The 72,089-nt window shown below is 41.5% G+C and overlaps 2 protein-coding genes across 2 annotated transcripts in view; one reads left to right on the top strand and one right to left on the bottom strand.

The window, feature by feature from the left end:
* LOC306748160 (neuropilin-2-like) overlaps nucleotides 1-4,691 on the top strand; it is a gene marked incomplete at both ends in the record, with an annotated part of 89,360 nt that extends 84,669 nt beyond the window's left edge. Inside the window, 2 exons of the mRNA XM_079231292.1 lie at nucleotides 2,524-2,586; nucleotides 4,363-4,691. Coding sequence (XP_079087418.1) covers nucleotides 2,524-2,586; nucleotides 4,363-4,691 — 392 coding nt within the window. The remainder of the gene's footprint in view (nucleotides 1-2,523; nucleotides 2,587-4,362) is intronic.
* A 33,223-nt stretch (nucleotides 4,692-37,914) lies between these two features.
* epb41l5 (erythrocyte membrane protein band 4.1 like 5) lies at nucleotides 37,915-66,613 on the bottom strand (the record flags this gene model as incomplete). The annotated part of the gene is made up of 25 exons (XM_079230475.1): nucleotides 37,915-40,039; nucleotides 40,687-40,820; nucleotides 41,094-41,156; nucleotides 41,276-41,356; nucleotides 41,856-41,925; nucleotides 43,110-43,232; nucleotides 43,906-43,973; nucleotides 44,277-44,411; nucleotides 44,643-44,737; nucleotides 44,980-45,143; nucleotides 51,154-51,272; nucleotides 51,455-51,500; nucleotides 52,453-52,471; nucleotides 52,628-52,734; nucleotides 53,806-53,975; nucleotides 55,287-55,356; nucleotides 55,465-55,553; nucleotides 55,727-55,814; nucleotides 56,074-56,194; nucleotides 58,355-58,407; nucleotides 58,859-58,903; nucleotides 59,330-59,408; nucleotides 59,701-59,743; nucleotides 60,928-61,032; nucleotides 66,434-66,613. 25 exons carry the CDS (start codon nucleotides 66,611-66,613, stop codon nucleotides 39,970-39,972), a joined length of 2,337 nt encoding a protein of 778 aa, XP_079086601.1. The 3' UTR covers nucleotides 37,915-39,969.
* Nucleotides 66,614-72,089: the final 5,476 nt, after the last annotated feature.

Here is a 72,089-nt window from a genome sequence, read left to right as displayed (position 1 = left end):
TCTCTTTCATTCTCTCTCTCTCTCTCTATCAAACTTTTTGCAAGATTTGGAAAATGTGCTGGCGTCTCTTTACGCAGCGCTTTCAAATCAACCCTCACCTCCCTCTCCCTTCTCCATCACAGACTACTTTGAAGCCCTTTAATATTTCTAATTAGTTAATGGAGCTTATTGCATTCATAAAACCCTGCGGTAAGCATTTCTAGCCCTTAGGCCTTTTTTTTTCTTTCTTTCTGCCTCCTCCCTCTCTGCTCCTGGAGAAATATTACGAGTGAAAGCACTCTAACAGGTCCTCCGGCCCCCACTGGCACAGCGTATGGTGCCAAAGAGCCATCCATGTCTTTTCCTGAATAAAAAAAAAAAAAAAGTCCTCTTTTTATTCTTCTCTTTGCTAATTGGAGAGTGGAGATAAAATGGGGCTGCAGGGAGTTTTAATCTCCCTTCAGATCCTCGTGATGATTCTTCTCAGGATCCCAGCCGTCGGGCTTTAAGCCAGGATCATTAGAAAGTGTTCAACAGTCGTCCAAAGAGTGTCCGAGCATCTGTCTTTTCTTTATCCCGCTTCTTTTGCTTTCCTCCCGTTGATTTAATGTTTCGTCGAGGCCCGTGGTGATCTCGGTTGACTGTGAGAAAGGATAAGTTAGAGCCCTGCGGGTCTGTTGTGGGAGCGTATACATTTACCAGAAGACTGATTAGATGCTTCCATGTGCATGTAGGACACTTAGTGAGGTCTCACACGGAGAGTGCATTTCAGTAGGAGCTCCGAAAGATAGTGTGAGCTACAGTGTGACTACTGGGATCAGCCAGTTGAGCAGGAGTTTAAGGGTTTTACATAGAATAACATGACAGCATTGTTTTATTTAGTTGGGTGGTTCGTGATCTGCAGGCCACTGGAGTTTTCCGGGCTCGCATAATGCTTTGAGACGTTTGTTCAGAAACCTTTTGATCGCCTGTATTTGCTTTTGTTCTTATTTCTCTCTTTTCGCCCTCAATTTCAGTGATGTCAAATCACACATTTTAGAGGTAAAGTGCATTTTTTCGAGGGGGGGGTGGAACTACCTTGATGATGTCAGTTTTAATCAAATGAATCGATGATGTTATTGCTCCTTTATTTCTTGTTCAAATAATTGAGTTGGTTTTTTTACTGATCCGGAGGATTTTTCTGTATGTAAATCTGCTGGCTGCAGCACAGACTGGCCTTTCTGCAACACGGCCTCAGCGAGGGATGAACTTAACTAGTTTTAATTCAACCTGTGACTAGTTTAGACACAAGCCTTGACATGGTAAACTTGTTAAACGTTCATCCCTGGCTTCAGCCGCCTCATTGATGTGTTTACTCCTGTGCACTTTCTCTGCCTCTATGAAAGAAAGACCTCAACTTTACGATTGTCTGTTTGACTTGCGCTGGATTTCACTGTTGTGCACTTAAAGCAAATTAAATATTGAACTCCAGAGAAACATACAAAAGCCAGAGGCTCACATACTCAGTCCCATAATCAGATAATTAAATAAGCAAATTCCCAACAACCAGACATCGGAGAATGAAGACTCTCCATTCAGCTTTGGGTTTAATGGTTGCTGTAATTTCTTTTGTTTATTCTCTAATTGGGTTTGGAAGCCAACTTTGGGTCAATTTTAAACAATTAAAGATGTGATTGATTCACTTCTTTAATTTCAAGTAAATTACCTCATATTTAAAACATGAGCAAATATCTTCATTTCACAGATAGCAGGTTTAATTTTAAAGTATTCATCTCTTATTACTTTACAGACTGAAGAGTAGTGGATTTTCGTAGATGCTGTTTATAGAAGATAAAGTCTGGATGCCAAATGTTAAAATTGTCTCGTGAAAAAAAAAATGACCTTATCTAACTGAGGAAATGAGGCTCCATATCTTTTTTCATATCAACTAAATTAGTTTTCCACCTCAATGTCCTTTAAATATCTATATAACAGCTTCACTCTATAATACATTTTCGGTTGCTTTGCCACAGCAATAAATGATTATCAGCTGCTCAGATATTGCTCTTTTTTTCTGAGAAATATAATTTTCCTTGAATAAAAACTGAATTGAAGCCGAGTTGAGCTTCCAGACCCTTTACAGCCTTGCACTTCGGCCTGCCTCAGAAATAGAATGTGGTATTTTAGCTTGTTGAATTTCATGGTCTTGGAATAAAAAGAAAATATATTGTTGGGAATGTGAAGGTAATAAAAGTGATATTTTTCTATGAAACAGTTGTGGGTATCTTCTTCTTTTTCACCGTTCATCTCTCTCTCTTCAAATAAAACGGTTTAAACTGTAGGCGATCTCTCGCTTGATATCTTCACACAGTCTGAACAAGATCACTCACTCTTTGAACTCTTTCTGCTGTTTCTGTAGTTTGATTTCCATCTACAAATGTAGCTTGTGTGCTGACAACATAAGAGATGGAGTGATGCTATCACAACCTGCTGTGGACTCTTGAGTGGCTCTGGCTTGACTGGATGTTTGAGATTAATACTGCTCTGTTCTGATCTTTTTAACAGATCCCAGGCCCATGGATTTTGGAAACGATCCTGTTTACAACCACATGACCCCCATCAATGGAGGTGAGGTTTGAAGTCCCCTTCTCTCCCTCTCGTCTCAGCCCGAGGCCGAACTGGCGGTTTTACAAGTCTCACCCAAATAATAGGGAAATAGCTCTTAAAGCAGAGGCATGCCCATGGCTCTTCGTTTTACTTTACACGAAGAAAGCCTGTGGCAACAGTGACAGACAACCTCTGGTGTGTGTGTGTGTGTGTGTGTGTGTGTGTGTGTGTGTAGTGCAGTGTGCAGAGACAGTAAGAGTTTGAGGGAGAATCCCAAAGTGTGTGTGTGGGCATGTGGGCATGTTAGCGTGTGTTTCCTCTCCTCCTCTTTCATGTTCTGTGGTAGACAAAGTGAGACAGACAGCTTCCTCCTGGGCACCGAGAAAACATCTGTCTGTAACAATCACGGTTTACTTCCTGTGTGTGTGTGTGTGTGTGTGTGTGTGTGTGTGTGTGTGTGTGTGTGTGTGTGTGTGAGTGTGTGTGCGCCCACATGCATGTGTTATTATTCCTTGTTTCTCCCAGCCCCTTGACAGATACAAGAAGAGTACTCAGCCTTTACCTCACTAAACAATGCTGTTTGCTGTCTGTTTATTGCCTTCCTCTGTGCGCCTGTGTGTGTCTGTGTTCTGCCATAAAACACTCTAAATGCAGGACCTAATTGTGGATTGGCTTGTTCATGTGTACACATTCATTAAGTGGATTAGCCTGATTGCGTATGCCAGCTAGATGTGCACACTTCAACACACACAAGACACATCGGAGAGCACCTTTAGAGTAATTAATTTCATTATGTTTCCAAACTCATGAAGTCAACAACAACAACTGAGGTAACAGAATGAGCTGTTCTTGAATTAATCCGCGATGATGCGGGACGTTTGCCTCCGATACAGTTACATGCAGACTATGTGACTGAGGAAATATCACAAGTTAAAAATGTAATCTATACGCAGTAAAACGCTCAGTTCATTACACTCAAGGGATCTGCTGCTGAGTGTGTAATAAGCAGTAGCTTGTTGTGGCTAATGTTAGCGAACTAAAGATAGATATAGTTATTAATGTAAGTGACGTTACTGACTCTTCTCAGCTTGTGCTACCATTATATTACATTTCAACACTATCTCGTAATTGTCACTTGTGGACACAGTGGCGATGTTAAGCAAAAGTTGCATTGGTTCACTTTAAAGGAATATTCCAACGTATTAGCGCCTTGGTTTCAAATCATTTATGACATTTTCTTTGTTTTCCTTAACCTGCTGCTTTGACACGATCAGTCAGTGGTACCAGATGGTAGAAATATGTAGTATAGCATGTAACCATAACCCCAGAGTAGTCTTAACTTAATAATTGCTGTTAAGAAATACATTTTCTAGATATAAGGGAACCTATCTGCCACAGTGGCAGCCAGGTGACCCTAAATCTTTACCTGACTCAGCCAGAATGGATCCTGTATTTAGTCGGTGCTAATGTCATTCCCTGTGCCCATCGTGCTGAACATCAAGTCCGTTCTTTGTGACGTTGCGGTTGTAATCATCTCAATTGGAGCCACAGACAAAAAAATAAGGTAACTGACAGAAATGTCTCCAGATCTTGACGTTCACTGCGGTGGATCTGATGACTCTAGTCAGTTTCTGAAGACCGCCACCTGATTCTGATGATGAATGATGAATGAAAAAGCGTAACAAACATCTAAATTAGATCACTTTAATTTGATGGGATGTGAAGTATATCTGATCTGTAGGAAATCACAGTGAATATTGTATTGTATTTTTCTAAAGTCTCCTCTTTTGTCTCCAGACTATGTCTTCTCCGGTTGGCCGTCCTCCTTCTCGACCCCCTCCTCCTCTGATATGGACCCCTCCTCCGTGACCCTGGTGTCAGAGAAAGACAAGGACAACGCCTGGCTGTACACGCTGGACCCCATCCTCCTCACCATCATCGTGATGAGCTCGCTGGGCGTGGTGCTGGGCGCCGTGTGCGCGGGGCTGCTCCTCTACTGCACGTGCTCCTACAGCGGGCTTTCCTCGCGCTCCTCCACGACACTGGAGAACTACAACTTTGAGTTGTACGATGGGATTAAGCATAAAGTGAAGATCAACCAGCAGAGGTGCTGCTCAGAGGCATGAAGACGAGGAGAATGATGGGGGGGAGGTGAGGGGGAAAGACACGTCTCGTGATCTCCTGCAGAAGTCATTTAGTTCTGTTCTCGGCTCGGACAAAGAAAACACAAAAAGGAAGCGCTATCTGTTATTTCAATCCCCCGTGTCCCCGACATAATATCCTGCTCTGATGTCTAAAGGGGGTAACACTCAGCCCGGAGTTCCCCCTACTTGTGTGCTAGTGGGAACTCGTGACATTGATCTCCCCCACATGCTATGAGGCCTAAACTGGGGGAACACCCGATCCCAGTCAACCCCTTCCCACAGTACCATATCTCCTCCGCCTGCAGGAGAGAGCCTGCTCGATTTTAAAAAGCCTGTGAATGAATGAAGGAATGAATAAATGATTATGAATGACAGATCTACCATAGAATATAACCCACCAGCCACTAGAATGGAGAAAGACTATACAGCACCCATGACAATCTGGACATTTGGACCACAAATGGCAGCACAGTCTGGGGGCGTCTGGTTCAAATGTTGGTGATGGAATTCCTAATGAAGAAGAGAATTGCATTCACTACTTTGTAGAAGGGCATCGTCATTGTGTCCTCATCGGCTTGAATTTGAATGTGGCCAATAGAGACGGCATGCTGAAATAAATAAAATCCAGCTTCTGACTATTAGGGGAAGACTTCAGCTCCAGTGGACCATTTTAATGTGGGTACTTTTGACTGAAATCAACACATATCAAGCGAATGCCTATCCCCCGAAAGAAGTTCAAAAGATATCGAACCACACTGCTCTAATGAATCGAGATTTCTAAAGGTGGAGAAGACAAAGAGGATGAAAAAGGACATTTTCTTTTTGTTTGTTTCTGAAAGTTTTCGATATGAGTTCTGGGACTTTCAAACGTCCGTTAGCTCGCCACATGGCGCTCGCTCGCTCCCTTGTCTGCCCTTGGTCTGCGCTTTGTGAAACCAGTGGCATAGAAGAGTAATGGTGACTGTTTTTGTTATGTTTTAGACTCGTGTCTGAGGGAGAAAAAAAGGTAAAGAAATGCCAGCTTCAGTTCGTAGCCGCCCTGTAGAGCTCTTACGCCATTTTTAGACTTTCTTTAGCATTGTGTTGGACTTCATGGTCTTAATTGTTACTTCAGCCCTTTTCTATTTTCACACATTTTCCACTATAGATGATCAGTCTTTTCAAAGAGTAGAGGAACGGTAAAATAAGATGGAAGACAGAAAATCAGAGATTTATTTAAATCTAACATGCTGTTATGGAGTCGTGCTTTAGATTCAGTATTATAGGGTTTGTCTTTGGTATATATCTATATTTTTTTGCTTTTCAGACTGTATGCCCAAATGATGGACAGACACTGTGTGAACAAAATGTCAGTGATTGTTTTATTGCAACCTATGGATTGCCAAAGAGCTGTGTATGTGCACAGGGGGTCTGGACAAGTGTTACAAGAGGCAGGGTGGAGAACGGACTCGGTGAGGAATCACCCTGCCTTTTATCAAAATAAATTAAAAAGAGGAGAAGAAATGACTAAAGGAGGAGAGTGGAAATACCGTTGACTTTCTTGGACACACAATCGAGCCTTAAGCTAACTACAGTATACGCTGTATCGGAGGACAGCCATCGAGGAGTGCCAGTGCTGCTGGAGAGACTGATGAACAGGAGGAGACACACACAGAGAGAGAGAGAGAGAGGAAATATGGTGTTTATGTTAACATGCAGGAGAAGTCGCATCAATCATCCAACAAACATCAAACATGTTTATGCAGCTTTCTCCCATCGGCTACATTCATGTGCCGCTCTTTGGCTTCAGCTTTAATACATTTTGGTGGAAACTTAAAGCTAACCCATGGAGATGTTGACCACTCATAGCGCTGCTGAGCAACGTTTCCATTTTCTTTGTATCTTGTGCATGCACACAAACATGGTGTCACACTATTCCAGTGAATAGAGGGATAAGCTGGCAGCGATAACATTTTCATCAAAGGAGAAGTTTTAATTATTAGTGAGGGGGGGGGGGGGGGGACTTTCCAATAGGTTTTTATGAGGAATGCATTGCATACAACACATTTCTTCAAAGATACACACAATGTGTAACTATAACTCCACAGGTTACCTTTAATGCCTCCCAATTTTTACAAAAAAAAAAATGTAAATGTTTTTTCTGCAATATACACTTTGGACTACTTAAACAAACGTTTAGTTGTTATGGTCATAGTAAGACAACTCAAAGCAGTTTGGAAAGGTTTTGGTCATAGTTAAAAAAAAAAAAAAAAGAGTATACACTGACTTGAAATACAAACTTGAATCTGCTTTTATACTCAAGCATTTTGTTGGCCTGGCCATCCATTCTGAGCTCCACGCTGTTACTTTTGCCTGCGCTTTATGAATGCTCTACCACTTCCTAAATTAGATGGTAAACCACATAAATGACTATTGCAAATTAGCTGCAAATGAATGTAAGTCATGGGAGACTGTTGCATTGTGGGTACATAACACATGGCAGACGACATTGCATTCTAAGTAATCTATCTGCAGATCAAAGATGTCTCTTTTTGGCTCGTGGACTGTTCAAGCTGTGGTCGTAAACATTTGATTGACTTGTCAATTAAAGTCTATAAAAAGATGCACGTGAAAAGGTTCATGGAAAACAATTGGAGCGGTGATTCTCTGCATGGAAACATATCCGGCGAGTTACTCGGCAGACAGATGGAGAGGACAGACAGCCGCTAAGATGAACAAACATCAAATGAGACCGTCAGCAGGACAGGTGGAACGTGAAAGAGAGAACGACACACAACCACAACACAAAGACAAAGAATACAAAAGACGGATAGCTAGGCGTAGTCGGTGACCTAGACAGAAATCTTAGAAAATGTAATTGGAGGACCAGACGCTGTCCTCTCCCGGTCGCCTTTGTATTTATCTTTCTCGCGCTGCTCGGCCACAGCAGACGAAGGTCAATCACCTGCATCTAAGTTGCTGTCCTCTGTGGGATACCTTGAGAGGATAAGGGGATGGAAAAAGAGTCAAAACATGTCACATTTGTTGTTGCTCCATCTCTTTTTCTGCCCTCCTCTCTCCTCTCTCCTTGTTTGGGGGCATGCATGGATATAGCCCGGAGAACCACTGAGATAAAATAAACAAACATAATTATAAAAAGGTGTTGAAAGATGATCATAGAAGGAGAGGTATGGGAGGGAACGCTGGAGAGAGAGAGAGATGGAGTTTTTTTTGTCCATCTAACTGCGTTTTCATTGGACCATTTTCCAAGTGCCTTGGAGCTTATTATGTCTCTCTCTCTCTTTCTCTCTCTCCTCTTCTGGAAGTCAAGATAGCATTACCTCTTCTGTCTCGATGGATACACACACACACACACACACACACACGCACACACACACACACACACACACACACACACACACCTACGGCACTGGCCAGATAACTCAATCTGTTGTTTGTAGACTTTGTACAGAAGAATTTCTTTTTTTAATGTTATTATTATTTAATAAAGGCTAAATAACAAGTGATTTGGTTTTGTGTGTTTTTATGTCATTAAAATGTCATAGTATGTTATACAAAAATATTCAAGGCATAGTATTGTCATAAAGTTATTTAAAAAGTCATAAGCCATGGTATAGTATGTCGTAAAAAAAGGATATTTAAATATCATAAAAAGTCAATGCATCCAAAAAATGTCATGTTAAGTTATGAAAGAATCACAGTATAGTATGTCATAAAAAGTCATAGTAAAAAAAAAAAAATCATAATCAATCATAATCACTTGTGTGTCTCACATGTGTGTTTATTTGTATATTTGTATGTGTGTTATGTGTTTGTTCCAACTACTACTCACTAACCTCCAAGCCTCAGCTCAATAAACTTTCACAAAAATGTATTAATAAAGGGAAAAGATATATTTAGTTTAAACAGGTGTATACCCGGTCTTTCCAGTGATAGTTGTTTTGCTTCATACTGAAAACACTGACCTCAGTATCTAGAAACCAGCTCTTCTTCAACAAAACGTGAAAAAACATGAACGAGCTGCCGATCACGGCTCACAATCATTTTCAAAAATATTTGTTTCGCGAATTACATCATCAGATTTAACTAAACACATTTTTTTTTTTAAACAAAACCCCAAATAAGCAGGGCCCTTATTTCCTTTTCTTTCCACCACTCTCTCTCTCTCTCTTTCTCTCTCTCCCTCTCTCTCTCTCTCAGGGTTGTTCTGGCATTTGTACCCAGGAGAGGCCAAAGCGCGAAGGATCAAAGACTCTCTTCATTTAATGGAGCTTGCTTGAAAGCGCGCTCCTAATTAACACGTATACCCACAGAAACACACAAAGCAAAGCTCGCAGCCCGGTGGAGATTGGCTGCAAGATCACAATAGAAAAATGTGTCGCCCACTCAACTCATTTATCTTATAAAAAAGTACAAAAGCGAGGAAAAGTGACGGAGAGAAAATTATGACATGTTGGGTTAACTTATGATTGGACATGTCAAACGTGTTAAATAGCGTGTGTGTGTTTGTGAGTGTGCACATTATGAATCAACACATTCAATAATAGGCTGACGGTTTTTCTTCCTAAGGTCTAAATAACTTCACTGTAGACTGGCCCACTTTACAATGCCCCCTAATTGGCTGTAACTGTACACAGTGCAATGCTCGTTAGGTTTTAGCCCTCTAATTAGCGCAGAGAGCCCTTATCAGTGATTTCTCTGCCTCAGCATTTCTTCACCTCTTTCCTCTTGTGTTTTTTCTCATCACTCCTGCCCTCATTTATTCTTCGCTTCTTCATCTCGCTGTTACTCCTCTCCCCAGGAGAACGACCCGGTTCTCACGCTTCCACCGACATGAAAACACACAGAAGTGGACGCGTGCACGAGCAGATGCATCAACATTTCTGCAACCAGCGAAGGAGTCTCTGCACATGGGCCGACTTCAGGCTCAAACCGCCGCCTCGACAGACATATTTGCAGGCACAGATGAAATTCAGAGTGTAAATTCAGAAGCTTTCTCTGCCGTCTCTTCCCCTAGAGGATGAGGAAACATTTTCAATACCCCAGAATTTCAGGATATGTGACCGTCCCATAATTTGCATTCGTGCTCCAGATCTCATCCTCCAGGATCCTGAATGAAGTTTAACTCCGGCTCACACAAACTCAGGCATGCCAGTGTGAGCGCTTCGTCTGCAGACGCAAACGCTCACTTCAGACGGGTCTCTTGTGGTTGACTTTTGCTGAGAGTGTAACCTACTGACACACATTTAGAACTCTCTGCTTAGCAGCACAAGTCACTTCTTCGCACACACACACACATGAAAAGTTTTAGACGCTGATTTTTGGGGAATTTCCCAGCTTTGGTAAAAGCAAAACTCGAATAAAAATGAAATGGCAACAATCTGCTTATTCAATCATTTCAAACCAATTAATCTCAGGCAGTTTAGCACTGTGGTGTAGAAGTAATGAAGGTTATATCACTTCTTCTCTCACACTTTTTGCATTCCTGCCTCTCTTTCTTCATAACGCACACGGCTCCCACATTCACCACCAGGCAGACCCTCGTAAATGCGGTAAGTCTGCTACTTATTAGAAAGCAGTTATACTCAGCAGCAGCATCGACAGCGAGGTGAACAAATGCTCTGCTGCACAAAGCTGTGACAGAGACGAGGGCTGTGTGTGTGTGTGTGTGTGTGTGTGTGTGTGTGTGTGTGTCTGTGTTATATTATGAATCCATACCGGCCGCGGGTCAATAATGCAATGGGAGAGCGGCAACTCCGACAGAAAGGCCCCAAGAGGACCATGGAGCCTCCTCGCTGGAAAGCAATAGCATTAACCGTTGAGTTGCTCTGTTGTGAGCCATCACTCCTCATATAATGTCAACTAGGAATATCACATTTGCATAATGGGTGTCACCACACCAACAACAACCCCGATAAAATAAATCTAACCAGTAAAAACTTTGCATTTGCATGAAATATTTCAACATCTGGCCTCACTGAGGTTGGAAATTAAGGAATTAATATTTGAGTGTGTGTGTGTTCACATTCATTTGTGTGAGCAAAGTTGCATAGTTAGTTTTACAGAAGAACAGTTGATGATCATCGGCATTATTTGTTCTACCTTGTTGGCAATGCAGATAAAATGTAGAGACTACAATATGAAGACACAAACTACTAACTGGAACCACATTGATGCATACAGCACAATGGCTTCCTTTTCTCTCTTTCCTTCCTCCTTCCTTCCTTCCCTAGCTACCTTGCAACTTTTTTCCTTCATTACAAAATACTGCATCATTTACTTAACTCATTATTTGTGTATAGCAAACAAGTTGGTCAAATATGTGATTCATTGTTCTGCCTTCTTTCACTCCATTTGTTTTCTCTGCTCCCGTCTCAATCCCTCACATTGATCAACTTGAAATTATTTGAATATCATTTCCCGTGAACAGAGCCACTCTGATATCAGCAGAGAGGGGGACAGGGCTGGAAAGCGTTTTTCATATAATGAGCTACAAATTAAATTTGCATGCTGCGCAGCCGCTTTCACAAAATCTTATTTTTCAATTTGTAGAAAAACATGAAGTAAGCTAAGTGCAAAATGTCTCCTTTACAGACTGTATGAAATCCATTAATGTTTTTTTTTTATCTCCCTCCACCTGGGTGGGCGTCTGGGTGAGAGAGCTGTTCGTGGTCTTGGCAGCTTGCAGCAGCACCCTGCTCTCGTAATATCCCGAGCTCACAGGCTGCATGCGGCGAAATCAAATTACATTTCATCAGACAAAAGCGTTTTTCTTCTTCTTTTTTTTTTATCACTATACCAGTACAAATAAGATTGTTGTGAATCGAATCACAGTCTAAAGGTTTATTGCTTTCTCATTTCTGGGTTTTCATTTGTTGGCTGTTTGCCAGGTGCTGGCAACTGTCCCTGAATTTCTTTTGCCAAATTAAAAAGTTACTCTAAAAGGTGTGAGGCTCACGTGAAAAACTAGTTTTGTATAATTAACTATTTATTTGCATGTTTTATTCCCCTCTCTCTGCTTTTATCCATCCTGAATGCACCCTTTCACCATGTATTGTCCTCTTTTCCTTTGTTCCTCCACTACTACATCACTTTATTCAATATGTATTCTCCTCCATGCTCCTCCCTTACTGGGAATAATCTAAAAAATCTCATCTTCCTTTTCTCAATCCTTCATTGCTCTCGCCTCTTATGAAACATTTTATCATCAGTGTCTTCCTTGCCTGCCTCTTTCCTTCTTTCATCCCTCTTATTTATTTGTAAAACATTTCATCAGTCACCGTTACAGCCGGCACATTCTGTTATGATGATATCAGTCTCTCCGTTCGGTAGCCTTTGGCTTATCTAAAGCGGCTCAAACACTTGTGCTTTTAGAGGTGGTTGTTGACATTGAGACTCCTAAACTATCCAAGGCTGCGGTTTCTCCCCCTCAGTGGATTGTAAGCGAGCATGTGAGTGTGAGTGTGTGTGTGTGTGTGTGTTGACTTATACAGATCCAGCTACGGTGTAAAAGTAGGTACGGCACTCATACACACATTCTCTTCAGATATGGAACATAAGTAAACACATAAACACCTGCAAATATGTGTGCATGTGTGCGTGCGTGTGAGTGTGTGTGTGTGTGTGTGTGTGTGTGTGTGTGTGTGTATGTGTGTGTGTGTGTGCGTGTGTTGTAAGCAAAACAAAAGGCCACACAACTGGCATGTCTCCTCATCCTATAAATAGCAACAATAACCCTCATCAGGGCCTCTGAGGGCGCCACAGAGTGGACTGCCACAGTGCCAACACTTTCATCTGGGTAGGTGGCACAAGCGCGCGTATGTGTGTGTGTGTGTGTGTGTGTGTGTGTGTGTGTGTGTGTGTGTGTGTGTGTGTGTGTGTTTTGTACTCCCTGTCCTCCCCCACACAGCTTTACCTCACCGCTGGCACATGGTAACACATACCTGTCGACAGCACAGTGTTCCCGTGAAGTTATACCTTCTTTTTTTTTTAACAAGTCACACAGCCTGGCTTCATTCGTTCAAATTTGACCTCTGGCTCATTTGTGCTGTCTGTGTTTATTTGAACTAAACAGCTCATAAACTAACTGTGTTTCTGAAGTGGGTTCATAAATCCAGAATACGTGCAAGTTTTGCTAAAATTTGAACATTTGGAATTTCTGTTGACTTTGAATGCAGGTTCTGTCAGAACACACAGCTAGTCCCAGTGGGCTCAACAGAAAAACTATTTCACTGCTTTTGTGTGACAGTTGGGGCAATTAGGACCAACTGGGTCCTGCTTCATGTACTGTAATGCTTTTATCAACTCAGTTCATTAATTTAAGATCTGTAATCACCTTTTCTTGGGGGAGAAGTCTACTAGTCATCAAATTCACATGGATAAGTATTGGCTCACCTAAAACTGAGCAGCAAAGGGGATCCATGTTGATTCTGTAAGAGGCCTCAAGACTCACTTCATCCTAGTACACAACTATCACGCCAATAACCAAAAATGATTGATGATGGGAATGAATGAGAGTGAGAGGTGGTAGATTTTGACATGATGTGACCAGCGAGATCCGAGAACACTTTTCCCTCTCTCTCTCTTACAGATGATCTGCAGGTATACTGACTAGTAGCCAAGTTTATTTCTAGCATATGCAATGCCTTTGGTATTTATGTTAAGTAGCTACAGGTAATATAATCTAGAGGGTGTGTCTAACAATCAAAATAAAAAACATGCTGTTTCACACACATTCATGTTTTTTGTTTTGTTTTTTTTGCCTCTCAAAAAACATAGCATGGACAGTAAAAAAAGTTTGATAATTGGCTTCATTCTGCTTTCTGAAACCTAACGATATTATTTAATGTAATTAAAAGTTCTCTAAAAACTCCAGTAACTCCAATTTTGGTGATCTTAACATTGACTGAATGAATACATGATCTTTTGTAGGTTTGGAGTCATCTGATTTGATATACAAACAGAAAGAACATTGATGACCTATAACTTAATTAGACTATTCTATGAAGCGGCATAATAATCCAGCCGGTGAAAGACAATGAAGTACAAATTCCCCAAAAGATGAATACATAAACAGAGGAGATCCAGAGAGAGACTCCCATTAGAGAACATTAGAGATAGCAAATACGTGTTTCGCCATATTTAAAGTCTGCAGATACACATAATCACCAGACATGATGCACCCTCATTACTACTGGATGCATTCTCAGGTTCTACTACTGCTGTAGCCGAGCACACATCTTGGTGTTAAGTAAGGTATGGAGGCCAATGTATGCCAAAGGAATAGTCTGCCAGAATAAGTCGGAGCAGAGGGTATGAGGCAGGTTGGGACATTTCTTCTAGTCTAGACTAGTAATGGGAAAATCTTTAAAATATTCCTGATGAGCCCTAAAATGCACCAGCAGATAGACAGGCAGATTTTGAGGTGACTGCTATTACTTATTTAGTGTGGAGAAAAAAAGGCTTCTGGTGGTGATTTATTTTAAAACAAATGCACATAATAAAACCAAAGAAAACAATAAGTAATGCCAAACCAAGTCTGTCAACATGAGGTTTCTAATAATGCCTCTCTTTTCCTCTGTGTGTGTGTGTGTGTGTGTGTGTGTGTGTGTGTGTGTGTGTGTGTGTGTGTGTGTGTGTGTGTGTGTGTGTGTGTGTGTGGCACCTTTCTAAGAGATGAAAGTCCTCTGTCATTAATTTTCTAATAATGCGCCGATGGCTTCACATGTGAACAGCGCTCCAAACACATCCATCACGGTTTAGAGTGTGTGCGTGTGTGTGTGTGTGTGTGTGTGTGTGTGTGTGTGTGTGTGTGTGTGTGTGTGTGTGTGTGTGTGTGCGGGGTGTTATTTGTGGTTATTCGTGTGGCTTCCCGTCAGCGCCCGGGAGTGTGTTTCCGTGTTTCACCGTGTTGTGCATTTACCAGCGGCTTCGGGGCAGTGTGTGCTTATTGGATTGGTGACAGACTGGTGTATTATTCATCACCGGATGGAGAGTGACAGATGACTCCCGGTGTGAGGCCATGCATGTTCATTTCACCAAGATGGAGAGAAGGTGGTGCAGATGGGGTTGTGTCTTGTGTCACGTGTGTGTACTTAATGTGTGAACAAGAAACAGGTAAGAAGAGTGGGAATGTTTCTTGACTGTAAAAGCTTTTACTCCATCACTGAACTTGTGACTCGACATTAGTGGAACGTGTATTAAAGTATGTCCGTGTTGTGCTGCTTTATATTCCGTTACGATTCACAAACAAATAATGTCCTTTTTAACTCCACTATGTTAATGCGACTGCAGCAGTAGACAAAAACTTTACATATATTCAAATATTCAGTTCCACCTCATCAGCTCCGACAATATTTAAACAACTCTGAGTTAAATACCAATGGCATGACTTTTTTTAATTAACATTTAACCAAAACCATGATCTTTCCCTGACTTTAACCTTTTATTGCCTTGACTTAAGAACTGGACTAGAGTACATTTTGTGGGTAAAACTAATCAATATTCAGGATCTGCACATTTATAACACTGATCCCTGTACAGCCAAGATTGGACTGAGAGAGAGAGAGAGAGAGAGAGAGAGAGAGAGAGGGGTTAATTTCCTGCTGAGTTAAGAGAAGTTACTGGACCCCGAGCGCCTCCTGCACAGCATGGCAGTAATGGTGTGTGTGTGTGTGTGTGTGTGTGTGTGTGTGTGCCTCCTCTCAGTGTGTTGCAGCGAGTGACAGCTGGTGATTTTGAGCAACAACTGTTCAGACCTGAGCTACCAGTGTGCAGCTGTAAATAAAAGCTTATTCTGATTTGCACAGTGGCTCTCAACCAATTTCGGGCCCCGTACCTCACGTCCCGCCGGCCGCAGGCAGACAACGCAGAGTCCGGGACTAGCTGTCGGACATGATGGAGAATTGAGCAACTGATGCCGAGTTCATGCTACACGACTTGAGCCCTTTTTTACAGCTCGCTGAGCTTTTTGGAGCTCAAGGTAGAAATCCCCAGATTAGAGGCAAATAGGCGCTCAACCAGTGTGAGGGAGGGAAGCGTGATTCAATGGCTGCAATGAGCTGCACGTTATCCGAGGTGGTGACGTTAATATTTGCGTGGACAATAAAATAGACACAGATCATTAACTGCACAGCAGACTCGGGAGCAGGTAGATTTGATTTGACTTTATTCTCGCCAAATTGCCACTTCACTTCTTACAACTTTGTTCTAGACTTCTCAGAGAAAACAGATATGTGGGATATGTTTTGAATGTGCAAAAACGCTGTAAATACATTACATTACATTTGAAGTAATAGTATATTGTGCTGCAAAAAGGTTATGGTCATAAATAGGTATTGTGTAGTATTCCATTAAATATCATAAAAACACAAAGCACAAATCATGCCTTGTGTTTGACTCACTTTAAATAAGAAAAGCTGATCTCCAGGAGAATAAATACTTATTAAATACAGAATTTTTGAGAACATTTCTGCATGATATTGTATCTTTACATTAGGAATCGTCACCTGCTGCCTGAATTTAGTTTTACTTCACATGAATAAACATATCAAGTAAAAATGTACGCCTTAAATTGGTCCGGCAAAATTTGCCAGAATGCAGGAAATTAATAGTTTGACACTCAATGTTTCTTAGGTGATGACCCCTTGACCCGACTGTGAGGATTAGACTTCAGGCATCAGGTGGACAGAAACAAGACCCCAAAGGAATGCTAATGCTGCAGGATGTGTACAAAATAATAATAATAATGAGTCACTGTGACAATGTGGGTTTTTTTTAAGGGGAAGGGGGGGGCAATTAATTTTGTAAATCTTGCCTTGCTTTTTAAAATATATATATATATGTTGATAGTTTATCAAATCAAACATGTATAATAACAGGGAAGCCATTCCAAAACTATAGCAGAGGACTGCAGAGTTGTTGAAAAATGATGTTGCACCTGACTGTAATTAGACACACACACACACACACACACACACACACACACACACACACACACACACACACACACACACACACACACACACACACACAGAATAAACAAATGGCTTAACATTGGAAAAAAAAGATCAGACATGGAAAAGGGGGTTAGGTAAAAAACACAACAATATTTTTTATTTTTTTAAACATATGGAAACCTTATAACTTACCTTCATTATGTGTTATTAGCGTTTTCTTCTACTATAATTCTGTTCTTACAGACATCTGAGAAATGACAGTCTGACTCTTTTCATATCGTTTCTGTATTAACGTAAACTTTACAGTTTCCACTGCCCCTGCTTCCCATTAAAAGCTTGAGGCAAACCACAGGAAAGCTTTGACTTTCACAAAGGTAAGCAAAAATAATCTACATAAGATCAGATCAAAAAGAATGAGCATAGGAGAGGAGGATGCATCTGTCAAACATAAACATGAGTCATGCTGAATATTAGAAATGTGTCATGTGCAGTCACATGTGTATGTGTGTGAGCGTGAGTGTGTGTGTGTGTGTGTGTGTCCAAATACTTTTGGATTACGCCTCTGCGTATCGGTGTTTATGGGATGTCATTATCCATAATAGAGGACCACAGGCGGCTCTATTAATCAAACAGCAAACAGTGACACAGACTGGCAGCACTACACTTCTATTCCGGTCCTCGTGGATCAAACAGAAGACTTGGTTGTGTCTAATTCCAGTTGTGCTGTATTCTCCATCACATCAGACCTTTGCTGCTGTACTTTACCAGCTGTTTTTAGTTTGCCTCTGTCTATATTTCTATACTCACTAGAGGATTAAGACTCCTTCGGGCCCTGGAGAAGTTACTTCAAGGAACTTTGAACTGGTTTTGAAACGGTCTCCATCGAATGCAGATGCCTCCATTTGACCCACATAGCCAGTTTGCTTGCTTGTAGTTTGCCTATTTCAATATTGTCATTCTTAATGCCTGGCATCGCGTCGGATTAAAGCGGAATCAGACAAAATCATGCAGAGTCCCAGAGGAGCTTCTGCGGGAGGAGGAGACCTCCGCGGCCAGCAGCAGCAGCTCCTCCTCAAGCCGGGAAAAGAGCTTCATCTCTCTAGTTGGGGTGACTTGGCTCAGTGGTTAGCATGCCCGCCTTTCAATCGGTGATTCGAGACTCAGCTCCACTAGTCCATGTCGATGTGTCCTTGAGCAAGACACTTAACCCCGTTGCTGTGTCTATGGGGTGTAGCGCAAAAATGTAAGTCGCTTTGGGTAAAAGCGTCAGCTAAATGAAATGTGGCACGCTGCTGGAGACCCAGGCTGTATCGCTGTATCGCTGTTCCACTGCAGGGGAGGGAGGCAAAGCATCACCAGAACTTAGACTGAGCCGTGCAATAAAATTAGGTTTTCTAAAGGAACTCTGGTGCTCAGAAACACTACTGCTTTCGTCCACAGGGGCCGCCAAAATCAACACAAAATGAAAGTTCCTCGCAGTAGCTTTAAAGATTATTATTATTTTTTTTTTATGATGTAATTCACATAGTTTTCACCATTTATATTTGGTATCATCACATTTTGCTGACCAGCTCATACCGACATGTGGCAGGAAGTCCACATAGCGTCTTAAACACACTGTAGCTGGTCTGTTTCTTTCACTGTGTTACCATGTGCTCTGCATCGCCCCTAAAGAGCTCTGGTGCCACGACCGGCTTCAGGTCCAGACAAACAGAAGAGTAGCAGTAGCAATCAGAAATGAAGGACAACTCAAATTTCACCAAATCGCTGGGTGTGTTAGCTTGTATGAATGAATGAAAAATGAATGAATGAATGAATGAATATATACTTCATTAATCCCCAAGGGGAAATGTTTTTGTTCTCATCATGTCGTATGTTGCATTAATCAAGTAGAATCCCCAAAAAATAAACAAAAACAATACGGCATTTCTGCCATTGTTTTGTGGAGGTTATTATTTTACATTGTAGTATAAACAAATTTGCAGAGACAACTAAATTATTATTGATTATGCACGTACCAATGAGCCTTATTCCTTCCAGTCACCTCTGCTTTACCCCGTTCTCTTGTTCTGTATACATTCTCAGTTTCTTCCCGTCTTTGCCGTCTCTTTTCCTTCCTCTCACATACTTCTGTCCTCCCTCTCCTCTCTGTCTTTCTCTCCCTACAGGCTACGGAGGCCCTTTTCTTATGAGAACCCTAGATCTCAGTCGCAGCTTTACAATGGCTCAATATTGTATCATCTATCACTCTGCATAGAGCTGCGGGCCGCATCAGCCTCCACGGACAGGAAACAAGATTTATTAGGACGACGCCCTGCGTGTGCGGTGGGAGGAGGGATGGAGGGAGATGCAGTGGGACTGAAATGTGGCAGAGAGAGAGAGAGAGAGAGAGAAAAGATGGAGACCGGTCGACAGAAAGAGTGAAAAAAGGTAGAAAAAGGTGGGTTTTTGGCAGGAGACAATGCAAGAAAGAGATGGAAGTGAAAGACAAACGAATGTAAGGGGAATAGAAATAAGCAGAGTAAAGATAGATGAAGCGAAAGAGAAGGCTAATGAGCTTGAGCGATTGAGAGCATAACGTGTGTGTGTGTGTGAGAGAGAGAGAGAGAGTGTGTGTGAGTGTGTGTGTACATGATAGACATAGTGCTTAAAGGCCAATGCCTGGCTCCGTGTCCATTAGGTGTTTAGTAATGACTGAGGTTGTGTGTGTGTGTGTGTGTGTGTGTGTGTGTGTGTGTGTGTGTGTGTGTGTGTGTGTGTGTGTGTGTGTGTGTTCAGTAATCATCTGTGTCAGTGTGATTGATGACTGACCGCGGTCGCTGTTTAAACATTTAAAGTCTTTCAGGACAGAGGGAGGAGAGCAGGAGAGTGATGGTGAAGAGAGGAGAGGAAGATGGCGGCCAGGCGGGACGCTCCGATAGAAAACAATGCCGTCAAACCGATGATTCGCTCGCGTCGCATCCAGTTAGGACGCGAGGTCAATGAAAGAAAGTTAAACTATCGATTTCTGAGCCATCCAGTTAAAGAAAATATTTAAGTTGGAAGCTGAGGAGGAGTTATAGTTTTAAGTGATTTAACTAATTAATATCGCAAATAAACTTCCACAGTTGTTTACTTACAAGACAATCATTATGTTGTTGTTCAAGTTAACTGAAATGTTATGTTTGAATATGTAAATAAGACATTTGATATGCAAACTATTGTTGAATTCAGGAAAATTCTATGGATGAAAACAGACAAAGAAGTAAAATAAGCAACACCTGAATGTGTATTTTGGATGTTTGCTTTCCACGAGTCTGGAATATGACATAGTATGGAAGCAAAATTGACCAGTGCATGAAAAACAATGGTGTCTCACATTAAAAGTCCTGTTGTTCAACAGGTAAAGTGTGAATTCAGCAGCTAACTGGTTAAATGTAGCGTGGAAGCTAGTCTATGACAGAATTCCTGCCTAGATAGTTTTCTGATGAGGCAATGAAACAAAAATCTGACGCATTTCCATTCTTTTAAGAGTGAGATTGATGTCATGTACGTGCATTAAGCAAAGTCAAGTGTCTATAACCTAAACAGTATCCTATAATGAGAAGGACTTAGAACCTACAGCCCCGCCCTCATTGTTGGCTCACGATGTCAGCACTCACAGCCATTAATCCTCTCTCGGATAGTTTACACTGTTGCATGTCAACCTGTAATGTGTAAATCATCCCAGGCAGAAATGAAAAATGAGTGGATCTACTTTAAGTCAAGTATATTAATACATCCCCATCACAGATGGGCCTCAGAGGGGCTTCACAATCTGGATAGCGTGACCCCCTCTACCCTCCTCGTGGATTAAAAAAAAACACACACAAAAATCCCTTTAGGGGAGAAAGAAAGACGCCTCAGCAGAGGAGTGATCCAGATAGAATAAAAGTTAAATTACAATGAGGAGGAACAAAATGAGTGTTAGGTAGAGAAGAAAATGGACCCGGGAAGAAGTTGAGCAGCACAGGTATGGGACCTGAGCCTCGGCCTCGTCTTCAGTCCAGGACTTCCCAGTGATGTGAATATTCCTTCAGAAGAGGCGCTTGCAGATAAAAGGAGAAAAGGAACTCCTTGCTGATAGTTCTGGTTTCCTTTGTCTAGTTATTGGGATGTAAATGGAATCTGAAAGTTTGCATAAACAACATCCCGGCTCCTCTGGAACTGTTCATTTCTATTACTTGTTTTTTATTTGATTCTACTATGTGTCTCTTGCTGCTGTAATCCTGCAATGTCCCCACTTCGGGCCTAATAAAGGATTATTTTATCTTATATTATTGGGACTTCTTGTTTGGTAGAAAGTATACAGAACATATAGAATGTTTTGTTTTTTGATTTGAGTGAACTGCACTTTAAAAAAATAACTTCTGGCAGCACTGCAAGACATTTGCAACAGAAAGCGTTCTTTATTTCAAACAGTGGAGTTTTGGATTGCTCGGCCGACACAAGACTCCAGATCCCGTATTTGTATTCGCTGGGGCGAAGAGGTTCTGGCAGCAGAAATGTGATCGTTCAGTGTTTAGCCGATAAGGGTTGTAAGATGTTGGACGTGAACACAGAGAGCTAACAGGTGTGGGATGCAGAGGTGGAAACAGTGGGAGGGACGAGAAGTCGCAAATAAAGAAAGAATAAAAGGAAGTAAAAGTTGCCGTGGATGACAGATGGGTTCGGAAAAAAATCTGTGTTTTAAAGAGAAAAGGCAAGAAGGACAGGGGCGTGGAGAGAGAGAGGGGAGATGGAGAGAGGAGACAGACAAGCAGACTGTGTGTGTGTGTGTGTGTGTGTGTGTGTGTGTGTGTGTGTGTGTCGGCCTCAGACAGACAGTCACTCCACTCCAACAGTCTGGATGCTCGAATGTTCTCAGGCTTTCCAATATAATTCAGCCGTTCCAGCATGTCAAGTTCCCCAACGCGACCCTGGAGGGCCCCGCCACGCCTCCCTTTCTCCTCGCTTCCATATATGGGCATCCTGTCCCCCCGCGGTGCTCAAAGGGATTATTATGTTTATGTTCGCGCCGCTCCAGTGACCCTGTGACAGAAAAGAAGAGAGATTGTTCATGCTATTTCTACCCCGCTCTCTGTGACAGAAAAAACGTCTCCGGGACCCTCAGTGTCACACACAGATGTGTGTGTATGTGTGTGTGTGTGTGTGTGTGTGTGTGTGTGTGTGTGTGTGTGTGTGTGTGTGTGTGTGTGTAGAACATAAAAAATATAAGTTGGACATTTTGAGAAATGCGCTTATTCACTTCTTTTTTGCTGAGAGTTTAATTAATAACTCAGGGAGTTACTGCGCTTGACCAGGAAATAGACACATAAATACCCATAAAAAAAAGCCCAAGAGCTTGTTTTTTAACAACTTAAAGCTGCTATTTATAACGTGTTTATTGGTGAGCTTTAGAGCTGCTTGTAGGCAGATGTTGTTACTGTTGAACAGACCCGGCTAACATGGCTGCAGCCTTGTGACACATGCAAGAACGGTTTCTATCTTCTCTCTCCCTCCAGGGAAGTAGATAAGAATATTTCCCTAAATGTCAATGTTTTACATGTTGTTAGGCTTTTAAGCAGCTTTACACTCTCCAGAGTTATTTAACCTGTGTTAAGTCTGATTAACACTATAAAAGTTAAAAGTTGATTTAACACCAAGTCTGATTGGAACCAAATACACTCAGCAATAGTGTTAAATTTAACTCTTTAAGTGTTACTTTTACACTGCAAAATTTACTGTGGATGCTTTTAGACTAAGTTATTATAGTTTTTGTCTAATATAAATATTGGTAACGATGTAAAATGATACGTGTCGATGTGGTTCAATTGCAGGTAACATTTTGGCAAACACTTTACAGTGGGTTGTTTTTTATGTGATGTACAGTCATGCCAGTGTAGTGCATTGAATCTGCAGGAGAAAGAGCAAGAAATTGAGACAAAGAGCGAAGAAAAGGGGACGCTTGAAAAGAGAAAGAGGGGAAGACTGTGAAAAAGCACCAAAAAAAAAACAAAAAAACAGGGTCTTTAAATGTGTAGAAAAGCGGCCTGGCATTGGAGCAGACACGCCCCATCACACAACAGTCGAGACATTAACTTCTCTACTCTCTGTTTCCCCCCTGCCATCACTCTTTCTCTCCCTCCCTCTCGCCTTCCCTCCATCTGCTCTGCCACTGCACCTGGCCTCTTCACTTTCTCTCACTCCATTTCCTCTCTTTCACTCCTTTCTTCCCCTTCTCTCATCATTTCTCTTTCTGCTCTGTTCGCCCTCCTCACCCTCCTCCTCCTCTTCCTCTCTCCCCTTCTTTTGCAACTGAATAGTTCTTTCTCTGCTGTGTGTCTTCCACAATCTGTCTCTCCTCTGCGTCTGACAGCGTCTCCATCTCCGCTGGTGCTGCGTTCGACTTCCTCTTCTCCTCCTCCTCCTCCTCTTTCCGTCAGACTGTTTCTCTTTACATTATACAGAATCTCTCAATCCTTCTTGTTCAACTCATTTCTCGTCCCATTTAAAATTCCTCAAATTCATTCTTCTATTTATATAGCCAAATATAACCAATCACACATTTTCCTCAGAGGTCTTTGCAATCTGTGCAACATACTACATCCTCTGTCCTTGAACCCTTGAATATTTAAAAATACACAAAAAAAAAACCTTTAACTGAGGACAAAAAGGAAGAAACCGAGGGCTCTTTCTCCCAGGATGGGATCGTCAACCCAAATGATAGAATTATAGCTATAATGAGAGTAGTAATAGCAGTGGTAGCACCAATTATAGCATAAAAAATAATAGACAAATTCTATTCACAGCAGTGGCTATAATAGAATAATGGTGATAATAAAAGCAGTAATATGCGACTAATGTGACTTTTCTTTTGAGCCCACTCTTTTCTATTCTCATCCCTCCCCTCATCCGGGGAGCTCACTGTCTCTCCGTTTTGGCCCAGCATGAGTGACCCCCGTCTGGGCACGGAGAGGAAGGACCACAGGGTGACTCTCCAAAAAGCCCCGGAGGGGTCCGACACGGTGGCCATATGGCAGAGCATCGAGCCACCGGCTCCACACACTGAGACGGGGAGACACAACACAGTCTCGTGTGAAGGAATGAATTGTGTCCCTCGTGGCCAGTGGGCATGTCCACCACTCATTAGTTTCCCATGGAGAATTGATATTATTCACAAAGCCGCTCGGCTCGCCCCGGAGCATGAATAGGTGGATGACATGTGTCAAGTGGGAGTGCACAAGTTAGAAGGAGTCAAGGAGGGGATTCGGGAACGTGACCTCATTTAACGCAGTTATCATTCACAACTCGTCACACACAGAGTTGTTTTTTTCTCCAAAACCTGAAGGTCCAATGTTGTAAAGACTCTTGCTCTCCTGTTTGGATTGCAGTTCTAAACTAAATGTAACTTTGTGGATTCAATAACGTGTTGGTCACACTTTATAATAACTACACCGTATTTAGCATTACTAAAGCATGAGTAAACACTTAGTTCATCATTTATAAACCATTGTTCCACCATGAATACTCATTAGTAACTAATTAGTATGCAATTTATAAACACAGTTATAAATGTTTTATTCTTAATTAATAAGCTTGACTATTATGTGTTTCATGATTGGGTTTTCATACTTTATAAATGATGGATTCCCCATTTGTAAATGAAGTATTATATAATGCAAACCAATTATTAAGGACTTATAGATGATGCACTAATGGTTAACGTGTGCTTTACAATGTTGGAACAATGCTTTATTAATGATGAATTAAGTGTTTACTAATGATTTAATGATGCTAAATAGTGTGTAGTTATTATAAAGTGTTACCAAACCTTTCAGATTTAAACACGGTTATTGTTGTGAGTACTTGGTTGTATTTAGGCCAAATAACTACTGGGTTTGGTTCAGGAAAAGATTGTTGTTTTGGCAAAAATATGAATATTTGTTACGTTATTTAAGTTATGTACATAAGTAAAGTAGTCAACGTGAATAACTTGACTTTTGTTTTGACACACAGGACACGAACAGCGGTCTGCTTGGTAAAAGTCCTGAAGGAACGATGGTACATTTAATGTCCGGCTCATAAAAACACATTTGTAAAACAAAACACACATGCAAACTGAGTTTATTTTGTACAATTGCAAAACAAGAGTAAGAATCTACAGCCACGCTTAGACGCAGCTCTGCTTTGAGCCAAATAATAATGATCTTAACATGCTGTTGTTTAGCACGGGGATAAATCAAACAAACTGGAACGTTAAACTGATGATGGAGAAAGAGGATAAACTGGAGAAAGAGGATCCACTGAGGACCAGTGAGAAACCCCAAAATAAGCTTTTCTTGACCTCAATCTAGATCAAAAAAAGTATTTTGAAGTTCATTATTTCATTTAAATATCAACCAAGTTGAAACAGACATGTATTCATGATGGAAATGTCTGTATCAGTGAGAGCTTCTGGGTCTTTGCCAAACCAAAACAATGGACCGTTTTTGTCTTTGCAGATTCTGCTGTGAGTTTGCAGATATAGACTCTGCAACATAACTGCATCAAACTGAACTCTGTAATGGAGTGTCAGCGTGTTATTAGAAAAAATAAAAAAGTGTCTTCGCACAGCAGAAATGAAACAGGAGTACTGCCAAGGTTAATAGGGAGCGACATTCCTTTACAACCAATTATATTATTACTTAATGATGATTCTGGTGTGTAAATCAATGTAAAACAACGTTAATGCTTTTCGTTAATGGTTCATTTGAAATCTTTTGTGTGATTTATATGTTCTCTCGAGCGGAAAATAAGGGTTCCCAAAGAAAAAGTTATTTTGAGATAAAGATGCTACCTTGCATCTTTTTTCTCTCCAGATTCTTCGCTCCAACTTCTCTGTTGTTGTAGTGTTTGTGTTTCATGCAGTCTGATTACAGGCTTGGGCGTAGCTGGCATTTGTTGTCATAGAGAAAAATTATGCTATATCTGCGAAAGCATATGTACTTGTATGCAATAGATTTGAATGTCACTGGAATATGATGCACTGTGGGGTAGTGGAAATGTAGAGATTGCCTTTTTTTCTTTCTAATAAGACAATCATTTTTATTCATGCCACTGATTTTGCCCTATTCCGTGTGTTCCTCACCATTACACACACGCTGACTAAATTAAAAAGATTATTCAATTTTGACATTTTCAGTGCCCCTTTTTACGACTGGTCCATCACAGTCAGAGTTCATTTAAAAAGATAATGTCGGCCTAAAACAGAAAGCTTGCTTTAACTGGGTGTTTTATAACCGGGCTGATGGCTCAGCCTCTAAAAGACATCCCATAAAACATACATCGGTGATGTTTTGGAGAGTCAACTGTCACCTGTCACGTCATATTGTGTGTTATCAAACCAAATTTCAAAGGCGTGCATCAGAGTTGTGGTTGGTAGAAAGTAATGCAACAGTGACTCAACGCCTGCAGCACAGTCCTCTCCATGTATTGCCTCTTGGTGATTAAACTAACTCTGGAACCCCTGACTAACGTTGTTTATGCAACCGCATTTGCATTATGTAAAATATCTGTGCGTATGAGTGTTGTTTTGAGACTCGTGTGAGCTGGTATTAGTTTGCAGAACAAAGCGTTGAGTTTTTAACTGGGGCATCTAAACACAAAAACAGAAACATGACAAGGACAACAACACTGTCTAAACACACACACACACACACACACACACACACACACACACACACACACACACACACACACACACACACACACACACTAAAATGACAATAAACAAAAGTTCAGAATGACTCATCATCCATTGGCCTGTGTTTCTCTACATGGTCTAATGAATAATAAAATCCTCTGTCCTCTTTTCTAGGAAAGCCTCCAACATTTTCATTAAAAAGTTTGGCGACAATACAAACACGTTTGTTTAAAGTGTCTTTGAGTACTATGAAAAGCGCTATATAAATTAAATGCATTATTATTATTAAAGACGTGCGTGTATTACCCTTTGGAAGACCTTCCATTTCCTGTTCTGTCTCACAAAAGTACATTTTCATGGGATCGTACTTTGCTTTCAATGCATTTTGCCACCCGCACAGCTAGGGGTCACTTTTTGGGTTTGACTTGACCTCTGCTCAGGTCAAAGTCGGAGGCCATGCTGGTCATAAAACCTATTGTCCCAGCCTAACAGGTGCTCCCCAGGTGTAAATGAAAGAGTGAATGAAGCACCTGTGCAGGTGGACCGTACTCTAGCTGAGCACGGCCTTCAGACGTGGGACGTGCTGTGGGAATAACTATTAAATTGCCTGTACTGTGAGAGCGTAGACGTTGGTTAAAGTTTTTAAACATGCCCCGCTCTGAGAGAAACTCAAATGTTGTCACTGGAGTTTTGTCATAACAAGCTTTGTGAGGCTAGACGGCTTTTTCCATTTCCAAACAATCAAGGATGTGCGCACAGCATGGAGGCACGGAAAACTCATAACCATGATGTCATGATAGCTTAACTTTCAATTTAAAAGCCAATTTCAATATTTAGAAATAACGCAACTTGCAAGGAGACCAGTCACAATACTGTTCAGAGGTGAATATATGCGACACTTATTCTTGCGCTTCTGCATTTTTTTGTGCGTGTGTGTCATCAACCTGCCACACGAACTAAAAGCACAGAATGCACACATGGAACGTTAGAAATAGATGCGTTAGCAAGAAATTCCTGCCATTGTGGTTATTATATTAGTACCATCAGCTCATATGCATACACATTCTCCACTCCAATAAGGCACAAAAACATCTGCTTACACCTCTACTTACATTTGAATCCAAAAACCTCCATGAAAACATTGTGAAATACCCATAACTTATTTTGAAGCCTACACACCTGAAAGAGTCACCACCTGTTTTTCTTCTCATGGTCATTCACGTTCATTTAAAATGACATTTTAATAATGTTTTGCTTCCTGTGAACAAACACTTGAATGTTTATTAATGACCCTCGAGCCCTGTTTCCGTATCATTGTTATTTTTTTTTTGAAGATAAAAACACATAAATATAATTTGCCGTTGCCTCGGCAGATGGCGTCTCTATGGCTCGTTCACAGAGAGACCCTTCTGTATTTAAGCCTGCAGACGGACAGAATTACACTTCGCTAATTAACTTGAATAAAGGCAGCTCGACACTCTACAGATAGTGATGCACTGCTATCAGCCAGTGTGTGTGTGTGTGTGTGTGTGTGTGTGTGTGTGTGTGTGTGTGTGTGTGTGTGTGTGTGAGGGAGAGAGAGGGATGGAGAGATGAAGAAAAAGAGTGATGGAAGCGACATGGTAATGAGTAACTAATCATTGCTTTCGGTTTGAATTGGAGGAATAATACCAGCTTCAGTTAAGCAAATGTGACCCATTCTGTCGTGTGTGTGTGTGTGTGTGTGTGTGTGTGTGTGTGTGTGTGTGTGTGTGTGTGTGTGTGTGCGTGTGTGTGTCTTTCCCTTTTGAGTTAATTGACACTCTGCACAGACTGCAGTTGCCCGTCTCAATAATGGTTGTTATGGAAACGGCGTTTTGGTGTGACAGATGCGTTTTCGCGGCCGATCAGGATGCGGCAAACCACGAGGGACACACATGGATTTGGAGGACGTCTGCAAATAGATAGCCAGACAATGGACAGAATAAGGACACAATATAAAACCATCACAATGGACACAGAGGATGAACACATTCATGAAATAAAAACAGGGATCACTAAACGCCAACAAAATGGATGGATATTTCAATCTGCATTATTATTCCACCTGATTACCTGAGTCTTAAATACGGGTAAATATTATCATTCCCAAGCGCAATTAAGAAAAGGTTCCTCCTGTGTTATTATAATTACTTTGGGAAGATTAGCTGCAACCGGGTCTCCTAAAAAGTACGTACCGATGCAACTGAACTGTATATTCAATATTCTCACCCGGATTATGGTTTGCAGTTTTAAACATGTGGTTAGCGTTGTGTATTGAAACAAAACTACTCGTAAAAGATGGTTTGTATGTTTGTTACGTACCTTGGAATAAGTCAATATTGAGTTTTTGTTTCCCTTTTTCCCCACAGACTTCGATGGTCTTTTTTGGGGGGAGTTTTTCCTGATCCGATGTGAGGTCCTGGGACAGGGAAATCACACATGTACAGATTGTAAAGCCCTCCGAGGCAAATTTGTAATTTGTAATTTTGGGCTATACAAAATGAATTGAATTGAATTGATGAGAAACATATTTGAGATCCGTCAAAAACCAAAATGTAACCCATTAAAAATACCCCCCCCTCCCCCCGAAACGTTTTTAAATTTTCCGTTGTGTTGTGTTGCAATGTGCTCGTTAGGAGACGTGTAAAGATAAACAAGATGGCCGCTGAGTTCACCCGGTCTGAACTTACACCTTCACTGTAAATGTGGCAATGAAGAAGACGACTGGAACCTTTTACTGATTGATATTCATCTTACTGTGAAACACTCAACAGAGCAAACTCAGGATTACTCAAGAATTAATTCTGGTAGCCAATAAATTCAATGAAAGATGGAGGAGCTAAAGAGTTCAACAACGGCCCGGAGACGGTGGACGCCGTGTGGTGGTCAACAAACATTTGGCCACAGCTCGTTTTTGTAAAATTGTCTGCAGCTGCGTTATGTTTTGGGGGTTGTTGTCTATTTCTGTGCTTCCTCGCGTCCTTTGATTCTCGGCCCACATTTGATTGGGCCAGACAGGGTTGCCGGACCTGATTTCTCCTAATTGCTTAGGGCTTGATCTTGTCAGGTTTTATATTGTTCTGCAGTTCAGATTTGTTCTTCTTTCCGTTTGTTAGCAGTATGACCGTGACCCCCTGCCAGCACATTCAGTGACATCCTCTGGGCTCGTTAGTCTGCTCTGGGTAACACAGTTGACACAAAATCAAAATGTTTTGGCTTAATGATCACTAGTGACTCAGGCTTTGATCAAGTTTAAGATGAATCCAGGTCCAGATAAAGCCAGACTATTCCCTTCATTAAAAATGTTCAGTTTGTGGACTGGATAAGAACGTTATCATTATTCAAACACCTTTGCCAATGTTCTTTGCTGCTGTTTTTCATTAAAGTATTCATTAATGTATATAAAAAAACAACTGCACATTATAAAAAAATTGTAAAATATAGTGAAACTCCTTTAAATAATGATAGTTATTGTAATAGTGGATTACATGCAGTGATTATTTGTGTTATTCCCACGAAAACGATAACACATTTCAAACCTTTCGTTTTTTCTGCCACCTTGCCAGTGCACATTTATGTCGACGGGGTTCTGAAATTATTCAGGTTGTGTACACGCGACTTCAAGGAGACGGCCTAACGAGGGGAAAGTGGGGTAATCTGTCCATCATCATCCGATACAGTGTGACATCAGTCCAATACTTTCACCAGGTGTGCCGCAACTAATGAGCTCAGAGAGGACGAGGAGAGCGGAAGCTTATTGGTCGCTGCCTGAGATAGATAGCTAGTATCTCGTGTGTGTGTGTGTGTGCAGACGGAGTGGGTCTCTCCATGTGAGTGTGAGGAACACCTGCTCCCAGTGTGTGTGTGTGTGTGTGTGTGTGTGTGTGTGTGTGTGTGTGTGTGTGTGTGTGTGTGTGTGTGTGTGAGAGAGGGAAGTAACAGGAACAGAGAGTGATGGGAACGAGCATGCAACATCACCAACCATATGTGTGTGTGTGTGTGTGTGTATTCCAGCGTGTGCACTACTGTGCACATTAGATGCAAGGTGTTTATGCATGCATGATTGTGTGTGTATGTGTGTGTGTGTGTGTGTGTGTCTGGCTTAGTGGGTAGATGTGCGGTCCCACCGGCACGAGGGGTGATTGGCAGCGCCCGTTTGGGAGTCGCTGATAACACACAGGAGGGCGACTGCCACAGATGAGCTCTGTCAAGCTGTCTGCCCATCAGACACACACACATACACACACACTCCCTTTCTCTCTGCTTCACACGAGTCAAGTCCGTTTACTCACGGAGCACAGTTAGAAACAACAAGCGGGGACCGGAGTGCTTTACAAAGAGATTTGATCAAACGCAGACATGAACTCCAAAGGTCGGTAACGACCACCGCTGTAATGTTTGATTGGATTAATACGGCGACGCACAATTGGCCAACGTCTAGACCACAAGTGTATCAGACTGGTTTTCACTGGCACAACAGCTACGCTCATCTAAATCTATGCAGATGTGTGTGTCGGCACATAGAGTGTATAGAACAGTATTACACAAAAAAACTAAATTATATAGAAACAAGTATAAACAAGGGAGGTCAGACATGCCTTTGTGATGATAATTAAGGGCCAAAAGAATTTTTTTTTTTTTTTTTTTAAGCTGTAGCCAGGTTCCAGTTCATGCAGTGGTTAAAACATTATTCTCATGGTCATGATCCTGGTCTTGCTGCTGCATTTTGAACAAGCTGAAGCGAGACAGGGCTGACTAACTGAGTTATGGCAAGAAGGAATAATAGCGACGCTCAAACGCTCTAAATCTTTAATGAGCAGCAGTGATTTTACATTTGCAAGAGATGTCAGATGGTCGAAGCCAGTTCTGACAACTGAGCTGATTTGCTTATAACATTTTAAACCCAAATCACAGATTAAACCAACATTTTCTTGCGTGGGAGTTTTACATTGGAGGCCCGCGGCCCGAGGGCATCGATGCTGGTTGCAGTGTTGTCTGCTGGACCAGAGGACAGGACCTCTGTTGTGTTCTGGTTCAGCTTTTCTTCTGCATGCAGGATGCTACCAACTCAATGCAATTTAAAAAAAAAAAAGTTAACGCTGCATAGATCAGGAGGGTGCAGCGGCAGGTACAGCTGGGTGTCGCCGGCATAACAATGGTGGATATATTATACTTGAAAATAGAGCCCAAGGGAAGCGTTCAAAAGGAAAATAAAATAGGACCAGTGTTGGGGTAGTCACTCAGAAAAAGTAACTACTTACACGTTACTAGTTACTTCTGAAAATTGTAACTAGATTACTTTACTAGTTACTGTATTTGAAAAGTAACTTCACTACTAGTTTTTTTAAGCAAATGTCCAAATTAACTGCAAAGATACATGGACAAACATCATGGCCCTTTCATGACTTCATTTTCAATTTTCAACAATAATTTATTATTATTAATTAATATAATTTCCAATAATAATAATCGCGCGAGTCACACGACACTTCCTGCATGAACAATCTACCGTAAACGTCGGGTTACGAGCCGCTACTACCTTTGGTCAGTGTCCCCGTTAGCTCCCCGCTGTAGCCGGCTGGGGCTCCTGCTAGCGCTCCGTCACTTCCCCGCTAACTTCCGCTAGCTCTCCGTTAACTTCCGCTAGCTCTCCGTTAACTTCCGCTAGCTCCCCGAAAACCACCGAAGGTAGCGGGACCAGACTCGACACCCGACTTGGGCAGAGGGGTCGCGGGCAGTAGCAGCAGCAGCGCTAGCTAGCAGCTTGTTGCTATTGTTCATGCAGGAAGTGTTGTGTGACTCGCGCGCCACTAAAAGAGAACTTTTCGGACTGGTAAAAATTACTTGGGTAACGCAGGAAAGCGCGTTCCTGAGGTCTAGTAAAGTAGTGTAGTTACCAATATTTTGAGTGTAATGCGCTACTTTACTTCGTTAGCTATAATAGTAGTATCGTTACTGTAATCCGTTACCCCCAACACTGAATAGGGCCTAATACACACACACACCTACACAGAAACCCTCCGCTTTCAAAAACAGACTTCTCACAGGTCTAGAATCCCCACTGTATCTCACACACACACACACACACACACACACACACACACACACACACACACAGACACACACACACACAGACACACACACACACACACACACACACACACACACACACACACACACACACACACACACAGCCCTGCCCGTGGCCAGACATTGAACCTGCTCGACTGATAACAGCAACAACAGCCATCCTTCCCCTCCGCAGGGAGAGAAAGTCTCATTCATATGTATCTTCTGATGCGTCAGGAAATCTCTGTCACTCGTTTGTGGACGGCTTGAAAAGACCAGGCTGACATTTGGAGGGGCATATTTCAATACAGCAATTGAGAACGGCAGAAATGAATAAAAAGGGAAGTGGCGTTTCCACACTCGCTCTCCTCCGTCGTTGGCGACATCTTCTTTCTTGAAGTGGAGAGGTTTTTGAAGCAATGGTCTACCAACAATGGTTCATTTAACCGTGACCAAGATCTTTTAAAGTCATCAGTTTAGGTTTCTTTAACTGAGCCAGACACTAAATGATCTTGTCGATTTGGGGGAGTGGAACTAGTTTTAAACATATTCACATACGATCACGTCATGAAGCTAATATGGCAAATGCAATAGCAAACAGTTCTACATTTACACATCTGCATTCATTTGGAGTTGAGTTTAGTTTGCAAGTCCAGCATTCACTCTCCCTTTAGCTCCTGAATGTCTCTGCTGCACATAAATGCTCCAGCTGGTCTGGAAAGTAGCACACAGTGGATTTATCAGAGCTTTTTTCCACTGAAACAATTTACAGCTGCAGCTGGAAGATTTAAACAATGGAGGTGAGTGATCAGGAAAAATAAATCATACATTCGTGTGACGTGAGGTCGTGGAAAGCGCTGACGAGCGAGGCCGTCGTGCCAGTTGGCAACCACCAAATAAAAGTACAGAATCACATTGGCCAATGCAAAGTTAAATAATATTATAAATTAAGATAAATAAATGTGATTCCCAGGGCCAAACTCATTGTGTGATGTTTGTCATCCATCTTTTTAAATATGCCAGGAAGGGATTTCACCTTTTCTCATGGATGGAACAACAACATACAATAGCTGTGTGTGTGTGTGTGTGTGTGTGTGTGTGTGTGTGTGTGTGTGTGTGTGTGTGTGTGTGTGTGTGTGAGACCTTACCTGGCATACACACGCCCATTCAAATGCATAGAGAAGACATTTACTGACACAATGCAGCCCTTTAGGGATCAATTACCCTCACTCACGTCTTTATCATCTCAAAGCTTTGACTATGAATACCTGCCCACACCGACCAGACACACACACACACACACACACACACACACACACACACACACACACACACACACACACACACACACGCACACGCTTACGCGCCAAGGGGATGAAGCCATTTTGATAGTTGAGATGTATAAGCTTCTTTTCAAAATGCCCTGTCAGAGAATGCTATCTCCTGCAACAGCTCGCCAAACAGCACAATAGCCTTTATTGCAATGACTGACAGAGAGAATCTCCTGTGTGTGTGTGTGTGTGTGTGTGTGTGTGTGTGTGTGTGTGTGTGTGTGTGTGTGTGTGTGTGTGTGTGTAAGGGGAGGGAGAGAGCGAGAGGGAGAGAGACTGCCTTTGTCCCAGAGTTTACCTGTTGAATATTCAGGATCTCTTGATACACTTCAGACCCGAGGGATGAACCACAAAGCGACTTCTTTGCCTCGTGGCGTTCCAATGAAAGCGCCGTTTGGCGTTTGGCGTTCGACTCTTTGACTCGATTGTGTGCCGTCTACTTCCACCTTTGAAAAACATGAAGAAAGTTACAGTAAAAAGTGACACTGTTGCACCAAATAAGGCATGAACTCAATAATTGTGTATCTTTGTCAATTAGTAATACATTTATTTTACCACTCTCAATACCTACCGTTTATTTTTTCAATAATTAATTGATCAATGTATGTGGATTGTCTTGTTTTATTGTCCATCGTCTGCCATACCAATACTTTCTTATTTAATCTGCCACACATCAAGGGTTTTTTTCTTCTCATAAATTAATTTCACAAACTTATTTGTAGCATGACCGTTTCACATTCTACTGCTCTTGCAATGTAAAACTTGATGCAGCATATTTGATTATCATACTCACGATCTGCATTTAGGTCTGTGCTATAATGAGGGATACGTGGAAAATAATGTTATGGATTGAATATCATCTGTGATAATACTAGTAGATTAATGCATCTTCTGACTGTTGTTCAGTTATCTGCTTGTACCAGCTGTGTAAAACAGCATGAAAAACATAATCCAGTGTGGAAACCTTACGGTTCTGAAAGTTTCATACCCTATTTCATATGTAAGCAACCGTAAATAATACGGATTCATAATATAGTGAACTATTAATGTATGCTACCTGTGATTGTACAGATGGCCTCTTAAAGGGCCAGCGTGGGCGAATGGGAAGGGGAGGATACAAACTTATTCTGTAGCTCATATTTAACGTGCGCCCTCAGTGGAGCATCTGGATCGCTCATCGTTTGGAAAAGCCATCGGATCCATTCGGGTCTCTGAAAGCTCTCCCTCCAAAGAAAACCAGCATCTTCAGCTCTTTCTGGCTCCCCACCGGCCAGATGCTCCACCATTTGTTTATCTTTTGCTGGATGAAACTTTCCCAGCAAGGTCAGTTTATCCTGCAGCAACGAGGAACTTCATCAGGATCCGACAGTCGGAACAGAGAAAACAATGGAGACAGATGTGAGAGCAGGTGTGGAGTGCGTTTCATCGGCATCTGGGCTTTAAAAAAAGTGTTTTAATGAGGAAGACAGAAGTCCAGCTTGATACGGGTTTCTGGTCTAATCTCAAATCTGAGAACTCTTAAGATAAACTACACAAAACAATAACCATGAAGCATCGCATTGCATTGTTACTGAGCCAAACATGTTCGGATACATAATCAGTACAATCATAGATGTCGACGTTGATCATTTCTTTCAGTTGCTGCCAGGTATTTATCTCTCAGGTTAGCCGTCCTGCTGCTGTAATCGGTGCTTATTATTTTTGGAGATGGAGGATCAAATACAAATTATTGGTGTTCAAGAAGTGGGAACAAAAATAAGTGATACTAAATCATAAGAAATAACCTTTTCAAAAGGAATTACAATTTTGAAACACAAAACGGATATAAATATGTATATGGGTAGAAAGTATAACAAGCAATGGCATTTAAAATAAGTAAATCATCTTATTGGGAATTAAATAAACAAAATTAACCTACAACAAAGTGTTGTTACTAAGATACAGATGCAATGTAAGCTGCTTATTTTACACTTTAATTATTAAGCCTTATTAAAACCTTGACACTCATTATATTGATACAGCTTTTTCTGGTCTTAAAACCTTTATTTAATGAATTCATCTCCAACAGCTGGTCAAACTATAAACAAGGCTGATAATAAAAATAAAACATAAGCAGCACTGATATCCATCCTGAAAGAATATTAATATTTAAGAGAGGACTTAATCGTTGCTTTGGTGGGATCTGAACCGGTGACATCAGGGCACGGGCCTCGCGCCAAATCTCCATGAATCCACCCAGAGCTCTGAGCATGCTTAAGCAATCATGACCTGGCATAAGGTCCATGTACGTAATCAATTATTCATTTGGAAGGTGGAGGGAAAGGCGGCCCATCTGCTGAGGGGAGCAGTCCTGGCTGAGTTATTGAGCTGTATGCTGTCTGCTGTTTAATAATGGCCCAACTATGTATTGCTCTGTGGCACGGGCCGGTCGCAGTCAATCAATTTCAAATCACTGCAGCTTGAAATGTAAACCAATATGGCGAATGGCAAAGAAACTGCAACGTCTTTGCTTTTATTCTGGTTAACGATTGAGGTTTTTCTAAACTGATGTAATCATGGAAGAACAGTTTATTTAAAAAAAAAAAAGGCAACAGCCTCTTAAAAGTTTATTTATGAGGGGTTAGGTTCTTTTGATGAAGCATGAAGAGATGACGGACAGTGCATTTTGAAATAAGTTGCTTAAACTTCAGATAACGAGAAGCGTGTGTAAAAAGCATTATTTAAATGAATAAAAATGTAACTCCTCTTATATCAATCCACTCAGAAAAAACATCGCTCATCTGGAATCTGATAAAGAGACTAATCTTGAACCTGGCGATATTAGACTGGTTTATAGACATGGAAAAGTATCTGCAGGGGGAAATATTCAGGGGAAACATGTTTATTTACACTACTTGGTTCAATTTGAGATTTTTTTCTACTCTATCAGATAAGAAAATGATTTGTTGATAATAAAATATAAAAAAAATCCACTTCTGCTGAGGCAGTACATTGAAATGGAGGTTAGCATAATGCAATCTAGTTGTGTATACAGGCGACTTTATCTCACCAGCAGATAAACCTCACGCTGCTGTAACTCCTGGTCTCTTTCAATGCGCTTCAGAGAGAGAAGACTTATTTAGTGCAATAGTCTACGCCCAAATAAATTAGCAAACACACCGTTAAGTTGAAAATGAAGCACAAAGACCGAGTGTGTGCTCAGAATCTCACCATTTACAATGTGTAAATATATTTATATCGGGAAATGTTGCTCCTTGATTATGAATGTAAAATGCAAATCAGCTTTAAAGGGTATTTATTCAGCTTGATGACATTCAAAGGCATAAAAAGCTTTTTGGAAGAGTCGACTTTCATAGTCCCACCTTTTGTGTTGCAGTAGCTTAGATATTAGTTTAGCATGAAGCACATGCATTTGCAATTATGAGGCAGAGATCTGAATTGGAGTATTAATGAAGAAAATAGTATCAAAAAATAAAGATAAATAGTACTTTGCTGCCATCCAGTGGAGAACTGGCTAACATGAACATACGACTGTTAAAGTCTGTATAGATGAATCACTGACTTGAGTTTCTTTCCAGTTTAAAGACAAACAGCTACAGTGAATGACCTCTAGATGACCCCTTACTTAAAGGGAAACGACGCCCATTTAAATTAAATTCATACCCGATCTAAAATAGTCCAGAAATATTAGTAAACGTGAAAAACTCTTTAGCTTTTTCACACAAAAAGAAATACTCTAATTTGTGATGTCATCCAGTATAAAGTGTGGCACTGCTCTTCATAGACAACACCTTGGTGATGTCATAGATGACACCGAGTGACAAGGGTATGTTTTGTGTATGTGGGTAAATGTTTGGTTTCAGAACAGACATCCATACGTGTAGACGCTTCACTTCCCCGTTGGAAACAGCCGTCTCCTGGCGCTAAGATATTTTAAATACAGCATACTTTTTTTTTTTTTGGGTGTCTAAAATACATTTTGCTGCCGCCTCCGTCCACGTACTTATGAAGTGGATTTAAACAGGACAAAGAAACGGGTTTCTTAGTTTCACAGCACAGTAGGAAAGCAGATTGTTGCTATAATGAAACTGTAAGCAAATATTCAACAGTAACCAAACCGTCCAAATGAATGAAAACCAATTGACTCCTACTGTAGCAAAGCTTTACTGAATCATGATCAGATATTCCAGAAAAAAAAATTAAAATAAAAAGATATAAAATTGCATTTGAAAGGTCACAATCTGTGTTTTTTTCTTCCAGTCAGCTCGATCAGTAATACGTTTCCTACTTCTTCCTGTAATTAAACACCTCAGCGCAGACATCTTCTCAGTGTGTCGTAACAATACTGCCAGAATAATCTTCAGAAAAATATATATAAATCTACTTCGTATCTACAGCCAGCCGATGCCATAATACTGGCAATACATTAAAACTGTACGCTACAACACTTTTGGACAACATGTCATATTTGAACACAGAGTAGTGGCATAAATAACGGCTAAGAAGACATTGTGGAACAGTCGGCTTCCCTTCAATGACATCATCGGGAGCATGATGAAAAACCTACAATGAGGGTCTAGACTTTGTGATTATGATGAATGGGGTATTGAGATTTTTTTTTTCTAAGTCCATCTTTTAAGAGTCAATGTGATACATTCCTACACTCAGAAAAGTGTAGAATTAGGCCTCAATTTAACGTATAAAATCAGCTCTTAAGATTTTCCTCCAGTTATGAACTACATCAGCGATTGAGAATTTAACGAGTGGTAGAGGTTTTCACAGTGTGGCATCTCCAGCACTCTCAGATGAGACGGTGTGAATACATTCATTTCCATAAGGCAGGGTCGAAGCTACAGCGCGTATGAACACCAGGAGCCAGATGTTCTGCAACGCGGTGAGACTACGGTCTTAAATTATTTCAAATATGCAAAAGCAGCCTCTTGCACTTACATTGCCAATAAAACAATAGTTGTAAATGAAAAGTTGTCGCAGGTGGAGGCAGTGAATTCAAGTGAAAACATAGCACAGGATCACATTTTACACACAATGTTAAAACTTCATCTTCAACTTTCACTCAAAAGTCATGATAAGAGTTTACAGAGCAACAGAACGGGTCCAAAAAGAGACTAACTTTCATTAAGCCGGTACGACAATGTGTGAATTCAAAAGTACTGCTGTGAGCAAATTAAAAAGTCAAGAAGGAAACGTAAGAACAGGATAAAAAAAAAAAAATCATCAAAGTTGTCAGCTACATTGTCATCCAATGCAAAACATCGATTTCAAGGTCCAGTGTTACAAAAAATAATCCAGTGACGTCTTCATATCCAGTGGCTGCCAACAGACGAGTTTCACGTGTAGTATTGGATTAAAAAAAAAGAAACGGGAGAGTACAGTGTCGTATCAATACTTCATGTTCAGAGTCCAGGCGTTATTCAGCTCTTAGAATCAACATGTTAAGTCACTGTCTTCCTTTTAGTCCTTCATCCAGTGCGCGTCGGCACAGCAGCGCTACATTCTGTGTGATCTGTGCGTGTTCAGACGAGCTCAGAGTCGCAGTGATCCAGTGGTGTGAATAAACAGCAATAAAACAGCACGATTAAAAAGAAAATGGGAGGAAAGCAGCGCTGAAAGAGACAAACTTCCCTTCGAGTCAGAAGCCTCGTGCTTTTTTTACGCAACGTACCATTCGGTGTCAAGAGATTTTTTTTTTTAAGTGAGTCAGCCCCGACTTGATCTCTGGAGCAAACAAGTTGAATAAAAACACTTTTCTACAAGGAGATGGGGCCGGTTATGAGGGACAGAGGTTCGGCTGACTGGATGGATTAAACAGATTGCAGCACACGGTCCGTGTTCTTAAGATGTTAATACTGGAGCTAAATGTTTTGTTTTAACCGTTTTACAAAAACTAGGCTTCGTGTCACGTTATCTTGAAAAACTGTCATCCTATTCCTATTATTTTCCTGTGCACTAAGTTCAGTTTGTCCAATCCGCTTGTCAGTGTGGGTGCAATTGTGTTTGTAAGCGGCCGCTTCCCTGGTTCTACTTTCCTCGGAGCGCTCCGTGTTCAGCATTTGCTGGTGTGTGTGTATGTGTGTGTGTGTGTGTGTATATGTGTGTGTGTGTGTGTGTGTGGATGGACGACGGGGTTGCGGTGGGAAAGCAGTCGGGGACTGTGGTGACGGACGCTCCTCATTTCTCCATCAGAGCTCAGTGGTTAGGAGAACTCTGGGTTTGGCTCCATCCCCCGAGGCCGGCTGCTGACCCACAGGGCTGCAGGACATGAAGAGAGAGAGAGAGAGAGAGAGAGAGAGCGAGAGAGAGCGAGAGAGCGAGAGAGAGCGAAGGCATCAGAGACGAAGGACACTACTGTGCTGGTGAAAGCGTTAAACGTTCACGGAGAGGTTATGAGCAGATGGGTCCTGAAACATGCTTGAAAAATAATTGAATTCCATTGACATGTTCGTAGAACACACACAAATACAACTAAGAACAGAGGAAAAGTATCATCACATGGTGAAGAGCAGAACATCAGTCAGAGTTCTACTCATGTAGGGCATTAAAAAGTACAATATTCACTCTGACTTGTAAGTATAACATTGTGTTAAATAGAAATACTCAAGTAAAGCACAAGTACCTCAAATGTGTATTTAAGTACAGTACTTCAGTCATGGTCGCGCCTCCAGGATGGGAAACCTCTGCAGTGACCAGCTGTGTCTTACTAATACAGTGCTGAAGCCTCAAAGTGAGCTCATGAGTTCTCTAAATAGGACCAAGCATGTGATTCAGTGCACTTCTGAGTCGGGATTTCAGCTAAAAGGGCGTCATTTCCCTGCATGACCAGCAGGGGTCAGCATACCACTAAGCTTGCTATAGAAACTAGCTTTAGGCGCTTCGGGTTCAAATCTCAAGAGTTTTACCTGGCGGTGTTACGTGTGTGAGCGAGGTGGGGGAGGACTGGGGTGAGAGCTGCTCCCCCATCCGCAGGGAGGAGAGGGTTGACCTTAGCAGCGGGGTCAAGGTCGAGGAGGCCGTTAGTAAAGACGCCAGGAGGCTGCATTAGATGGGGATGAGGGAGAAGGAAGGCGGTCATTCTCTACAGAGCTTCTACATCAGCCAAAGTGAACAGCAACTATGCAAGTGCATGTGGAAAAATAAAAACACTGAGCCTTGCATCATCGCTTTCAGGTCAATGGACAGAAATTAAAATGAAATGCACATGAAAACCTTCTAAAACATTGAATTAGATCATGTGGAGGGGAAAAGGCAGGGAGACAGTTAAACATGAGAAAACGTAGATGGGTGAATACAGAGATTGATCGCTCACAGCAGTTGTAGGAATGATCCAGCGAGGTGTGATGGGAGGTTTGGGCTGCTGCACTGGTGGTAGCTGGGAGACAGAAAGATCAGAGCACTATATTTACCACACAATGGTGCATTCTTACCACCTTTGATAACAGATGCAGGTTTACTTCAACAGATCCCTGCTACGGTAAGACTGTGACTTACCATAGGAGTTGGGTCAGTGAAATCAATCAGGTTGTCAGACAGTGGGGCGATGTGTTGCAGGTCAACTTCCTCCGCTTTGACCTGCAGAACCCAACACATCAGCAAAGAAACATGTACACAATCTCAACATGACACGAGATCAAAGAGGAGCCATACAAGCAGCATGCATGCATAGTACAACTCCATTAACGTGGCATTAGACAGGTTTTTGCTCTAACTTATGATTATGAAGTAAATGTTGATTACACAATCTAAAGGTTGGAGAATAATGACAGTCGGAGTTCAGATTACGCCTCGCTTTCACTGCGCAATTCTGTCCGACTAACTGAGGGCTTGATTTCCAAATCAAGGAAGCGTTGTGTCTATACTTGTGAAGGCCATACAATAATAATAACACGGAGGTTAGCAATGTTGCCGACTGCGTCAATGATAGTTGCCAGACTCCAAGGAGAAGGGAAGCGATCGGATTGTCTTAGCTGCATTTGTATCACTTGGAAAGGCGAGGGGAGAAAAGTCGAAACGTGATCTGCTGCCACTTCAGACGGAGATTCCCTCGGGTTAAAAAGCTGTTGTGAGTTACCTTTGGGGCCGTGCCTTCGCTGGCAGACTCAGAGGGCATCTTGGGAACGTCTTCAGCTAGCCTCTCGGCACTGATGAGCAGAAAGAGAGAACAAAAACGAGCAAATGACACAGAACTCCAGGTTTCTGTTCCTCTCAGAAACATTTACAGCATCCTCCTCGGTATAAAAGTGATTTAAATCTCTTTATTGCTATCCGAGCCCATCCCACAGCACAAGGTAACGTCTTCAAACGGCCCGTTTTTGCACAAAAGTAGTTTTTCACCGGTTCAAAACAGTTTAAGATGAAGGAGTTCAGTTATTAATTGATTATCAAAATTGTTCTTGATATATGTTCTATGGTTGACTAATTGATTAATCAATGCATTGTTTAAGCACAGCATGAGTCTCCATTCAGCAGACGGTAGAAGATAAACAGCCGGGATGGCCGAGCATTTACTGCATCAATGAGTCCGGGGCCGGACCGCCTTTGTGGATCGTCTGGTCAAGCGTCTGTGTGCGTCTGTATTTTGTGTCATCCTACAGTAAACACTTATTGAGCTGAGACGCCAGAAGTATCCAGGCAGAACTCAAGTCATGTGACTCAACACACCCAGACACACACACACACACACACACACACACACACACACACAGCTAAAACATGCCAACAGATGTCAGCAAAGACCACGAAGAACAAGCGACACGATTGTCTCCGATTGACGTTGTGAATGATGCATTATATTTGTTTTATGCTCAGTTAAGGGGCAAGCTTATATACAATTGCATAATGAGGATACAGGAATTGTGCAGTTAAGTTGATACCATTGAAGGAAAACCAGGTTTGCATTCTACCCTTACATTTAACTGTTTTCTACCCTCCTTTATTCATTACTTGTCTTTTGTTTCTTCCTACTCTCAAGGTCGTAACAGCTGAAGTAGGTGAAATGACAATGATTGTTACATAAAATACGTTTTTAAAAAAGGTATAGGCACAGTGAGCTATATCAATTTACTGCATCCGAATCTGGACAGTCACTAAATGTATTGTTTGACTTAAAATTAGATAAAAAAGGGAGAAAACATATGCATGTGTGCGTCTGTCCTTTTTTACAAGGATTAGGAATCTGCACCGATTCCCTCCCTCGCTAAGCTTTTCTCTCTCTTTCTCCTTCATTTTCTTTAGCCACAGTGTGAATAACAAATAAATATATTTAGAATGTACCAGGTAGACAAATCCCAGTGTGCAGATTTTACTTGTAGACACACAGACTGACCTGGCTCCTGCCAAAGAGACCGGTGGGGCGGACTTGAGCAGCTCCCAGGAGTCTTGGATTTCAGGCCGACTGCTGACGGACAGAGACGAGTTACTGCCCAGTCGGCCGGTGCGCACTTTCAACCTGAAAATAAACGGCACAGTGATTTGGTGTTTCTACTCATTGCTCAATTTCAGAGAAAAATTAAACCCAAAGTAAAATATCCCCACTAAAATCATGATGAATCAATATTTGAATGGGGTAAAGGGAAGGAAGAAGATTGAAATGGATTTTTTTTTTTTTAAATAAGAACTGGAGGATATGTACATTATATATTGCTACAAACTGCATTTAACAAATCTTACATGACTCATCCCCCCCTTCCTTCATCCTGAGCCACTTACTGCCTCCGATACAAAGCAGCGACAGGGATTTGCTTGACAATCTGCGGCGCCGCACTTGTAGGAACGAGCTGAAGGTGATGTAATGTTTTCTGAGCTACGCTAATAATCCTCATGAATATTCAAGCGGTTGATCAGCTCTAGCAGCAGGCAGCGCCCAGATTGGCTGAGACAAAGTGTTGACAGTTGGCATGACTCAGGAAGATGGAGGAGGGGAGGTCGGGGCTCATTTCAAGACAATAGAGCACAAGTGACAATAGCTTTTCTCCTGTTCATGTTATCTCTGCACTGACTGTACGGTTTAAAAAACGGACCGAAGATTTTAGGCTGAAAAGAAAATACATGGTTGACTACATTATGGGAGCCTGAGCAGAAACGCATTAAAACAAATGAATTACTCCAGTGTGTGGTCATACCTGGCTGAGGCCTCCTGCAGGTTACAGTTTTTATCTCCAACAATGACGACGTGTTCCTCCAAAGATCCCTACACAGCGGCGCAGAGAGATCAATTGATAGGTAGACGGATGGGTGGGGGACTCACACAATACTGTGACCTGAACATGGTGTTTTGCACATTACTGATATACTGCAGCTTTGATGATGTAATCCCTCATTGTTAGACCTTATAAAGGTTGTTTTGAAAGTCAGAAAGCCCTGGCTGAATGCCGTTATTTCAGATACATTAAGCAGAAATATAAGTTTTTTAATTTCCTAAACAAATGAGAAGCGTCAACGTGCGATCACTGAACAATAAAATGCATCCAGTTGTGTGGGGTCCGCTCCTCACCTTGAGGGCAGCAGCCTCAACTTGTGCTTTCAGGATGTTACTCTTCAGACCCTCTGGGGTGCACAGGGGAGTGACAACTGGACTGCTGCCCGTGCTGCTCAGACCACACTTCTCCGTGAGCTTCACCACATCCTCCTGATGGAGCAGGGGCGGGCGGGGCGCACACATCACACACACAAAACAAGAGAAAAACATGGTCGTTACTTCTGAAGAAACCAGACAACATAGCTCTGTTATCCCTGATGAATGTCTAATGGGTCTTGGAGCAAATAAGCCATGTTACTAGTCTTTATCTGGGTTAATTGTTTAGGTACTGGGATAAAAAAGGTACAGAATAAACCTAGACACTATATGAACAAAACTCACCTGATTGTTCATGGCCATATTCACGTTGACATTTTTTGGAGAGCCAAGGAGCGGACTGCTCTCCAACTCCAGCTGCTTCAGACGAGCTGCTGCTTCTGGAGAGACAGCGGTAAAACTTAAATACACGTACATAAAACTGAATTGTTATCGCTCAGTTTGCCTGACTTAATTTAAGTAAAACAATAATAATAGGAAAGGCTACAGTGCTTGATTTTAAAGATTGAACTTCTAAAACCAGATTTTAAATATCTTATTCACTCATTTCTGAGTGACGACATATCTCATATAACTTTTCGTTGTTCAGTGTTTTCCACTTTGTGGCGTTCTGTGGCCTCACCAGCGAGGCTGAGGAGATCCTCCCCGGTGGCCCCTGTGGCCCCGGGGGCAGCGTAGGCGGCGTAGCTCGGTCCGGCCTCGTCTGCAGCCGTCTCCGTGGGAACGACAGCAGCCCGGAGGACGTCATCTATGCACGTTTCCATCAGGTCTGCAACCATGGGCATACTAGGAGACAGGAAACAGGAGAGGAGGAGGATATGAAAGAAGCGGCATGATCCGATTTAAATATAAACCAAAACATTGGAGGAGATAATGAAAGTGTTCATGTCTACAGATGTACAACTTACCTGCGACTTCCATAGGACATGAATGAACTCTGCAAAGATGTCAAAACTGGTCCAAGATGATTTTTTGGGGGAATAACTTTCCACAAAACCAACATCATAACCCAAATACATGTTGAATAGAAGGTCACTGTGTTTGGAAAAATATCTGGCAAAAGCAAAAAGGTTCATAGGTGTTCCAGTGGGTTTGTATAGCCATGCATCCATCGTATTTAGAATAAAAAGAGAAAGGACCCGTGTGTCCAAGAGGGACGCTCTTAAGATAAATAACGTTGGTGAAAATGTCTGCCCAAGAGGTAAAGCAGCACGATTCAGTCAATGGAAATAAGTCGGCAAAGCAGGCAATAACCTTTGAGGAATAAATATGCTGTAATATTCTGAGAAACTGAAGCCAGTTGAAGCAGAACATTTGATACATGGATTTTGGTGGAAGCTCTTCCAGCAGCCAAGTAATTACCTCGTATTTCTGTAGCCTGAAGATAGTGAAACATAAGTATATATATATATTACTTATTATTACTTATAGTGCCTGAGAGAACAGGAGCTTAGGCACAACACACACAAAGATGTGATGCTTTTCAAGAGGACTCACTAACCAAATATTTATATACATTTATATATAAATAAACACTCCCACATGTCAAGTAATCCATGAAACAGTGAGGACGCATGTGGGCAATAAACACGATGCATTGCGTATTTACGATGAAATGCAACACATGCACAATTGAGAGATTTCATTTAGGAGATGATAAATCTTTTGCAACAACCCAAAAGGTTCAGAGCATTAAAGTAACAGCCAACGTCAGGTTCCATCCTATCAAACGCCTGGTGTATAGACTTGCTTTGTTGCAGTTTACCAACCCACTAGCTTCGAGCTAGCATTTTAATATAATCTGTATCATGTGTTCAATGGTGAAGGTACAACTTGACAGCAAAAGAAAGTACAACATGTTAGTAAATTCAACAGCCCGGTTGTCCTGCTCCAACCGTGTGAATACTGTAGTGTGATTTATCAAACACACAGAACTACATTGTCTTCTCAATCAAGAGGGATCCCGTCTTTATTCTCTGAAATGATTTTAAATGCAGTTCAGAAAGATATACATCCTTTGGTCAAAGCTATGTTGTAAACATGTCACTAAGCAATAATGTTATCAAATCATCTTCATTGGTTGAACCGTGCAAGAAAACATTGTCCAGTGACGTAGTTGAGGTTTAGGCAAGAAGTCAGTCATCATCACCTTCTACACGCTGCTCTTCACACATCAGTCAAACCCACCACTGCTTGGGTGGCCGCGTCATTTCATAAAAACTCTCCCAGCTGTCCCCACGCTACTAGAGCTGTGTCCACAAAACTAATAAACAATTTTCATTCGAGTTTGATTCACTTTTGAACACTTTAAATGGGATTGTGCTTGTTGGACTTTCAGCCAAATGTTGGATGAGAAGGTCATTTTACATTTTAAGTAAGAGTACAGAGTCCAGGATGTGCTCAGGAATAAAAAGACAGTAACTTTTTTTTTTTCTTCTCCTGCTTCTATTTTCTTGTGCTAAGTTACCAAATTTCTCTCCAGGAAGACGAATCTCTACAGACGAGTATGACCTTCTTACTTACATCCAACTACCTTTTAAAACAGAGCAGCAGATCCATAAAATGTGCGAAACGGATTAAATACAGAATAGAGAAAATCATATTTTCTTATTTAAAAATCATTTGATATAAGCAATGCAGCAACAGTGATTTAAATATCATAAAAAAAATTTTTTTTAAAAACTCTAAACTAATTTTGAGAGACCAACAATGTTAGCAGAAGAGGACTTAGGTAAACCCTCCAGGCAGGAACTATGGGACTTATTGTTTCCTGACAGAGTCGAGAGTGGAGTTGAATTCCTAAGCCTCACATTGATACCATCTCTCCCCAGCCAGCCAGTTTCATCATGAGGTTATAAGTGAAGGACAGAGGAAGGAAAGGGAGCGAGGAGAGACCGAATGAGAGAGACGAAGAAAGTGTAGAAAGTAACAGAGAAAAGAGAGGGAGCAAGGGTCAAGGAAAAGTGGAGGGAATTGAGTGAAACATTAAAAAAGGCGGCATCACGTGTGATGGCGAGCTCGGAGAGGTGTCAGTCTGTGAAGGAATGTGTGATACTTTGAGCGGTCTATGTGGTCCAGTCACTGCCACAAATACCAGAAGCTTCTCATGGGTGAGTCACCGCGGAGCCAGTCGCATTTATTATGTCCAATTCATGTCAGTACGGAGCGCGAGACCGCCGTCAGTTCCTCGGGCCGGTCCAACTCCTCGTGGGGAGCTTTGATGGGACATGAGCGGGAAGGGTGGAGAGAGGAGAGGAGACCTGGAGGAGAACAGGGTGGAGGGAAAGGACAATGGGAAGGGGATGTAAAGAGATGTGGGGTGAGTGAGGGGGAGTGTCGGTAAAACCACAAGCAAGACTGGCGGGAGAGGAAGGGAAGCTTTGATAGAAAACAGCGAAGATGAGAAGGAGATTGTATGCAAATGAATGGAGGGCGAGAGAGAGGACAAGGAGAAACCGCTAGTTTGACAGGTTTGAAGAAAGGGCGAATAGGGGAGGAGCAGAAGAGAATTTGAGGCGGCTGATAACAGGAGTCTGAAGGGGAAAGAGCGTCGTCCTTTGAAGTGTAATTCATTGCATATGGACCGACGTGCAGGCTAACCCCGTCGTCTGTCCTCGCATGTATGGAAAAACAGGATTCCTTGGAGGTTTTTCTCCAGTAGCTCCATTTCATATTGTCATAGGAAATCTTTTCATTGCAAATCTTGGCATGGCAAGACAAATCATGCCACTGATGATAAAGAAATATGGTATTTTAGTGAACCCCATGAATAGATAAATGAGGCGTTCATGGCTGTGATGAGCCTTTGCAGCGTCAGGATACCGACGATGCCATGCAACTCGTGGCACGTTGCCTCTGCTGCGCTGCACACCAGCGTGCATTTAAGTGTGCTGTGACAAGTGTTGGGAGACACACAGCAAGCGAGGTGGACTGGATGTCTCTGCAGCTGCGTTGACCTGGCGCTGCATCTCCAGCGGCTGAGGTCTGATGGGTTATGTCAAATCTGTGTTTACGCATTCAGCGCTGGAGGCTCCGAGCCGGAAGCTGTTATTCATGATGACAGCTCCACCGGGAGAATAAGAGGCGAGGGAGCACAGAGTTTCTTATTGCCACTGAAAAACAGTGACCGGCTTGAAGAGCAGACTAGATTTACAGCGGACGAACTTCTGCTGACCTTCCATTATTTTCCTTACGCTCTCTTGAGGAGAATGCAATGAATTTATTCTAATGGCAGTGGTGTGCGAGTCATCTACTCTCACTTCTGATGATGTCACAGAGGAGAGAAGGGGAGGGGCTTACAGGAACGAGAGGAAAGCGTAAAGAGAGAAAGCAACAGATACAAACACTACATGGCTTCTTAAAACTGCGAGAGAGCAAACAATTAGCATTACCAATTACAATGTATTCATTATTATTGGCTAACATTTCACTTTGCTTCATAACTGTCTGATGTTGTTGCACACATTTGATTAGAAGAACATTATTATAACCGTTTTCTCTTAAAAACAAAAGTAGCTCCTCTCGCTGAATATTTTCTTGTGAATGATCTTTCATTATGTTTTACATATAATTTGGATTGTATCATCAGTATGAAGGCATCATATCACAATGTTACATGTATGAGCATTAGGCTGAAGCAAATTAGTAATTATTCCCTTTTTGTGCTTGGTGAATTTGGCGGATGACAGACAGAGGGAGAGAGGAGATTGATTGCTCAAGTGATCCATGCAAAGTCAAAAGTGCCAAGTACTAAAAGCAAGGGAGAAAGGAGTGGGAGGAGAAAGGAATTAGTCTGAAGTATTAGTGGCATCGTCTCTTTCAAAGCATCCTCCTTCGGTCCACTGAGTCAGTAGTAAACGGTTGCCATGAGCGGATCGCATAAACAAGAACTCAGTGCAATATCTTGTGCTGCTGACAAAATGCACAACAACTTGCAGGTCTTGGGCTTGTTGGTAAAGCATGTTGTTGTTTTTAAGGCTTGCCAACACTGGCCTGCTGCAGAGTAACGTGAGCCTGCACCTGGTAGGTCTTTGCCAAACAACAACAGTACTTCTGTTGGTAAACTTAATCTCGTTTAAAAACACTTAAAACGGACACCAACTGGGAAGTAAAATATCGGAAGCCTTTGCGTTTCCCACACAAAATAGAAAGAGTTTGTTGACGGAGAAGAGGAAGCCTTTACCGCCTTTAGGGTGTACCGTTTACCCTTTGAGCAAGGTCGTTCCAAGGCCTGTTTTTCAGGGTAATAAATGAAGAAAAAAAAAAGGCCCCTGCTTTAATAATCCTCTTAGTACAACTGACCAGAAATTTACTTTACTAGAAACCGGATCAGCCCGAGCTGGAAATCTGAATGAGCTTTGTTCCGCAGAAGCCAGAGTAGTATGACCGAGAAGAAAGAGTTCCTACTTCACACTGGAGAAAACTAACATGTCGGCATATATTACGCTTTCACCATTAAAAACATGAAATATTGTTGGTACGTCCTGAGCATTACTGATTATAATTATTAACTTGAACTCATCTTCAAATATCGTGTGCACCCTTTTACAGTTTAGAAGATAAGTGAGGGTTTTAAAGAGGAGCAGGTGGTTCACAAGATGCACAGCATGACATTAGAGGACTGAGAGGAAAGACATCTACACACCGAAGCCTTGAAGAGAACACATCCAAAAGCTGAAATCAGGTCCCATCACCCATTCATGACGCCAAAGAGCAGAACCCAGCGCCGCACCCCAAATCACCACATCATTTCCGGCTTGATTAGATTGGCTTTTCATGCGGATCAAAAGTGGACGAATAGCAAATCACAGGAGACTGTTTTATGACAAGAAAACCATTCTCCAAAGCCGAAATCAGAAAGCCCGCCACTGCACAGCGCCTGATTGGTTAAAGCCAGAGCAATGGCAAGGTTCATGTTTGAGCGTACCTACCTGGCCTCCAGACAAGACCAATTTGTCCTCAGTACATTTTAATACTGGAACACACAGGGGAACAATGCAGGTTTATAACAGAGCAGGGAGCATACATATTTGCATGTACATTTGCTTGTTCCTTCATTGATTCATACTCGCACACAAAAAAGCTTCACTCAACTGCATTCGGAAATACCAGATTTATCCAAGACAAAAAACAGAACTGCAATATATTCTTATTGATGCCGTTCAGAGGCAACAACTCTGACTGAAGAATGAGAACTGAAGAAGCAATGAAATATAAAACTACCAGTAAACAATACAAAAGGTATTGAGAAGAGGTCAGCTGAGCACTAGAACAGTTTATGTGTATCACATTTAAAAAGGCAGGAGAAATCCTTCCAGGAGGAGGTCTACTTCTTCATCTAGTCACTTTCTACTTCCTGTCTCTGTTGACTACTCACTCTGCTACTTTTCTAACGGCAGTCCACCTTCCTGGAGCTTGAAATAGAACAGCCAGGCACAAAACTACTCTTTTCTTTTTCTCCCACCTTCTTTCCTGCCGTACGTGGTCACAGCGAGACAGGGTCAGTGGATAAGCCACGTTAAGCCACTCTCGTGGCATTAGACACACCTAGCTATCCACCCTCTTCTTTCAGCACCCATCAGGGTCAAACATTCCTAACCTGGTCTTTTTCCCCTTAGCGTCAGGTGAGCACTGTCGTAAGCTGCCAGGGGCTTGACAAATTCATTTTGATTTAACTTAAAAGCATGCATCCAAATCCTTGAGACACCCAGTCTCTAAAATGCTTATTCACGTATTTCAACAAATAAGGTGAGCTGAAAATGAAATAAATGGGAAAACTCTGAAGTCGGGTACCAACCTCCTCTTTTCTCCTCCAGGACTCCTGGGTAGAGCTTCGATTTCCATCGGTGCACAGGCAGAAGCAGCTACCGGGCTGACCACGGGCACAGCGGACCAGGCACTCCTACTGGGAGACGCCTGAGGCCGGAAAGAAAGAGAGAATACACAGAGAAAGATGAGATGGAAGGTATTGAGAATGTTAAGAAAAGAAAGAAGGACAGCTGCAATCTCTCTATAATTAAAACATTGTAATATTCTAAGCTGTTTTATGTCTAGTAATGTCAATGTACTTTACTGCACACAGCAGTCCTGCTCCTCACCTTGTTGACTCTGCTGGAGCTGACTCCGTTGCCTGAGGAAAGAAGGCTGAGCAAAGAAAGAAATTGAACAAATTATCCCCCAAAAAGTAAAAAAAAACAATAGCAAACACCTTTAACTAAACTGGTTTTCCGTGTCGCCTGAACACTTGAGAACACTAAAGAAACAAACATGGGGCTCTTAAAGTCTCCCATAATGCTGTTCCACCACACCACGGGTGTCAAATTACATAAAGAAGTCTCCCGACTGACGTTTGAACCACATTCTGGGGCAATGGAGTTGTACCATTTCGTCAAACTTATGACATCATCTTTTCCGCTAAATTCTTTTCAAAGTCTGGTTCAAGTCTGCCAGGTTATCCATGAGCCAATTCGCAAATACCCATATTTATATAAAAAGGCGGTAATGCTACGTATTTTCAACACAGCTTTTTAAATATTGCAAATACTTTGTTGCCTCAAAAAGGGCCTGAACTGTCACAGTCTAGGACTGTCCAATGAGGAGAGATAAAAAAAAAGTCACAGGAACATTAATCGTCACAATGCTTTGAGTCAACTGGTCCCATGACAGATTAAAACTGCCACTGACATCACGTATTTAGCACACACAGACACACACACACACTCACACACAGACCTACAACAAAAGGCTACTTCTGCAACGAGATTACGAGTCAAGGCTTATGGTGGAACTGAGCGAATAAAGAGTGTGTGAGTCACAGCACTGTAAGCAACGGTACTTAATAAGTGTATGTGACATAAAACTAATCAATGTCCAGTGCAATACTTTCCATTGTTGTTATTTATCAAACAGGATCACACAGCAAGGGTACGACAATTGGGAAACAATATAACTTCCACACAAATCAGCTGATGTGAATGTGATCGCCCTAAAATGAAACTGTAGATAAAAGTAACCGAATCAGGCAATGCGATGTGATTAACATGGTTTAAATATCTATATTTTAAATAAATATATATACATATATTAGTGTACTCACTCCTGGGGATGGAACTGTCCTGTAAAAACACAACGAACAGACAGCAAGTGTTAAGTTCAGATAGATATAAGCGTCTGTGCATGTTTACATCATGTATTTTAAGTTGTGATATTGATTGTTATGTATTCAGGCAGTATATACACATATGCTGTGCGACTGTGAGAGTCGTCCTCACCTCTGTTCTGCATGGTTCTTCTGGAGTAACGTCGACTGGGCCTTCTCTCGAAGGAGGCTGACCGCCTGGCTTTATTGGCCTTGGTCGTCTGATACTCCGTCTTCCCACTGGCCACAAAAACACAAATTTAAACACATGCAAGGACTTTCATTTGTTCCAAGATGGATCAAAGCAAACCACGACATACAAAAGGAGCATTCCTCAATGATTCTTGGGTAAATAAATTGTCCCCCGCCCAAAAAAAAAAAAAAAAAAGGAAAGTCACTGCGGTGACCCCTGCTGAACTCTGGACTCATTCAAGCGAAAACCTATCAACAACAAACCCTGTAACCTCTGTGTAAAACCAACAATACTGCCAATGCTTATCCAACTGGGTAATGTTTAAACACACACAGAAGGGAGCTAGCTGGCCACTGCGGCATGCAGACATTGAGTGCCTGTCTTGTGCCACTAAAGTATCTGCATGTACTCACGTGTACAGAGAATGATACTGCGCACCAAACTAGGACCATCTCTGCTGGTATGTTCCAACAGATCGCACAGAAACAAAACACACAGCTCTCTAAATGTGTCATCAGCAGCCCCCTCCCCCAAAGTCTTCTTGTTGAGCAAGCCCAGCTGCAATGGTTCCCAACACTTATCTCAACTTTCTCTCTCAGATAGAAGTCCCTCACTGGAGGACTTGTAAATGTCGAAATAAAGCAACCGACGGTTGGACCTTTTACACCACCTGGTACACAAGTTACTAGAATGGCTTGTAAAATACTTGCCTGTGCAAAGTTGTTCTTGATTCAATTTATAAAACGACTTCAGACAACAGTCGGTGTCACCAGCGATGATTTTGGTGGGTTATTATAAAGGGATACTTGAAGAATCATTGAGTTAATGTTTTTATATTTGTACTTAATCAAGATAAAAATGAAGAGATTTGATTTTACATTGACATCAGTTTTTTTCTTCGGTTGATCAGTGGAATAAAATACCAGAGGAATTAATTGGGATTTAATGTAGTTTAACAGTAGAAAAAAAAAATAATAATAATAATAATAATAATAATAATTAGTGAAAAATCTGTGTTGTTACTTTAGAATTTATTTAGTGAATTTTAAGATCTTTAAGCCCCTCAGCCAAGAAAAAAAGTGTCTCATTCATCCTGAACCAGCACATTGGTCCGTTACCTGTATCTGAAGCGTGATCCCATGCGTATGAATCCAGAGCTCGCAGAGTTCTTCTGTACCGGCCCTCTCAGCCTAAAGAAAGCATGGTGTTCCACGGCACACTTCCACAGGTGCTTACAGGCCTTGGGGTGGTCCATCCTGAAGACAAAGGTGTGCTCCTGTTCTTTGCCCTGGGGAGGATTGGTGTAGCGTTAGATTTGGGGGAGAGGTCAAGTTCCCTTTCTGGTGACATACAGCATTTACTTTGCATAACGACCCTGTAACTATGGCACAGTGTTAGTCACCCATCAGTGATCATCTGAAACTCCTGCAGTCCTAACAGAGATTGGTTACACTACAGTGCACCAACAAACCAACATATAAATAGTCTAATGCAGGTCTGAACCAGCTGGTAAAACCACCACAAAACAAACTTCAACATTATTCTCACTTGTAACAAGCAGATTTTTCTGTGGCTAGTGAAAGAGAGCAAAAATAACTGACAACTTACAAGTGTACCTAAACGCAATCCAGGTCTGAAAAGTGCAGACAATGAGGAAGTGCCTGAGACCGAAGCGCTCACAAGCTAAAAAAAATAAACTGTGCAATCTTAAGAGTGATTTTCCAACTAGCCACCTGTTTTACAAAATGTTGAAACAATGGGATGCGACTGTTTCGCTTCATGGGTCTATTGATACAGAGGGCCGCCGCAATTTACTCTCAAAATATGTGCAACAATGTTCAATGCAAGCGACAAACAAGCATCCTGATAGAAAGTTGCGAATTGTAGTACATACAGTAAATGCCTGTGGGGAAAAGACTAGCATGCAGCATATAACCATTTAGGACAGAGCTTTGCGCGTGTGTGTGTGTGTGTGTGTGTGTAGGAGTTGGAGAATGGTGCATACCAGAAATACCAGAGGGGGCAGGCTTCTTTATTAACCTCACTCACAAACCTCCAGGATGGACATAAACAGACTCTCCTTCTCTCTTGTACACACTAGCCTCTGGGTAGAACAATGCTAAGCCTTGTTTCATTTCGACTTGGAACCAGCCTCTTTTGGGGCTCAGGCACTGCTTCGAACAAAAGCTTCAGGAGCAATATCCATTGTTTGAACATTTCTTTATTTTGAGACAAATATATCTTGTATGGTTTGTAAATAGTTTTGTCTTTGTTCTGTCAGAAAATGGCAGTGTGGTTATTACTTATATATTAACATATCCTTCACAAGTGCACGCCTGCACGAAGTGCTTATGATATCACCCATAACTATCTGCAATACACTTAGGTGTGGTATTATTCTGTATGCCCCTGCTTGCAACAGGAGTATCTTGTAAGTGTGGCGAATGGAGCACATTCTTCATAGTCAGAGTATTGAGATTGAGTCGTTGATGAACTGTTATCAAGAGCGACTCTGGGAGACTGAATGCATGTTGAGCATTTTCAACATTCCACTGCATGACAAGTATCGGAGTGTGTGTGTGTGTGCGCTCATGTTCACCTGGTCATCGTCCTCCACAACCACAAGCGTCAGTTTGCTCTTCTTAAAATCCAGACACGTGATCTTGGGCCTACAACACACATCCAACAAAAACAGTTTCAAATACTGAAAACTCAAAGTTGTTTCTCTAAAGCGTTGAAGTAAATATTTCAGTAAATTGTGACATAACCAAACATACCAGAAGAAGAGCCCTATCTTGGTTTCTCCTTCAAACACCAGAACTCCAGTGGGCGTCAACCCCAGACTGTACTCATTCCCATCTCTTGCCTGTATGACAGATATGGGGAAAAAGAAAGAAAAAAGAGACACCAAAAGAGATAAGAATATGAACCTTTCACATATCCATATGCACATTCTTACAACTTTCCCATAATCATGAAGGACACTTCTGATTCAGGGTACACAGCACATGCTTGTGAGAAAGAGTGTGTGTCCGTTACCTGGACCATATGCATGTCCACCCCATACATTTCTAGCCACTTGGCTTTATTCAGGTAGTTAATTTCAGCTTGGGCTGGCATCTGACCTCTGAATAAAAAGAGGGAAGAAAGGGAGGCGGTGAAACAAAAACAGAAAGAAATGTCTGCATGTTCAAAAGCATAACTGCAGCTCCAACACAAAGGGAAGAAACAGAAGGCCGGGAACCGATCTAAACATAACTCACCCAGTATACAGACTCAAGTACATCCTTTTACTATTATTATGAGACACCTGCTCTCTCCTTATTGATCATCAGCTTAACTTACTGTCTATACGTGCAGTATATTAGTTATAGTGGATTTCTTACCGGCACTCCTTCCATTTGTTGTACACCTCCACTTCCACAGCCTCCGTCTGGTTGGGGATGAAGCGAAATTCTGACACCAGTTCCCGATTATGTTCCAATGGGTCACAATCACCCAGCTCAGCTGAAAACACACAGGCACACGTATCCGTTCACACTGTGAGCAACATCGCTTCACAGGATGGATTACATTGAGGCGCTCTGTACAGATGTTTCTAATACAAACTGGTAAGTCAGTGGACAATAAACTGAAGACTAACAGTCTTGAAATAATACTTTTGTGTTCTCAACCCCCAGCAAGAGGACCCCAAGGGAGTGTGTCCAATACTGTGGCAGTAGGAAATCCTAATGCACGAAATAACCAACAAACCCTCCCTCAATGTCATCACACACACAAAAATGACTGATGGGCACCTGGTCTCTTTCTGGACAGGAGGCCATAGATTTTATCGGTGAAAAAAGGGAGACAAACAAAATGGACTGAGGAAACAAAAAACAAACCCTCCCAAGATAAAAATGAGAACAGTGTGTTGAAGGAGAAATAGGATAGAGACTGAAAAGCCTTGGTTGTGATTGCATTTTGCAGTGTTTGTAAGTAGCCTTCATTGTTTAGCTCGTCCAGCTGTGAGGATAGCCTCAGGAAAAGATTATTTTACTCTATTCCAACCCCATCAATTGTCAGTGGACCAAAACATAATTTTGAATAAGGGAAAAAGAAGGGAGGAAGCTCAAGCGGAGGAAAGAGAGAAGTCAGAAAGGGTGCTGGATTAGGGGGCCTCTGGAGAGGATGGAGCACTAATGAGCTGGCATTTACCCCACAGTGACTGTGTGTGTGTGTGTGTGTGTGTGTGTGTGTGTGTGTGTGTTCAAGAGTTGGTGCACGCAATCCCATTCAATAAACGTCTAATGATTCATACTTTGTTCCTCTGAAGCAGCACTCTTTCCATTGCTCTTGGAGTTAAATGCTGCATTTCTAACTTTTAGAAACAGTATTAATGAGTAGTTTAAAAGTTATGGGCTCTTTACAAGTCAACATTTAGTAGAAGACCAGTCACTTTCTGCAGCATTAGTGCATTATTAAATGTACTGTGTGTAGTGATGGGAAATTGCCTGAAATGGACACCAAGCCGGCCTATTTTAAACTTTAACTGAAGGTTTGATGAGCAAATTTAGGCAGGAAACAGGAGATAATATTCCTGCTGCACGTTCACTTTAGACTGACAATACTACTGAATTAATAGAGGTGAGAGGTACGATAGCAGAAGAAATGCCTTTAGAACATTTGGTTTTCTAGCCAGAGGTCAGATAAAACAATAAAAAAAAAAAAAAATTGCCCCCGAGTTCAGAATAATTAAAATATTTGTCCTTAAATAAATGGCGAGATTCACCAAAAAATACCTGAAACCAAATACGTGTCCAGTGTAGAGCGTTGGAAGTTACACTGAGCCGTTATGACCAAAACATGTAATCACGAGTCACGTAACCAATTATCTGTTCATTTTCTTGTCTAGGTTGAAGTGGCAAGAGGCAGGAAGAGAAACCCAAATAAATCTTTCCCCAATAACATCCTTCAGCTTAATGCAGAGGAGCAACGGCTCAATCCTCTCAGTTTTCCCGCCTCACGTAGTACGGGAACATCACGTCTCAGCTTCATGCGTCTGCAATCTCATTCTCTCCGCCGCTACCCAAAGCTACGCCACTCCCTGTTTTCGCAGTCTTATTGTAGTGGCCGGCTTTATCTGGCTTCAGAGCCCACGGCAGCTTTGGTTCCAGGAGAGTCAGTCCAAGAGGAAGGTGATTCACAAAGACAGCCATGACGGCTTCAAACAGATCTTGGGGGAACTCTTGTGGAACAAGGACACAGGTCCACTCCAGCAGCTAGGCTTGAGAGAGCATGTGAGCACCTTATTGAGACACAGCTCAACCGACACTACTTTACGGGTCCAACCGCTTTAAAGTAACAAAAGTGTAAGGGGTTTGGAGCAATGTCTGTTGGGGACAAGTCAACGTTGTAGTCACGCATGCAAGCTATGTGGACAAACAGAAAGTCGATTTTAGGAGAGGGACTTTGTCAGTGCGGATTGCAAACATACAAGGCTTCTTGGTATGCGAGTGTACCTAAAGCTGACAGATGCTTATCTGACTCGCACTACTCTAACTGGTATGAGCACAAGCTAGATTTGTGCTGTGAACGCTACAAAACACAAAATGATGGCAGCTCTTACAAAGGTGATCCTAATTAACAATTCTCTTGGAGAGAATCCTGGATACCGGCTGTGCTTACCTTGTATCGAGAAGGCAGCCAACTCCACCACCGTGTCAAATGGACATTCTAGCCTGAAAGTACAGACACAGTAAGAGTCAGCAACATCAAGGAAGTGAAAACACTGCCGGGAGCCAAGAAAATCCCCCTCTGATCTTCACTGAGGCCTTCTGGTCTTTACCACGTCCTCTTATTAGTCAGCCAAACAATTCAAAAGCTGTTCCTTTGTGGTAAAAACTTACAGCGAGAGTATTCCCAGTCCACTTACTGACTACAGTTAATCATTACATTCTGTTCCCCAGCATGGAATCCTGTTTGCCTTTTATAGACAGAAGAAACCAATGCAGTGCATTGTCTTGGTGAACGTATTTAAAAGTTAGTTATGTGAAACAATAGGTTAAATGACAGCAATTTTAGTTAAACATCTCTTCGTCTGTCTTTCTCACTGAACATTTATTTACCATAACTTAACATTCTGTGCATAGTAACTTCATTAAGATGGATGGCACACAGGAAATGACTTACTTTCCACTGAGGACGTCTTGCTTTAACTGCAACACAAATAGGTATCTGAAAGAAAAACACAGTTAGATATGAAATCTGAATCAGTCTGGCAGTTTGAAAATGATACAGAAACAATCATCTATGCAAAACCGGCAGCATGGAAGACCAAAACGAATAACATTTCGTTTGTTAATCAAAAAAGGAGAAACAACCCCAAAAGTACTTGCTACAACGCTTTAAATAGTGACCCTGAGGAACCCTAAATTTCGTATATAAACAGACATTTTATTTTTAGCTCCCTCTCCACACTCACAAAAAGCGTCATACTTGTACAGCAATCTGTTCCAGCAGAAGACATAACACAGACTTTCTTTGAGGCATACGAGATAAACGGCTTTACAAAATAAACAACCTCAAATGATCCATTTCCCCTAAAATGCGAGTTCAAAAGAAAGCAAGAAATGGAGTTAACATATTTGTGTCTGGACTCACCTGGTGAGCTCCTCGTGCAGGTTGTTCGGTTCTGAAGAGTAAAACTTAACTCTCAGGTGAAGGCAGTATGGTGGGCCGACTAAAAGACAGATCACATTGACAGCCGAGTAAATATTATGGCGGTAAACATCACATATCACATATGTGATAACAAAAATACCAGGGTGACATTTTGTTTTAATAAACCGTCTCACAGACCAGATGCACCACATTCATTAACACTCACACAGACCGTGTTTTGTTTAAAAAGGGATTGAGCTAAACACACTAACGTCTAATAATACAGAAGTGTGAACAGAGCGTTTGTTTTCATTGTACGTTTTGATGTACATAGAACCAGTAAGTATGCATGTCTGTGGAGGTATACTTACTTTTCACTTGTTTTTTGATACTTTTTGTGACATCAAGCCAGTGCTGAAACAAGGAGGTGATACACCATTATACTTTGATCTCACTAATATAATACACCATTATACTTGCCTTTATTCAGTTTACAAACATTAAATATTTATAAACACAACTGAATGAATGAACAAAAGCTTAAGTGGTGAGTCACATTCATGAAAAGTTGAATTCTGGGAGGTCTTTTGGCAAATTACAACACAGACAAAATCTCACACACACACACACACACACACACACACACACACACACACACACACACACACACAGGTGAATTGCATTACCTGGCCCTCAACTCCATCACAACGAAATGCTCGACCCCAACACTCCCTCCAACCTAAACCTAATTCTAACCCGAACCCTAAACCACGCCTGAACCCTCAAACCGGCCTTTGAAGGTCTGTCCCAAAGTGTTCTCACCTCCCAAAAATGTCCTCACTCCGAAGGTCTAAAACTCAAATTGGTCCTCACAAAGATAGCTGTACAAGTGCACACACACACACACACACACACACACACACACACACACACACACACACACACACTAAAGTCAGTGATCTGGGCTGTAATTTTTCTTGGAAGTTCAGGCTCTATGAGGCATGAAAAATGTCAAGGAGAGGCGGTAGTGGTGGTGTTTGTGTGTCTGCACGTAAAGAGAGATAACTGAGGGACTCGCAGCACTCGCTAGTCTCCTCTCCCCCACATTTCTTATCACCCCCCACACACCCACACACCCACACACACACACTTTTGACTACCTCCACCCCCCTCCTCGATGCCGCTTCCTTCAGTTACATCCGGCTTTCCCTCCTTCCACGGCCTTCACAGTGCATCAGTGTGAAGGAACAGGGTCACTGGCAGACCAATGACTTAAAACAGTTCGTCCCAGTCAGACCACAGCCTGACTCCCAGAGCTGACAAGAGTCCCATAACCAATCCCTTTAGCCCATTGACCAGGAAGGAGAGTCCCTGCCTACAGCCTTTCTTCAAATGGGTGAATAGTGATCTAGACTGAAATCTGAAGTCTGGCTGTGAACGGCCGCTAAGAAATGGTGAAATGTACACGTTGAGCACATGGATACGATTAGTAAATATATATTGAAACATGATTACACAAAAACAAACACATTAGGCAACCCACAGTAGGGCAAAGACGCAGAGCATAAAGAGAGAATATTGTCCATCTCCAGTCTTACCGGCACTTGTGCTGAGTCCATGAAGCGCAGCCCGAAGTAGTCTTTCTCTACGATGTCCAGATGGTACATGATCTGGTCAAACAGCTCCTCGCCTTTTGCTTTTTTCTGATCAGGGAAACACACACACACACAAATATCTGAGTGAAAGGTTATATATTTTTGATATCAAAATAGTTGCCGATTAATTTTTCCAAGCCGCTCTCCGTCCGGGACTTAAACTCCTCCAGAATCAGAAAACCGGAGTGGAACACGAAAGCAGATCCATCACATCTGGACACGTCCGGTTTTTAACTTAAAGATCAACCAAAACAACCAGATGAACAATTAAATCAAACATTTCCATGGCTGCCAGCCCAGAATAGAATATTACAGTTTTTAATACACAAATGTTGTAAATATATAAATACCATCCGTCACTGTGTTATATTTATATATATCCATACACCCATGTACCTTTATTTGTCTAGCTTTGTTGTTCCTAGCTGTTATTTCTGTGTAAGCACATCAAGGGAGATGCAAAAAAAAAAAAACGCATCAAATTCTTAGTCTGTGCACACATACTTGGCCAATAAAGGTGATTCTGCTTCAGATTTATGTGAAGAAGTTCAAAACACCAAAGATCCGTTCTTCCCTCTCTGTTGCGCCTCTGAAAAAAAATAGTTTGGAGCGGATCTTGGTTGAAATGTACACGCTTAGATTTGTGTTTCATGGATTTAAAACACAGAGATATGAGAAAATATTAAAACACGAAGTACTCATAAAAGTAAGTTTTAACACGTGTTGCCCTTTTCTGACAGGGCCGTACCAGTTACTGCCTGTGTTCTGTCTGGGACTGGGATATCTCTCCCTCACATGTGCACTCACTCACTCTCACATCCAACTTCCAAACCCCACCATGAGGCACAGCGACAGGGTTTCCATGGAAACATGGACTGAAGTGCCCCAGACGTGGAGGAGCTGAGGGAAGTGGGGTGGCTGGACACATCATGTGATCAGCTGGCTCTCTGGGCGCTTCACTGTGTCAGGAAAAGATCCGGCCATCGAAGATCAGGCTGCAGCTGAATACTTTTTTTAAATGAGTCTTGATTTTCTTTCATGAGTGTAAACATGTAAAGCTAGTTAGAGCCACAGCATCCAAAATGCATCGTTTCTTTGACCGTGTAAATATCAACATCACATCGGGTTCAAACGGTGTCCATCGGGTAAACGACTGGGGTGTAAGGAAGGGTTTTGTGCGATTGTTTAATGACGCACTAACCAACACTGCAACTCTTGCAATGGGCCAATGAGGTCAATAATATGCCTATATTATAATATGCCCGTTTTTCCAAACAAACACTGTTTCCGACATGATTGAGACCAGCTCACTGAGCTTTAATGCATGGTGATGTTCTTGGCAACGGGAATTTATTTAGCAGTTCTTTTTCCATTTGCAGCACTTGTTCCATCAGCAACTTTCAAGGAAAATTTGATAAACTATGTGCAACATTTTACCCACAGAAATCTGGAGCAATTCACACAGTATATAAACATGCCAGAACTGCACGAGGTAAGGAGAGGGGCAAGGGTGTGCTAAAGGTTTCCCTGTGTGTACAACACACACACACACACACACACACACACACACCAAGAGATCTCCTGGACAGCTCAGGGGGGCTGGCCCCATGCTAGATGGCATACCGCACCCCTACAGTACCCAGGGAGAGAGAGAGAGTACAAAGGGCTCATTGTGTGTGTGTGCATGTGTGTGTGTGCGTGTGCGTGTGCGTGTGCGTGTGCGTGTGTGTGTGTGTGTTGCACCCAAGGCCTTGTTATACTGCCTGCAGTATTGTTCGACTGTTTGCAGTCTTTCTGCCCGTGAGCATCGAGCTCTGTGTCTCAGTTACATTGAGGTATTTAGCTGATGCCCTTATCTCCTGCAATTTACAAGTCCGTTAAACCAACCAGTGTGTGTGTGTGTGTGTGTGTCTTTTTAAAATTGCCAAAACACAATGTCTAGAGTAGGTGGAGGACCCGGGCACTTTAAGAAGGAAAACCGTGTGGTTTGGAGTATTTTACACTCTTTCCTTTATAGTATTGCTGTCAACAAAATGGGAATAATGCCCCAAAAGTGTAGGTTGCGGTGTAATTGTTTACACATTACTCTGCAAAAGATTATCATCAAGTCACATGCCCATGATAAACAATGAATAAGGTAACCAAACATAGCTGCACATTCACCCAAGTGGAAGTCGTTCAACCACCGAGACAGTTTGGTTATATTTTCACACACGCACAACATTCTGTGGCTTTAAGAATGTCATTTTGTAGCATATCATTCCCAACTTGCCAATGATGGACAAACAGCAACAGAATTACTTATTGTGTGTAAAAAAAACAAAGCTTGCACGTAAACTTAACTTTGGCTATAAGCTTTAAATCTACAGCGAGAGAAAAGGAAGTTGAAGCGGTGACAGTGTGGGTGGCAGCAGAGTGGGGAAGGGGGAGAAAGAATAGACAAGGACGTAAATAAATTTAAAAAAGGGAGGAACGTGAATCATAAGGCTGTGTGGAATTATGTTTGGACATGGATGCCGCAGAACAAAGGTATCCCTAGGAGCCAACTTTGGGTGGCCTTACGCACACGCACAGAATGCCAGTTAAGCATGTAAAGGAGTCCTATTCAGTTTGGGATTGTCGCCCTCTATTTACAACCACCTGAACATCTAAAAAGAAAGAAATAAACTGCACCATTTGGCAGGGGGTCCCCCAAATTTATGCAAGCTTGAGTTGAATTGACCACTACTTATCTGGCTAAATTCTTTACTGTGGAAGTAAAGTTCTGTCAACCCAAAACAAACCATAATGAACATTAAAACATGAATCCAAGCTAAACCAAAGGGGAACTATAGTCTTTGTAACTGACAACAGAACTGTATTAAATCTCCAGATATGATCGCTCCAACCCCGCAATCCCTGGAGGCTTTTACACCATATGCTTAAGCAAAGAAAGACTCCCAGCAATAGACATTAATGTGCCAAGGTTAACTTTTTCTCAGAGTCTGGTGAACTAAATGATAAGCATGGCTGAAACACTGATAGTGGGACACTGACATTTTCTTTTCTTTTTGGCAGATCTGCTCACCTTCCCTTTCTACTGTCAGAGGACTTCCTCTAAGATCAGCTCCTCATCGCACCCTGAGCATTTAGGAAGAGTTCAGACAACAACAACTCAAAACCATCAATGCCCCCAAGGGTGGTCTACACAAATTACTTTGAACCATTGGTCTAGCTGACATTTCCCCCAGCTGAGTTCTGCTGCAGGGAAGAAAGTTGATTTTCATTTGGATCTTCTAAATGAATCAAAACGTCCTCCATTCTTAGCACACAACTTTGCTGTTATTTTTCTGTACTGCTTCTCACAGCTGTGGCAGATTCTCCCTTAAAACCTCAGTAGAGCCAAAAACATTGAGCGTTTCAAAGTTGTTAATGGTGATGCAACAAAGTGAAGCCTCCAGTTCCAGTAGGCACTACAGTATGTAAACACATGCAGGCTCTAGTGTAATGAAGGGCAACACCACTGGCACAACAGAGAGCAAACACCTTTGATTAAAGTTGTTAGGGGGAAAGAGATATATCATCATAACTAAATGAGGAATGTTGTCTAAAACACATGTGGATTGAATCTGTCGTCTTGTTTTCTTTCTAAATATTCTCTTTATCATCTTTAACTAAAAAGTCATCACTTTTTGATATCTTCTCTTCAACGGTAGTTTTTCCCTGATTGTGTTGAAATGCGGTTGGCAATGTTGTCGTTAGTGGAATGCAAACGTAGAAGGAAAACAGTTAACTGGGTTTTTCCTCAATGTCCTATCACTTAGAGATAGACTGATTATAAGACTGAAGGGTCTGCAGAGGCTACCTATACCTGGGGGATGGTACGCACACAGAAAGCTCATTTTAAAAACCTAAACACAACTTAAGGCCAGGACTCTGCTGGAATGCATTCAGATATCCAATCAAATTTGAAAAAAACTCCCTTCAGGCACACACAGAAAAAATGCCTGAGAGTTTTAAAAAAAAAAAAGCATGAAAGCACACTTTCTAGTTCAAAATCAATTAACCCCATCAATGAAACAGGAAAACTCACAACAAACCACTAACACTGGTGAAATAGCTTTATACACAATTCAAGTAATTATTCCTGTGCAAAAACAAGAGATGTACCGAGAGAGAGAGAGAGAGAGAGAGAGAGAGAGAGAGAGAGAGAGAGAGAGAGAGAGAATACTTAATATGAAAGACTTAATGATCTGGCAGCTCTTATACTATGACACACTCAAAAATGTGTGACTTCACTTGTGAGACGTGCTAAATAAAATACGTTCATGCATTCTTGCCCAATAAGCTGGTAAGGAATGCTCGAATCCTGGTTGATCCTGGTTTCATTTACCGCTACCAAGTAACGACCTATATGTAGAGAATAATCTCTACACGCATTAGTGGACAGCGTTTGGATTTTAACTAATAAGACAGATATAGTAATAATAATAATAATAATAATAATAATAATGATGATGAGACTTCTTCCTTGTAATTTACGCCAAAATATCAAGATAAGATTGATACGGGAAAGTTAGATACCAGACTGGCCTCTCAGGAATGCTGCAGACTCAACACATGGAACACCAGTGGAAACACAAAGTAGCAAAACTTTGTGAGTCAAGCAAAAATAACGATCACATGAGGGGAAAAACATCCATATAACCATGCTCTAGGTTCTTACAGATGGCTTTTTTTTTTTTTTTTTAAACCAGCCGAAGCCTGATGTTTGTTTAGGAAATGTCGAAACGAAAAAAACAAATCAACATAAACACGAGAAGGAAGAAAAGGAGTGAAAAATAGAAGAAAGACCAAAGAGAGCGGAAGAAATGGGGCGAGTGAAGTTCTGCTGTGTGTCCACTTGGTGATGAGCCTTACATGTCATGTGATGTGGTCATGTGATCAACTTTGTTCTCCAGATGGGATAATGGAATTACAGGTGATCAGCAACAGTAACACACACCCACCCACACTTGAAGCCCATTTGACATCAATAACAAAACACAGTCTACGGCTGTACATGTTTCTTCAAGAATCCTGTAAAAGTGTAGAATAAGACTTGCTACCCAGTTAAACATGTGCAAAAGAGAGGAAAAAAGCGTAACAGAGAGTGGTTGGCCATTAAAACCAAAACGTATGTTTCCTCTCTGTAGACCGCTGATGTCTGGCCAAAGACATACCCTGACAGATATTGCCTCGACTAGTTTAAAACTGTATTTATACTAAATATTCTTATGCAGCCACAAAAAGCTCCTCCGGGTTTCTCATGCGCTGAAACTCTCAAGTAAAACGATATTTAAAACGTCCTTCCAAATGTTGTGACACACTGCTGCAAGCATCTGGGTGATGACAACCGGTAACATCCACACTGTGGCATAATGAAGGCGCAACAACCCGAAAAGGCTCAAACTCGAGCAACCCTCCTCACCGGCAGGTCGACGCTGACGTCCGTCCCGTCCAGTAAGGACACGCGGCAGGTGATGACAGACTTTGAGTCCCCGGCTGCAGGGATGTGCGTCGTGGCACGCTGGGCCTCCCGTAAGCGAGTTTTCTCTGCGTGTTTCCGGATGGAACGTCGGCCCAGCGTCCTGCGCAGGAAACTCAGCATGATGGGATGGAGGGAGGGAGGGTTACACTGCCACACCTATAGGAGAAGAGAGAAGGTATTAAATACACACACACAGTTAAGTTTGTGTACTGTGCAGGCCTGCAGAACTGTTACATATTTAAAAAAAAAGTGAAACATACAAGTATGCAGGTTGCACAACAGTTGTTTACTATGACCACAAACACGTGAGTTTTGTTTTTTGGTTGTAATGTCAGCTGGCAGCTAGTTAGTTTTCCATCATGGATACCTGCAAACTAACAGGTGTGCCCATTAGTTTTTATTATCATATAGCTAGTTAACTATCCATTATTCTGGGGCCAGACGAGGAAACTAGCCAGCAGTATTTGGCCTTAATAAATGTTATATTAACTGAGTAGTTTGCCTGGCTACGACTTGTATATGTCAACTGATTACAGGTTACAAACACCAACGTAGAGGATGACTAACCAAGATGGCTTGAATATATTTTAATATTATTTTGAATATTGAACGTAACGTTAACTCAGCCTGGGGAGAGGAATAATTAAACTGAAATGTATCCTGTTAACGGTAATGTCTGTATGAGCCCCTAACGTAAAATCTGCGAGGGAGGGAGGCTTGTGGTATCAATTCAAATTGTATTATTGCTTTTACAAAAAATAAAGTAAGTACAACAAAAACATTAATTTACAAAGAGAAAACCGGTCAAAATAAACTGTACAAAACCTCTTGCAAAGTCTAAAATAATATAAATAAACCAAACAAATAAAACACGTAACCCATTAGCTTCAGTTGTGCCCAGTCGAGGCCTGAGGTAACGTTACTGGTGCTATAAGCGAAAAAAGCAACAGGTGTGCGCTTGTTTTACAGCCCGAGCTAACGGTTAGCAATTAACGTGCGCAGCTCACAAGACTCCGGCCGCGCGAGAGGGTCCCGTGCGGCAAAACAAACGCCGCCTTTTGCTCGGAAAGCCGTATCCAACGTCCACTTGCTCCCGATAAAGACATACTTACAAAAAAACGACTTCACGGGGAAAAGACGTCCGTTGGCATTGTAGACGAGTAAACGGCGACCTTGTACACGTCCATGTTTGTAACTTGTTCCTCTTTCTTCTCTTTTTCTTTTCTCCCCACCTCGTTACTACCTCTGCGGGGATAATTTTCTCTCCCAGTCCCAACAAAAAGTAGGAGGCAAAGCTTCCCTCCGGATGTGACGTCACGATAAATCCTTAACAAAAACGTAATTAGCATTTTTAAAGCGACAAGATATTTTATTTTTTATTTTTTAGCTGGCATAGTTCATTATTAAATATTCATTTTTGTGGTTTTTCAAACTCGAAAAAATAAATAAATAATAATTTATATTTAATGTTTTCATTTATGGTGTAATGTGTTAATACAGAGAAAATAAAGAAAGTTCCTAATAGATTATACATGCAACAACGTAAGAAACAGTCAAATATAGGCACAACCACACGTTCATCAAATAGTTGTCATGCCATTTAAAACGTACAGTATGAAGAATATTTGCCTCGTTATTCATTTTCTGAATCTGACCCGTACAGGTTGCCACCATTAGACAACAGCGCCCCCTTCTGGTTAGTTTGGGAATAATGGTTTAAAAAATGATCTAAGTAACGATGCTGATGAATGAATGAATATATACTTTATTAATCCCCAAGGGGAATTTTTTTTGTCGTCATCAGTAGCGCCTTACAATTGACAAGTGAAGATACAAACACACAAGATAAAAGATCAATATATAAAGATGTACGGATGATGTTAATCAGCTCTCTTTCGAGCCCACTTGTTGTGCAGTTACAGGAAATCAAAAGTGGGAAAAGCTTCAGGTGGCATTTCATGACTCGTTCAGAATCTTGCTCAAGAGCCCAAGATGGACAATTGCAATCCACGTTAGTGACTAATGTTAATGCTGTGTTGAGGAATGTTATGTACAAATGTTTTCATGTCTTCTAATCACTGTGGACTTATGAACTTCAATGATAATACCTTTGTGTTGTTGTTTTTGTTTTGTTTTATTAGTTTTTTTATTTGATATGGACATGTGTGTGTATATATATATATATATATATATATATATATATATATATATATATATATATATATATATATATATATATATATATATATATATATATATATGTATATATATATATAACATATTTTATTATGTTATGATATATATATATTTATAACATATTTTTAATATATATATTTTAATATAATATATAAAATATTGTCTCTATAGACATTATTGGGAGACAAATAGAACATAGAGACGCCTACATTCTATATATATATATATGTATATATATATACATATATATACATATATATACAGTTATGTACATATATGTCAGTGTATATAGAGGGATAATAGAAAACAAATGTTTTATATATTATATTTAAAAAAAAAATTATTTAAAATAATGATATAGTTACTAATTCTAATACAGTGGTAGAATGAAACAGCGATCGTATAGACATAGATATTTGGCCTTTGACCTTGAGAAATGTCTCCTTATACTGCCTCAAAAAGCTCTGCCGCACAATAATCTCATTAAAAAATGCAGCAACGTGCTGGTTTATGACCCAGCTGTGGTCTTTACATTAAAGTAGGCCTTCTTGTATTATTGAAGCCTACACCACCTTTTAAAACTGCTTTTACACCAGTGTTAAAACGGTGTGCGTTTACTCATCATTACAGGACGTGTTTGTTCTCAGTTTGCTTCCCTAGAAAACCTATTTTATAGTATTTTCCTCACAACTCAGAACTCATTTCCTCTTGGAAAGCCTTCTTCTGTTTAACGTCTGGCATTACAGAGATTTAGCGCTTCGGCTACCTCGTGTGACTGATGGCTTCCTTCTCTAGTTAAATCTCAAGCATAAAAAAAATACATATAAAATAGGTGATTCTGGCACTGGGGTCCTATTTTTCTATCCGCTCGGCGCTCGTTGCCCAACCTCACTTTTACAGCGTGGAAAAGCCAGAGATGTGAGGCCACGTCTTTAGCAGCTTTAATTATTCACAATCAAGCTTTGAGACTACGCACCATAAACCATGATACCAGAAAGAAACAAGCGACTGAGGACAAAGGTTTTTATGACACAGGTAGGAGTTAACCAAGGGTATAATACGGTAAAACATTTCTCATTGTTTTCTGTTTCATTGTATATACACTCGCTGTAATAGATAACGTCTCAAACAAAAACAAACGTTTTTTTTCTGAAATAGCAGTCTTGAAATACACACCAATTGTGTCACATTTTGAATCATCCAAAAGGGAAAAGAAAAACCAAAAGTAAAATAAAAACAAAATCTTTCTGCTCACAAATGATTTTCCCTTTTATTTTAAAGATTTTTTTTAATATACAACATTGTATTTACATGTTCTAGTATTATTTACACAAAATTAACAAGTGGCACTGTGTAGTTAGTTCTTTTCTTTCTTTTTTTTCTTCTTCCTTCTTCTTGTTCCCTACAGATCATATTTTTAAACAAACTAAAAATGTCAAATCCCCCGCCCCCCCAAAAAAAGAACAACTCATTTTAACAATGCGTCTTTTCCCGCCCCTCTCAGGTAGCACTACCTGCCACTCAGTCTCCAACTACAGCCGGTTTCATCTTTACAAAAATACAACTAACGCGAGCCTCCTCACGCCTGGTCCCCTCCAAACCTTTGATCAGTACCCTAAACGCACAGAGTGCCAATTATGTGTCGACAGCTAAACACTTTGAACACAGAAAGCTCATTGCTGGATAGTTTGTGCAGATGGAAACTGGCAGCCCTGATTTATCAATTATTAAACTTTGCACTGCAGGGGTCCATGTTTTATTTTCATGTTTGAAATTGTCAAATTTTGTTTCTTCCTCGGGGGAACTTGTTATTGATGCCGCTTTATCCCTTCGGAGTTAATTAAATCTGATGTGGTTGGCGCCGCTGCTGAATGCAAAAAGTGATTCGAAAAAAAAACAGCTGCTCTTTTGATTAAAAGCTCATACATGTGGGGTCTGCCAAATGAAAAAATGAAAAAAGTTTAAACCAGTTATTGGGTCATTCCCTGGCTGGAACCAGCTTGATACTGCACTGCTGTACCCGTAGCGTTCTACCGAGCAGAGAGAGTGGGTTCCATGTAAAATGATCCAAAAGAGAGGCATCTGGGGACGAACAATGGGAAGAATGGACCGTGGATGCTGCGTGGGCTCTGCAGAAGTGACTGATGTTGCCTGAGAGAAGGAGATTTTGGGAGAGGTCCGCAATATAGGAGATACAAAAAAAGAAGAAGAGGAAAACAAGGCTCTTCTGGATCCCACCTCTCTGTGTCTAAAGTGTGATTTGGCTGTTGAACAGGGAGGTACGAGCCTGGGTTTGAAATGTTTCACAAGCAAAAATTCAGCCTGGTTCGTAGGACAGACTTTAAATAAAAAAAGTCTCTGTGTGAGTTTCTTCAGGAAAAAAAACAACAATTTGAGATCAGGTTAGATTAGGTTTGCGGCTTTATGGCACAACCCTTCGTTCCAGTTGACGGACAAGCAGGCTTAGACCAGACAGCTAACAAACGATACGTTAGAAAAGGAGGGAGAGTACAGAGAAAGATAAAGTACACACACACACACACACACTCTCACAGCAGTAGGTTTCTGTTGTTTTTCCTTTAACAGCAGGTACTGAAGCAGCCGATAAGAAAAATATCTAAAATTATGAAGAGGCTACACTTCATTCCATACCACTATGTAAAGTACGATGGCAGCTTAACCTGTACTTTGACAAAAAAGAAAAGAAAAGAAGACTCAACAGGCAACTTGATGCTGGGTTTTGTGAATTAAAATACAGGTCATCACTTAGTCTCATTAACGCTCTCTCTTATGAACACATCATCATCTTGGCTTGAAAGAAAAAACAAGCAAACATGTGCCTTAAAATGAAGTACCATTGGTAAAGATCAATAAAACCAAAGCATGGGTTGAGTGTTCCGTTTGCGCTGCTTCTTTGAACGGTCGGCTGTTCTCAGTCAGACAGATCGAGGGAAACCAAAACGAAACAGCAAAGGTCGGATTAAAGGCCCGCTCCAGTGACCTCTGGTCCTCACTGAAGCTCAGTCAAAAATAAGCATTCAATGAGGACATTTCCTTGGGAAAAACCAATAACTAGTCTTACTGAGTTTACGACCACGGGAGAGATCCAGGTCTGCTCCCGCTTATGATATTTAAATGTCTATGTATAAGAAAAGGAGGTCAGTGGAGGAAGCTTTTGAAGTCACACTAAAGGTTGAGATCAGTTCACTGTTGAAGCAATTCTAAAAAGCCAAATACTGATTGCGAGAGCAGCTTTCAAGAACTAATTCAGGATACTGGTGCCATTAATTGATCGATACCAGTGAGGATTTGTTGTCGGTGTCTGGCTCAAGGACACTTCAGCAGGGACCCGGCAGGGTTTGATTTAAACATCAACTTGACTGCGTCTGATTTGGAATAA

This window comes from Taurulus bubalis, assembly GCF_910589615.1.
Source record: "Taurulus bubalis genome assembly, chromosome: 15".
Taxonomy (NCBI): Eukaryota; Metazoa; Chordata; class Actinopteri; order Perciformes; family Cottidae; genus Taurulus; species Taurulus bubalis.
The sequence above is the reverse complement of the archived record's forward strand: the minus strand, read 5'-3'. Positions and strand labels throughout refer to the sequence as shown.